The sequence below is a fragment of the Podarcis filfolensis genome (assembly GCF_964270895.1).
Source record: "Podarcis filfolensis genome assembly, chromosome: 3".
Lineage (NCBI taxonomy): Eukaryota > Metazoa > Chordata > Lepidosauria > Squamata > Lacertidae > Podarcis > Podarcis filfolensis.
Genome location: NC_139606.1, coordinates 14,169,478 through 14,241,566, shown reverse-complemented (window position 1 = coordinate 14,241,566; position 72,089 = coordinate 14,169,478). Strand labels below are relative to the sequence as shown.

General features: G+C 43.3%; 3 long non-coding RNA genes across 4 annotated transcripts; 2 read left to right on the top strand and 1 right to left on the bottom strand.

Annotated features, from left to right (window-relative positions):
* Positions 1-22,453: 22,453 nt before the first annotated feature.
* LOC310759605 lies at positions 22,454-28,332 on the top strand. 2 transcript variants are annotated; one of them, XR_014546457.1, is made up of 3 exons: positions 22,454-22,537; positions 23,348-23,480; positions 28,135-28,332. It is a non-coding gene; the product is annotated as an uncharacterized lncRNA (long non-coding RNA). The 2 variants fall into 2 exon arrangements; XR_014546458.1 differs by having other exon boundaries at positions 28,132-28,332.
* Positions 28,333-33,784: 5,452 nt separating this feature from the next.
* LOC310759604 lies at positions 33,785-40,227 on the bottom strand. Its single transcript, XR_014546456.1, has 3 exons — positions 39,336-40,227; positions 36,323-36,476; positions 33,785-34,003 (listed from the first exon to the last, which is right to left on the bottom strand). It is a non-coding gene; the product is annotated as an uncharacterized lncRNA (long non-coding RNA).
* Positions 40,228-65,589: 25,362 nt separating this feature from the next.
* Positions 65,590-70,271, top strand: LOC310759599. Its single transcript, XR_014546451.1, has 3 exons — positions 65,590-65,703; positions 66,848-66,951; positions 70,233-70,271. It is a non-coding gene; the product is annotated as an uncharacterized lncRNA (long non-coding RNA).
* Positions 70,272-72,089: the final 1,818 nt, after the last annotated feature.

The window sequence follows — 72,089 nt, the reverse complement described above, 5'->3', positions numbered from 1 at the left end:
CACACCCTCCCTCACAGCTTCTGGGTTCTCACCCAGTGTTCAAAGAAATTCACAGCTCACACAGAAAAGCCTTACAAATGAGAAGAACTCCTAGAACAGCAGACATTGCCCTAGTCTCCCACTCTAGACTTGCTTTTTTTTTTTTTTAAATATTTTTATTCGAGAATTTTTTCATATAAACATAACATACATAAACATACAAAGACAAAAACAAAACAAAAAACATGTACCATTTCATATCCTAATTTCTTGTACCTTTCTTCCCCGACTTCCTCATGCCTCCCTTTTCTGTATTCCAAATTCTTATTGATTACTCAGCAAATCTTCCCTTATTTTAATTTAGATTTAAACTAATCTTCCTTATTCTCCTTGTCTTAACCATTGCTAATAGTAACCGTTTACTTTCCAGTCCAACATCATTCTAACTTTCATTAACTTTGTAATATTTCTTTAAATAGTCCTTGAATTTTTTCCATTCTTCTTGCGCTGCTTCTCTTCCCTGGTTTCGGATTCTGCTCGTCATTTCTGCCAAGCCCATGTAGTCTATCACCTTCATCTGCCATTCTTCCAGTGTGGGTAGCTCTTGCGTCTTCCAGTACTTCGCAATGAGTATTCTAGCTGCTGTTGTAGCATACATAAAGAAAGTTATATCCGTCTTTAACACCCCTTGGCCGACAATACCCAAGAGAAAGGCCTCTGGTTTCTTGGAGAAAGTATATTTAAATACCTTTTTAAGTTCATTATAGATCATTTCCCAGAATGCCTTAATCTTCGGGCAAGTCCACCAAAGATGAAAAAATGTACCTTCAGTTTCTTTACATTTCCAACATTTATTGTCAGGCAAATGGTAAATCTTTGCAAGCTTGACTGGGGTTATGTACCACCTATATATCATTTTCATAATGTTTTCTCTTAAGGCATTACATGCCGTAAATTTCATCCCGGTGGTCCACAACTTTTCCCAATCAGCAAGCAAAATATTATGACCAATGTCCTGAGCCCATTTAATCATGGCTGATTTAACCGTTTCATCTTGTGTATTCCATTTCAGCAGCAAATTGTACATTTTTGACAAATTCTTAGTACTGGGTTCTAACAGTTCTGTCTCCAATTTTGATTTTTCCACCTGGAAGCCAATTTTACTGTCCAGTTTAAACGCTTCATTTATTTGATGATAGTGCAACCAGTCTCTCACCTTCCCTTTTAATTTCTCAAAGCTCTGCAATCTCAGTTTGTCCCCTTCCTTTTCCAAAATTTCCCAGTATCTTGGCCACTTGGACTCCATATTTAACTTTTTAACTGCCTTAGCTTCCATTGGCGACAGCCACCTTGGAGTTTTATTTTCCAGCAAGTCTTTGTATCTAACCCAGACATTTAATAGTGCTTTTCTGACAATATGATTTTTAAAACTTTTGTGTGCTTTAACCTTGTCATACCACAAATATGCATGCCACCCAAAAATATTGTTAAAACCTTCCAAATCCAAAATGTCTGTGTTTTCAAGAAGCAGCCATTCTTTCAGCCAGCAGAAAGCTGCCGCTTCATAGTACAATTTAAAGTCTGGCAGGGCAAACCCCCCTCTTTCCTTTGAATCCGTTAATATCTTAAATTTAATTCTGGGCTTTTTGCCCTGCCAGACAAATTTAGATATGTCTTTTTGCCACTTCTTGAAACAATCCATTTTATCCATTATTTGCAATGCTTGGAACAAAAACAACATTCTTGGCAATACATTCATTTTTATAACTGCAATTCGGCCTAACAAGGAAAGCTTTAAATTGGACCAAATCTCCAAATCTTTTTTCACTTCTCTCCAAGTTTTTTCATAATTATCTTTAAACAGATTCACATTTTTAGCTGTCATATTTATACCCAAATATTTCACTTTTTTGACCACAGTCAACCCTGTCTCGTTCTGAAACCTTTCTTTTTCTACCTGTGTCAAATTTTTCTCCAAAACCTTTGTCTTTGACTTATTCAATTTAAATCCTGCCATTTGACCAAACTCTTGAATTATTTCCAAAACTCTTTTCGTGCTAGCTTCTGGCTCTTGCAATGTAAGTACTAAATCATCTGCAAATGCTCTCAATTTATATTGTTTAGCTCCGACCTGAATCCCTTTAACCAACTGGTCCCTCCTAATCATATTAAGCAAAACCTCCAGGACCGATATAAAAAGTAGTGGGGAGATAGGGCACCCCTGACGTGTCCCTTTTTCAATCTTGAACTCTTCTGTAACCACATTATTTACAATTAATTTCGCTTTCTGTTCAGAGTATATTGCACCTATACCATTCTCAAACCCTTGGCCTACCCCCATCCCCCGGAGGTTCTTCAACATAAAACTCCAAGAAATGTTATCAAAGGCTTTCTCGGCGTCCACAAAAATCAAAACCGCCTTAGTGTTTATATTCACTTCCAACTTTTCCAAAATGTCAATTATATTCCTTACATTGTCCGACAAATGCCTTTTCGGGAGAAAGCCCGCTTGGTCCCCATGAATCTCCTCCATCAAAACTCTTTTCAGTCTCTTTGCTAAAATATCAGCAAAGATTTTATAATCCACATTCAATAACGAGATGGGTCGGTAGTTTTTAAGTTGAGTCTTTTCAGTCTCTGTCTTTGGTATAAGTGTGATATAGGCCTCACTCCACGTATCAGGTGCCCTTCTCCCCTCCATAATCTCATTACAGACTTCCTTCAAAGGTTGTATCAGTCCTTCCTTCAAAACTTTATAATATTTAGAAGTCAGTCCATCCGGCCCGGGGGATTTGCCCAGCGTCATGCCTTGAATGGCGTCTTCTATTTCTTGTGCTGATATCTCCTGGTTCAAAATTGTTTTACTTTCCTGCGAAACCTTATTCAGCCCATTTTTCTCGAGGAATTGTTGTATATCCATTTCATTCTGCGGCCCTTGTGTATAGAGTTGTCTAAAGTAGTTCTGAAAACAGTTCCTAATTTCCGCTGGGTTGCTTATATTCTTTCCTTCCACCTCTATATTTGTTACCGTGTTGAGTTTTTGTCTCTTCTTTATTTGCCAAGCCAATAACTTACCACATTTATCAGCAGATTCAAAAGTCTTTTGTCTCATTTGTTTAATTTTCCACTCTAATTCTTGATTCATCAGTTCCATATATTGTGTTTGATGAAATTTAATTTCTCTTAAAATCTCTTGGGATTTTGGCTTCGATCTTAATTGTTTTTCCCCTTCTTTTATCTTTTCCAAAATTCTCTCCTTCCTCTCGTTTTGCTTTCTTTTCTTTAATGTATTTTGCTGAATCAAAAACCCTCTCATCACGGCTTTGCTTGCGTCCCATACTATTCTTTTTTCTACTTTAGACCTTAAGTTGATTTCAAAGTAGTCTTTCAAAGTTTTTTGGGCCTTCTTGCAAATCTCCTCATCTCTGAATAAGGTGTCATTCATTCTCCATCTGAAGGAACCAGTTGTTGTTTGCCTCATCTCCATCTTTACTGCATTGTGGTCGGAGAAAGTTTTTGGGCAGATTTCTACTTTCTTTATGTTCGGCGCCATACTGCTAGTCACCCAAATTTGGTCAATCCTTGTCCATGTCATTTTGGCTTCAGAAAAGAAGGTTCCCTCTCTTTCTAATGGGTGTTTTGTTCTCCAAATGTCAATCAAGTCCATATTGTCAGTCATTTCGAAAAAAGTCTTTGGTAGTCTTCCATCTTTTGTTATTACCTGTCTTTGTGCTTTGTCCATATTTGTTGAAACTACTCCATTCATATCTCCCATCAAAATTAAGTTGTAATCCATATGGTCCATCAAAATTTCATGCAACTTCTTAAAAAATTCAGCTTTCCCTTCATTTGGTGCATAGATTCCCACTATCAGGTACTTCTCTCCTTGGGATTGAATTTCAATTGCCAAATATCTTCCTTGATCATCTTTAAAAATTTGTTTCGGTTGCAACTTTTCTTTTGCATAGATCACCACTCCTCTCTTTTTTACTCTGTCTGAAGATATAAATTCCTGTCCCAATCTTTTGTTTATTAATAATTTTCTATGTGCTCTTGTCACATGAGTCTCTTGTAGACAAATCAAGTCCAATTGGTCTTTCTTTAAAGCGTGAAATATATTTTTTCTCTTTCTGGGAATGTTCAAACCGTTACAATTCCAGGTTAGAAGTTGCAGAGCCATGATGGGATTATTTACTCCTTCCTCCTACAGCTCCCTGTTTTTGTTCCTCGTCTGTCGGTGGTACCGTGTCCGTGTCCAGTGACGGATGCCCTTGTCCTGGAAATGTCTCTTTCTGTAGGTCTTCTTCGTGTTCTCCCAGGAACTTGTCTTTATCACTCACAGTCTTTATTCTTCTCTTCTTCCCCTTGTATTTAAAAGACAAGCCTTGGGGAAACTCCCACCTGAATGGTATGTAGTTCCTTTTCAGCAATATCACCAGGTCCTTATAGTGTCCTCTTGCGTCCAAAATACTCTTAGGAATGTCTTTGAAGATCTCAATATGAAAGTCTTCAATTCGAAGGGTTGTTTGGTAATGCAGGTTCAATATTTTATCTCGCTCCTCCTTTGATCTTAGAGTTATAAGACAATCTCTGGGTCGATTCTTCCTCTGCCTTGTTCCCAATCTAAATGCACTTTCTATCTTAAAATCTTCTTTCTCCAACTCCTGCTTCCAAAAATCAGAAAATTCTTTTGTCAAATAGTCCACCAGGTTGTCTCCTTCCTTTTCCGGCACAAGTCTAATCCTTAGATTCCTCTCCTTACGTTGCATATCCTGCATAGAGAGTGCCAGCTCATACTCATCTAGTTTCTTGTAAACTGGTGGAAATTTTTCCTCCGCAGCAGTTGCAATTTCCTTAGCTTCCTCGGCTATCTTTCGTGTTGTAGATGAATCTTCCAATAATTTCCCAATTGCTTCTGCATTTGAGTTCACTTTGTTCCCAAGGTCAGTTATACTTTTTGTATTTAAGTCAATTTTCCCAGAGATTTCTTCAATTTTCTTATTTGTTTCAGCAACTTGTACTTTAGTTTCAGCAACTTGTACTTTAGTTTCTGCGCCTTGCTTTTTTAGTTCCTCCAAAGAGTCATTTATCTTCTCCAGTACCTTAGCAAATGATTCTTCTGTAGACATTGCTTTCACTTTTGCCTTTGCGACAACTGTAGTTCCAGAGGCTCCTGTTACAGAAGCCCTTCTTTGCATGGAAGGGTCAATTTTGTATTGTCTGCCAGATCTCAAGGTTGTTTCTTGTGAATCCCCTTTCTCTTTACCATCTGCCATAACAAAGTCTTTTAGTCAAGGTCATTCCCACACTCTTGAGCTATCAAACAAAAGTTCTCAGATTTTAAACTCCACTTGTTGCTGAAACAATTTGTAAGTCCTCTAGAGGGCGTAGAGTCAATTCTTTACTTCTCAAAATAGTCCCACACTCTTCAAAAAATAAACAAAAGTTTTCCTAGTCCCTTCCAATTATTCTTTTCTCTTTCTAGGGGATCCCAATCAATAATGTCCTGTAAGTAACTTTACAATGCAACAAAATAAATGTTTCAAGTTGGGAGTAGCCAAAGTCAATTAAAGATACTTTTTAACCTTCTTATAGCAACAGTCCTTAGCCGGTTCCTTTTCTCCGGCAGTCCGATCCCAGGTATAAGAGCAGCGGTACTTAACTCAGTTCTTTTAAATTGGCAGGAAAACACTTTAAAATCTTCTCCCCCCCCCTCCTGCCTTCGGGGAGGTAGTTCTTTGCTTTGGTGGTGGATTTCTTAATTCCCACAAATTTCCTCTCAAGCAGTTACAGCTAGAGTGCCTTTCGCTTTGATCTTGCTACAGAACGGAAAGCAGACTTCCTTTTTAGTGCTTGTCCGTCTCGGTGCCCAATTTCTTTACTTTTAGTGTCCAATTATATTTTAGCGGTCAATCCTACTCACGGGTAGTTGTTCTTTTAATCCAATTTCATCGGAAGAAATCAGCGCTCTCCGCTAATGGCGACGCGGCTTCGCTTCGCAGGCTGGGTGAAGACGACTCTCAGCACCGCTCCAAAACCCCTCCGCTGCTCCGCAGCCTTTAAAAAGGCTATTTCACAGCGTCGGGGGGGCGCAAAGGTGCCCGCCGAGTCTCCGGTTCACAGGCAACGCGCCTGTGATTTTTGAGGGTCCCCGCTCCGTCGTAGCTGACAGGACCCGAACCCACGAAGCAGATCTCTCCCGGAGCTCCGGGTGAGATCCGCCATTAAGCGCTGGCGCTAACCGGAAGTCTCACTCTAGACTTGCTTTACCCTAATGTACACGTTTGTTTGCTGTTTTCCCTAATATGCATATTTATTTGCAAAGCAATTTTGCCCGGGATTGTACATTTGTTCTTTTCACTAATATGCATACTTCACCCTAGTATATGTATTTTTGTACACATTACTTGGTGGGGAAACTGCCTTGCAAAATTCAGGAAAGTGCAACTTTAGATGGATTGCTGTGTTTCAGTTCATACATTGTTTCAGAACGGGTGAATTAAGTAGGTTCACCTACTTAATGCAAATTGAATCAAACTTTCCCCCTCATCCCTAGCTGAGAGAGACACATACAAACTTGGTTTGCCTTGGTTACAGAACGGCCAACATTATCTGAAATTACTTGGTATCTTGTGTCTTGGAATACAGTCAAACCTCGGTTTTCAAATGTCTTGGCTGCTGAACATTTTGGAAGCTGAATGCTGAAAACCCGGAAGTGAATGCTTCCATTTTTGAACATGCCTCGGAAGTTGAACAGCTTATGAGACGTGTTTTTCATCCCCCCCCCTTAAACTTGCTGACAGCCTTTTGATCCTCGGTTTTTGAATGTTTTGGAAGTCAAATGGACTTCCAGAATGGATTACATTCAAAAACCAAGTTTCCACTGTACACCACAAATATTCCATCTGCTATGCATCCATGGTTATACTTGTGGCTATCCTGCTAACATCCCCCTGGCACCACCGCTGCTACAACTGCCCTTCAGTATTCATTAATAGGTGCTGAGAATACAGCACAGCAGAAAAGACCCCCCCCATCTACACATCTGCTCATGTAATACTTTTCTTATAGGATAAAGTGAGTATTGTCTTTTTATGTGGAAGAAACGAAAGTGGGATGGTTGGTTTAGCAAAATGTAATGATCATTCAGAATCAATCCCCCACTCCCCACCCACCTCAGCTCCATTCTGCAAGAGCACCTCCTCGGTCTAAAGTTTCATGCTGGCCTATTTCTTATTAGCAATGCTAAGCTGGCATCAAGGGGCTATCATCTGTCGAAACATCAGCAGGAGGAACAATTGACAAAGCAACCACTTGAGAATGTTGAGTAAACTGGGTAAAATGAAGTGAAAGAGGTTAATGTGCAACCTGGCACACAGTGCCAACCCAAGCCGTGAGAACCACTTATGTGATAATTGGTCCCTCACAATATCTTCTGCTCTGTAAAACATTGTCTTGGGCTTGTCTTTCAGCACAGGAACTGATCTCTTTGAGACACGCTGAAATGAAAACCAGCTACCCCGAGCTCCCGCCCTCTCCCAGGTAGGAATTCAGGTGGGAAAACCTGCGCCTTTTGAGCATCTACAAGCTGTTTCGGGTAATTTCAGGTTAGTGCAGCATCAATGTGTGTGTGATAAAGAAGCATATACATGAATGAGAAACCATTCCGGATTTAGGTCAGAAACAAACGTTGCACTTTTGGTGCCTATTAGATCTTCTCATTCAAAGTCCAAAAATAAATTTTATGATAGATGCAACCCAACTTTTTCTTCTGTGCATAAACACCCACCCACCCCCAGAGAGAGAGGGGGGTATTACAGTTAGAAAAGCATATTACAAAACTGACTAATGAATTGAGGATTTACAAACTGCTTCCCAAGAAATGTTTCTGAAGCAACGCCCAACAAAAATAGCAAAAGAACAACATATATAGTAAAACACACACACACACACACACACACACTACATTGCAGTATAAAAACCATATCTTAAACCATCAAATTTAAGATTCCAGATCATAGAATATAAAAATGGTGAGCGGAATTCAGGTATATGTTTATTTATGGATCACCCATATTATAATTCTGCTTTCGAAAATGAATAAAGGACGTTGTTCTACAATACCTGTTTTTGTTATGCTACGTTCCTTGAACCTTTGTCTTAATATGGACAATTGTTGAACTCTGCCAATCCATTAATTTACATGTAGGTATTTATGAATTTCTCCTTTTTTGCTATTTTAAGTTTGGCAGCAGTTAGACAGTTTGATATGCAGGATCCATGCACTTTTGGTCAAAAAAGTACTGTTGCATTGGTATGTACTGGTATACCTTGATTATTCTAAGGACCAGCTTCTTAACCTGGCTCATGTCTGCATGGCAAGACATGCCCACCACATAGGTAAGCAATTTGCTGTGGGCAATTTTCCCTGCCAACAAGCTTGTTTTATTTTCGCTTTGTAGATCTTGTTCACCGTGTTTGGTTTGAGATGCCAACAGTATAATATCTTGCAATAGTTTCCCCTTAAATTTAAACCATACACTTCATTGCTTCACCTGAGAAATCTGCATCACATTCTTCTTTTGTAATTATTGATCCTTGCATCACTTCCACCTTATTTGAATTCAAAGTCTGGCTACCCTTAATGTGTTAAAAGCAGCTATGCATAAGCCAAGAATTTACCACCGTCAGAATACCAACCAGATAAATTGGAGGAGAGGAGGAACATTCTTCTCCAGTCTGGATAAAACTTTCAGCTGGAGAAGAATGTGCGGGTCATAATGCCCACCTCGCATTCGAGGTGTGCATTGCAAGTGCTTAATTCCTAAGGGTCTTATTTCCAAAACCAGAAGCACAAACCTCAGCACATCACTATTCAAAAAGCACATTTTCCATGCCATTCATAGATCATTCTTTTAGTGACTCAATTCCCCCCTGAAACTAACTTGTAAGTATGTGTAGCTGAACGTCAACACATATACTTTCTGTGTTACCCTTGCCTCTGTATTCCACCCACCACTCTATTGCTGTCTCTTAGTTTAATTTTAGCGTCCCATTCAATACACGCAGATAGAAGCTCTTACTTGGAAATAGGAAAGAGATACTTATTTAGGCAAGTAACTGTTCCGTAGCAGATGCAGTACATGTTCCGTAGCAGACACAGTGCTCAGGACTCATGATTCATGAGTTAAGGAGCAAGGCAAGAAGTTCAAAACTGGAAGGAAGCAACGAAGATATCCCAACAAGTTTCCCCAACCCTCCCGCTCTCTTGCCTTGCAGGAATATCAAGATTGCAAGCACGCACTCGGTCAAGGAAAGTGGGTTTGCTCCCACTGACAGATCTAGGTAACAAGACTGCACCCTCCCATTGATTTGCTGCCACCTCCTCTTCAGAATCCCCACTTGGCTGATCAAAGATCTCCCAAGAGGCTCTCCACTCTGCAGGAGTGTTGTGGGAGGAGAGAGCCAGCATCCCTGCTCACCCTTCTAAACTGACTAGGGATGGAATGAGGAGATACCTCCCAACCAAGGTTCCCACAATTCAGTCCACTATCTGCTTCCTCCTCCTCCCCCCATCCAAGCCTGCCAGCTCAAGCCCAGACACAACAGTGCTACTGGGCTCATGACATTTAGATTGTAAATTCCTCAGGGCAGGGAACTACCTTGGTTGTTTATGAACAATAGCACAATATCTCTCTGTGACAGAGAGAGGCCATGTGCTTGGACTACACCACCCATCAGGCCCTGTCAGCATAGCCCATAGTCAGGGATGATGGTAGATGTAGGCTCACAACATCTGGGAGGCACCACATGAGCTGCCCCTGATTGGTTAGATGTAAATGCCTTGTGACAGCCTTCTATTCGACCCTAATTGTGAAATTGGGTTGCACAGCCGCCCCCTACAACTGCAGATCACTTGGAGTCTGGGAATTGACCTCAGACGCTGTTAGAATAGGGGATATTTTTCTCAAGTGAGAGGCTCTGGTTTGCCGATACTGGAAAGTATGAAGAACATGTATGCTTTGGCACACCTGCAGACCCTCAAGAACCAAGAAACAGACTTCAAATTTATTTTTGATGATTCACATTGCTGCTACTTGTCCTTAAAAGTGTGAGAACTAACCGTTGCTCGAGTCATTACCATTTCCTTTGCAATTGGAAATTTCCTACTGTATATGTCGTCGTATTTCCAGAGGCTTAAGACTCACTCCTCAAAGCTGCTGCCAAAACTGTGTGATTGCACGATGGGAGTTTGCTTTAGCTATAGCTAATGACTACACTCCCTGACCCTTGTAAATGGAACTTGATCTTGTCACATCAGATTTAGGAAAGCATCATAAATGAGCTGTGGCAGATTCTTCCTTGATTGTGGGAAGAGTAGGAAGGATGGTTTCTGAACCAGGAAATGGTAGGAAGGGTTCCGAGCCAGGAAGAGATTCAGTGAGGTTTCCCAAAGTCCGCCAAGAGCATTAAAAATATTATATTCAAATGAAACTCTAGCCTCTGGCCTATTTTGTTCTCACTGAGAACGGCTGAGTTGGGGATTTCCAAAATGGCACAACTCCAGTTCGGTGTCTCTGAGATAGGGAAAATAAAGACAGTCGTAAGAACTGTACTGTGGCAGCAACGGGGTCAGGAAAAGAGCAGCGGGGGGCAGGGAAGGGGCAGGGATGACAGAGCAAGGGCAGTTTGCTGAATGGCACACAAATGGTGGGTTGGCATCAGCACCATGGGAGCTGGACAGTGCAATCCTACACATCAGCTCAGAAGTAAGGCCCACTGAGTTCATGTTGCTTACTCCCAGGTGAGTGGTTTATTTACACCAGGACTGAGGAACCCATTTCAGTCCAGGGACCACATGTCAATGGTGGGTGGGGCCAGAGGCAAAAATGGTTTTAATAAGGCATTTGAAGCTCAGCAGGAACAGTGCCTGTCTGACTTATTGTAGGAGATCTTTCACAGACCTGGGTCCACAACACCGAAGCATGACTTCTCATTGACCTGAGGTGTGCTTCCAGTCCATGGGAGAACACTAATAGTGCTCCTCTGGGTGATCTCAGTGATCAGTTTTGGATGTACAAGTGGTACTTAAGATATCTACCCCCATCGTTCTACCCGGACACTGAGGTCCAGTGCCGAGGGCCTTCTGGCGGTTCCCTCACTGTGAGAAGCCAAGTTACAGGGAACCAGGCAGAGGGCGTTCTCGGTAGTGGTGCCCACCCTGTGGAACGCCCTCCCACCAGATGTCAAAGAGAACAACAACTACCAAACTTTTAGAAGACTTCTGAAGGCAGCCCTGTTTAAGAAAGCTTTTAATGTTTGATGTATTGCTGTATTTTAATATTTGGAAGCCGCCAAGAGTGGCTGGGGAAGCCCAGCCAGATGGGCAGGGTATAAATAATTAATAATAATAATAATAATAATAATAATATCCTGGGCTAAATAATGAAGAACCCAAGGAAACGGGCATCTGCAGGGATTTTTCCGAGGCTGAGAGTGAATATTCCAAATCAACAACCATAACTAGCATCAGATAACAGATCTGGCAACTGGAAAGCAGCAAGGCTTGGATAGACCTGGCCTCTGAGAAAGTTGTTTTTCAGGTCTACCCTTTTGTTTTTTCTCAATTGATAGGTCTGCTAGCCAACTAAAGGTAGCCTTGACGTTCAGATTATGTTTTCCTACCCATACCTGAAACCTTCAATTGCTTCCCTAGCTTCCTTCACCTCCTGCAGATCTTGTGCCAGGAATATACTTCAGGGTTGTCACACTTTTCTCTAACTCCCCCAGCAAAAGGGATGTTACAATATTGGGCTACTTTGCAATGCAGGTGTGTAACCCATGTTGCCTCAACTACCTCTCTTATAATATGGCTAAATGGTGGACATGGTCTCCATTGGCAATGTTTACAAATGAGGCTGCCTCAGCTCCTGGCAACCACCACTCCTGACCAGCCCCCAGAGGCACTATTCACCTGGGGAGCTTGTAGCCAGGGTTGCTGCAACAAAAAGCCACACAAGCCTTTGGGAGGCAGAGACGCAAGAGGGCATCAGAGGAGCGAGGGAAGGAAAGAGGGACAGAGGCTACTGTGCTGATCCTGTGGGTTACCCGAGAGGCGAGGTCGAAATCCAGTCCGTGGTCAAAGGTGCAACGTGGAGGCAGTCCGTAGTAGCTGTAGCTGGGTGCAGGGCAGGGAGTCGGGTGAAGTCAGGAACAGGCTTGCAGTCAGGGAGCCAGGGCAGGTCAGGAGCTCAGGCAGGAAAGCTGGACAGGGTTCAGGCAGGAACTAGCAACCAACAATGTTGCTCCCACAACTTGGGGCTGGGGCTGGCCGGCTTTTATCTGCCCCAAGGCATAGGGCGGCCCCAATCTTCTGGAGACTCGCCTCTCCTGGCCTGGAGGCAAGCACTCCTCCTGCGGGAACTTAGTTCCCTCCGCCTCTCTGCCCTGAGCCTCTGCAGCTCAGGAGAGGCTGGAGGGTTACCAGACCCAGAGGCAACTTCAGCTTCCTCTGACGGGGCTGAGAGTGGAGAACCTGCAGGCTTTGGGTCCTCCATCACCTCAGGAGCCAGAGCAGACTCAGCTGAGGATCCAGCACAGGTGAGGACCCTTCAGGCTCATGCCCCAGCCCCGGCTCAGCTGGTTCTGGAGGCGGGGAATCCTGTGCAGGCTGGGATCCCTCAGGTTCAGCCTCTGAGTCCGAATCCCAGGCCATCACAGCTGCTGTTGCTTGCGGCATGCCACGACACACTGGTTGGTAACCACTGATGTAAAAAATAAAATCATACCAAACAGAAATAATTTTTTCCTTACTTATTTGACTTCTAGAGGCTCTCAGGTTATATTTCATTTTTTTTCTAGTAGCGCTGATTCCTATACAATTGTGAACCAGTATGAAATATCTGCTCTAGCTAGATCCTTCCAAAATGGGGCTATTGTGGCTCTGGCTGCAGTAAGCATATGGATAATTGAGACCTTACAACATAATCCTTTATCACTCTCTTCAAAGATGTTTAGATGAGCCAGTTGTGGAGTGCATGCTACACTGCAATTTGGACTTGCACTAATCTCTTTAAACACAGAGAGCCAGAACCTTTGTACTTTCCCACAATCCCACCAGAGATGTCTACAAGTACCCACCAGCTGGTATCTCGTGCAACAGCATGGTGATAGTGTAGAATTTATATAGGGTAACATTGTGGTGCTAATAGCACTTACGTAGCATTTTAACTGTTGCCTCTTTGTCTCTAGCTGAGATGGACCTAAATGGGAGTTTCTTCCACCTTGTCTGGCATTCCCGTTCCTCCAGTTTCAAACCCAAATTCTTGCTGCCACATTATTTTAGGGCCTTCTGTACCATTCATTTATTTTCTGTTTTTGCATGAAACCTGGGAATTGGTGGGTTATGGCCCTTTTTGGGGGGTTGGGGAAATGCCCTCTCCCAGCAGATTTGGGAACCTTTACTGGCAGCTTCGCTTGCCCCATGGAGTCCACACGCTTCCGTGGCGTGACTCTGCTGAACCCTCCGGGCAACAGCTCCAGTTAGCAGAGATTAACACTGTGTTAATCTCTGCTAACTGGAGCTGTTGCCCGGAGGGTTCAGCAGAGTCACGCCACGGAAGCGTGTGGACTCCATGGGGCAAGCGAAGCTGCCAGAAAAAGTTCCCCAAAGCAGATGCCCATGTCCAACAAACATGTTTGTTTTGTTGGAATCAAATGTTGCTTCTGAGCCATTGTAAGTGGTTGCAGGGGACGCGGGTGGCGCTGTGGGTTAAACCACAGAGCCTAGGACTTGCCGATCAGAAGGTCGGCAGTTCAAATCCCCGCAACAGGGTGAGCTCCCGTTGTTCGGTCCCAGCTCCTGCCAACCTAGCTGTTCAAAAGCACAAAGTGCAAGTAGATAAATAGGTACCGTTCCGGCGGGAAGGTAAACGGCGTTTTCATGTGCTGCTCTGGTTTGCCAGAAGCGGCTTAGTCATGCTGGCCACATGACCCAGAAGCTGTCTGCGGACAAACACCGGCTCCCTCAGCCAATAAAGCGAGATGAGCGCCGCAACCCCAGAGTCGGTCACGACTGGACCTAATGGTCAGGGGTCCCTTTACCTTTACCTTAAGTGGTTGCAGTCACCCCGTGAAGCCACCCATTCAAGCTTCCCTCATCTGACTTTGCCCAAATAGTGCCAGCTGAAAAAGTGGGTAAGGGCAAGCATTTCTGCTACTGAGCACTTGCCTTTTCTACACTTGATTTCACAGAGTGTGAAAGAGATAGGCAAAGCACAGCTACTATTTAGGATTCCCCAAAACCTCAAAACTGCAGTGCTGTCCACAGAGAGCAGGTGCACACCCATAAGACTTGGGGGAAAGTACATTTTATGTCTTATCTTGAGCCATACGGTTTAGAAGCAATTGATATCAATGTTGTTAAGAATACTGGCCTGTGAAAAAGGCCAGGCAGGAAGCCTGTGGAAAACCATGAACTGACCTTCTAATTGGCAGTCCTGAAATCTGTTCCTCACTGGGCAATTAATATCATTAAGTATCAACATTGTAAAAACTTGAAATAGTTCCATTACAATCACTGATGGGAATGAAGATTCATTTTGCTCAGATAACCTGCCTTTCTTTCTGGGTTTGAAAAGACTGAACTGGTCCTTTATAAACCCCCTCTCCAAAATGGAAGGGGCTAATTGTTTTAAATGATCTTTATTGTAGGCATCATCTGGAAAAGATCTTGTGAATTTTGAACACATGCTGTAAGTGAACCTTAGATATATGTGCTTTGGCAGTTCCACAGAACTCCTCCACAGAAAATTAAATTTATTCTTTGCATATGGAAGATCCACATCCCCCTCCCTCTCTCTCTCTCGTCACACTGCACCCTATGCCTTTACAGGGAGGTAGTTTTATTGGACATAGACTACATCCACTTGTTATCAGTGGTTATACTGCTTTGGGTTGCTCTGCTTGTTGGGTAATTTAGGAATCAGCTGCTCTCATGCAACTTATGCATGTCAAACCATTCAACTGCACTCATGTACAGTGGTACCTTGGGTTACAGACACTTCAGGTTACAGACGCTTCAGATTACAGACTCCACTAACCCAGAAATAGTACCTCGGGTTAAGGACTTTGCTTCAGGATGAGAACAGAAATTATGCTCCGGCTGCACAGCGGCAGCAGGAGGCCCCATTAGCTAAAGTGGAACCTCAGGTCAAGAACAGTTTCAGGTTAAGAATGGACCTCCAGAACGAATTAAGTTCTTAACCCGAGGTACCACTGTATTCACATGCGTGACTTAATGAAGCAATTGCAGACCCAATGTGGGGTATACAGTCTGCAATGTAGGACTTAGCATTAACATGGATTGCCCTAGGAAGATGGTATCTGTCTTTTCTCTCTATGAGCTTATAAGGTGCTGAAGTGGCTCAAAGAGAATATGGGAAGTAGCTTTATAAAAGGGATAAATAAATGAACTTCCTCTGTTCCATCCTGCCCCCATTTTTGGGTTCCATCCACCCTGCATTCCGCTTCTCTTCTTCTATGAGTAAGAGAATGTCCAAAATCAAAGCACATGCACTTGATTGCACCTTTCCATTCATTTGTATCTCTCCCCACTCCAGATTGCCAAGGCACATGCTCTGCACATTGATAATATGCAGGAAAAGAAAAGAAGGAAAGAAATAGAGCAGTCTTGATGTGATTGGGGGAAAGGCAGCCTTGATTTGATTCCACCAAAACTCCAAAACCTTGTATGCATTGATGAAACACCTCAAAAAGCAACTTTGATGAGATGGTGCACAAGGTTGTGTTAAGATTATTTAGTGTCTGGGATTTCATCAATGCATACATGTACATATGTGTACTCATAAAACACAGAGTAAAAAATAATCTTGATTCAATCATATTAACATCTATTCCAGTCTTGGAGCACTGAAAGATCTCAGGGGTCCTTACATTTAGTTTCCTTGGAATGAAGGAATAAAAAGATGGATAACATTTTCTGTGATATAAGGTTTATTTATACATTAGCAAGGAGTGTCCAGCACTGCCTGGATATTTTTAGAAACCAAAAATCATTGAGATTTTAGAATGGGTTGTGAGTTTGGACCCACAGTATGAAGGAGCACTAGACTCTCTTTTCCTGCCCCTGACATTAAAGCATCCTGACTTGCCTCTAATCAGAAGAAGAGATTCACCTTGTGTCTTCCCAATGAACTTGATTACTCAACCTTGGGAACTGTACTTGTCAGCAGAATCCTCAGATATATATATATATAAAGCATTTTATTGAAACCCCAGAGCCTTGTTTAGTGCCCGGAGTTGCCTCTTAGACATATATGTGGAAGTTCAGTGGCTTGTATCTTATTATCTGCCTCAGGCAGACTCATTGCCCAGTTCCCAGTCTGGACAGTGGTTTTGTACATCTTCCAGAGTACAACTTTTGTTTCCTTTTGGAATTGCAAGTTTTGCAGAGGTTTGAATCACTTCTTTCCTGGTTCGTTTGGCTGCTGAATCTGTTTTGGGAAATAAGTCCTGAAATGCTGCTGAACATATAAGTCTCTTTTCCTCTTTGTCAAATAACCTTTGAAATTCTTTAATGTTAAGAAAGGAAACCTGTGGTTTTACGGATGCTGTTGTTATTACGATATACATTTAGGACTCACCTTACTTTTGTGATTGTAAATTTGTGATTTCTTTCATAATGTGCCTTAATGTAACTCGCCCGGGGACCTTAGGGTGAAGGGTGAGTAATTTATTTATTATTACTGTTGTTGTTGCCAGTGGTTAGAGATGATGGAAGCTGTGCTGCAGCCATCTGGAGAATGGCAGGTTCTCACTTCTGCTGTAATGGACATATGCAGGACAACCTTTACTCAGAGAAGTTAGTTCCACTAAGTTGAATGGGACTTACTCCCTAGTACAGGCATAGGCAAACTCGGCCCTCCAGATATTTTTGGGACTACAACTCCCATCATCCCTAGCTAACAGGACCAGTGGTCAGGGATGATGGGAATTGTAGCCCCAAAACATCTGGAGGACCGAGTTTGCCTATGCCTGCCCTAGTATTTTGGTATAGGTTTGCATTCAATCCCTCACAAGTTCTCTTCAATTTCATTTTTTTAAAAGCATGACGTGAAGGCACATGATGCAGCAGGATTGCTGAAACTAAACACGTCTAGAGACTTTCAGTGTCTGCCTCAATGGAAAACTACCTGGAAACACTTCAGCTCTGTGGGGAAAAATGTGGGATATGAATGAAATAATTAAGCACATTTCTATCCAAAACTGAGCATGAAACTACATGACCTGATTCCTTAATAATATACCACTACATCAGATTCAGTCTCTTCCTCTGAATGATTCAGCCCATGGTAGAAGATTGCATAGGCATTCACCCGGCCAATATCTGCTGTAATCGTTAGAGTGACTAATTATTACGGCATCTCCCTTCCAAGGTCAAAATCAGGATCCTGTCCTGAGAGGTTCTGGATCAATATCTAAGAAGACTGTAGCTTAATCTGTTATATTTGGACTAGATGATTAAAGAAAAACACTTCAGCAGCACCCAATTTTGTTGTTAGAAAATATTCCACAAAAACGTCGCTAGCCATTCTGCAAGCGCATACTACTGATTGTGGTGCAGTCCTTTCCGCTTGTAATAAAAGTCAGTGCAGCTGTTTCAGGGGCAGCTGTATAAATGCAACTAAATCACAAGAAAAACTATTTATTCATTAAAATATGGCTGGGGGCAAAAGAAGGCTGAAGTTATTAAAGCAGGACTAAAAGCTAGTTCCAATAAAACTCCGAGAAGTTAAAGATTAAGAGCGGATACCTCGAGTATATTAGTGGTATGAACTTCTAATATCGGAACAGAAAGCCCAACCCCACAGACCCCCTTGTTTTGGGTAAGGAAGAGAGAGAAAGGCATTTACAACTTAAAATTCATTAAAAGTATGTTGCTGTGCATGCATGTGACCTTGGCGATTTTAGATTGTCAAGTGGTATACCTTCTGGTTTCAGAAAAGGAAAGTGAAATCAAACCACAGTGGCGCAGAGGAGAAGAAATGCTCACTAGACCCCTGGAGACAATGGCTAAACTCTCGCTCCCTTCAAGGGAACTAGATTGTGCTCATTGCACATTCTTTAGTTGTCGTTGGGGGGCGGGAGGGAGGACGGCCGACAGTGACAACCTTGTGAAAAGCTTCAACCGGCACCCTTTATCAAGTCCCACTCTTCCCACTAGCGGGATTATAGAATTATAGAACTCTTTAGAAAATACATCAGGAATTGGCCGGGGCAAACTTTTATCAGCGTTCGGCCATTGTTACTTGTATTTGTGTAGCCTTATGGTAGCAAGAGGTCACATTTCCATAAAGATAAATTCCTTATTAGACTCAACTGTGATCTGAGGTCATTGCATATCTGTGCCAGGACAGACTTAAAAGTGATGGCGAATAGGAAGTTTTTGTGCTGCATTGTCCTGGTTTACTGAGTCTGGAGCCAGACAGCATTTGGACCAATATCAGCATGGACTAAAGCCGGCATATCTTTCTATTTGCTCATCACGCAACAATGAGTAAATAAACACTGTCCGCCATTGCAGACTGAGCTGTCAGTCCAATTAGGCGTGAGAGTGTCCCAGCGCACCCTGTTCCCTATATCTTTACCTACTGCTTCCCCTGCTCAGATGCCTGGGGGGTGATTTCAGGCAGACACAGCTGTATTCAGGCACAGTTACATGGCTGGAAGGGGTCAGGTCTGCTGTGTCAACACTAATCCTTCCTGTCTATTATCAGCCAGTTGGGCATTTGATTCGTGTCAAGTTTCTGTGTCCACTGGAAGCCGAATATCACAGTCGTAAGATAACTTTTTGCCCTGCTTTCCTCCAATCACAGAAAGGCTTCTGTGTTTTCCTTTACTCAGTTGCCCAATCCAGTAAACGGAGGTTGAGGTCAGTGGCTGCTGATATGTGTGTGTTCTTTGACTGTTGCTATTTTTTTCATGCATGCAAATCTTGCAAGACTTAAAACAGCTCTTTTAAGGACAGTCAGCCACAAACTATGGATTGGATGTCCATATTACAACAGCATTTTGCTTGATGTTTGGCTGTCCAGCTCGGAAGCATACTCACCGTAGAATGTTTAATGCTGTGTGGCACCAGAGACAGAGGTTTCTGTCTCTTGCTAAATAAAAGCGATCCTTCCTAAATGAAGATTTTTCACATCCCTATCTGTGCTGCAAAGTATGACTGCCTGCTCAAGATTTCTCTCTATTACTTGATCATCTGAAACCACCACAGTCTTGGGCCTTCAAAACATACTGAATGCCAGTGTAAAAGCATCTTTCTGTCCATGGAAGATGCCAGGAGCTGCAAGGAGGCAAGGTTGTCCTTTGTGCTGTTGTGAGATGAGATTTTTCCATGCCAGGTAGCACTGAGTTTCTTGGGATTTATTAGTGTGGTACACAGTCTAGACAGGCAAGGAGAGCTGGCTACTCAGTTGTAAGTTATTGACCCGACAGTAATTATGAGTACAGTCATACCTTGGTTTTCAAAAGCTTAGTTCTCGAACGTTTTGGCTCCCGAACGCCGCAAACCCAGAAGTGACTGTTCCAGTTTACAAATTATTTTTGGAAGCCGAACGTCTGACAGTGCTTCCGTGGCTTCCGATTGGGCCTAAGCACACATTCATATTGTATAAAGGTGCAAAGCCCTTCCCTCGCACCCTGTGAAACATAAATGCTCTGAGTTTTTAAAAAACTGGGCAACGGCGCACTGCCTGCCCATGACTCCCGAGCCTCCCCCAATCTCCTGCCCCCTTTCCCCTTTGTTTTGACTGATTGGGGGAGGCTTGGGAGTCACGGACGGGTGGCTGTTGCCCAGTTTTTTAAAAACTCTGCGCATTTATGTTTCACAGGGTGTGAAAGAAGGGCTTTGCCTCTTGCCTGGCAGAGAAACCACACACCTAGCGCCCCTCCTGGGCAATGGCTGCCCGCCCGCGACTCCAGAGCCTCCCCTGATCTGTCAAAAGAACTACCAGGCTGCTGAAGCTGCCACCACCACGTTTCCCAGGGACAGATTTGCAAATCTGGGGACATTCCTGGGACGGAATTTGTCTGGGGACAGATTTGCAAATCCGGGGACGGTCCCCAGGAACGAGGGAAGACTGGTAATCCTAGGCTACATGGGTTGGGGCGGTGGTGAGGATTGATGAAAGCAGGAATTGGTATCTGAATGGTATAGCAAGACTTTTCTAAATGGCCCTAGCAAGGGAGTTGAACCATTTGGTCATTGCTTCAGGCCTCAAAATAGCTTGGGCTGTCGCTTGATTTCTTACGGCCATCGTTTAACCATGGCAGCAAAGCTTGGACCTTGAGTTTTGGAAGCACCTAATGGCCACATTTACTTTGGCTTCAGTGTAGTTCCATGAAAACAAATTATTGCTTTAAAATCCCTTGAGTATCTAATAAACCAGGTTGTGCTTTATAACTGATGGTGTATTGTTATCATGGTGCAACAATCTCTTTGCTATCAGATTTGGGCCACAAACTTACGCATACATATTTTAGACTAGCTCCTCTTGCCATCAGTGAAACACGCATGTTGAGATGAGCCAATCTATAATTAGCCAGTATGCTCCAGAAAATAAATATCTGGACTAGATTGGCTGAGCTGAAGTCTCCACCATGCCACTGGCCTATTGTGTGGTCCGGAAACCCCATTTTCCCAATTGTAAAATGGAAACATTAGCAATTTAGCTAAAAGAATTATTCTGTGGGGGTGAAACATTGTGCATGTACATAAAACTATGCATGAATGATAAACTATAGGAATAATTATAGTTTATTTAACATATCTGCCCACTTACTTGCTAGAGCTATAGATTTTTCTCATGATAATCCAAAAACCACGTTCTTAATAACCCTGATTTGTTTTGGCCACAACACTCCCAGGCTCTTCCAAGAACAAACACCTGGGGAATAAAGAAGGAATAAAATCTATTATGTTAAGAAAATCATTCTGGCCTGAGTCATGCTATCAGTCAAAGTCCCAACGCTGGAATGATGTAACCCAAATCAACAGAAATGAATATCAAAATTCATTATATATAGTTTTTTCACAGCGTATATATTCATATTCTCAACAGAGTGGTAGTCCAATTCCTGTGTGGATTGGAGCAGATTTTGGCATCCAAAAGGTTAGCATTGAAAATATCCATATCTAAACATGTATAATATAAAGAAAATAGAGAATAACTTCTAAAATATACATGGGAATTTGTTTTCACTGATGAAAAAGATAGTTATAGCAATGATAAACTTTGTTAAAACCATACTAAAAATGTTTCTTTCTTACAGCCTCATCAACTTGTATATGATATACTAGCAGGGCTTTTTGTCAGCGGGAACTCACCAGAACTCAGTTCTAGCACCTCTCAGGTGGGCACCATTGCCATTGTGAATTCCGGCACTTTCCCCCCTAGAAAAATAGCACTGTCTACTAGTATATGACATTGGGATTGATTATTTCCTCTGGGGTGAAGACAGTTGAATCAGGGCTTTATTCAGTATAAGCTTACTGAAAAATTGGTTTGGAAGCGAAAGTGACCATTGGACAAAATACGTTGGGGAGAGGGTAAGAAGAAAGCAAAAAAATCCAGTTTCCCATCAATATGATATTGGAATGTGAAGGGGGTAACATTTTAGTTTACCTTTAGTTTTGATTTTGGTTTTAGGAATGTTCCATTTTTGTTTTAGTTTTTCATGGCTCTTTGTGAGAATATTGACAGCACTTCTCAAGTTGGCACTTTGATGCTTTCTCTCATTCTCAGCAGCAGCAGTCTTCAATGGCTCCCATTCATCACAGGAATGACTGACAGGCGACAGGCAGACACAACAGAGAGACACGCTCCCAATGACAGCCAAGAGAAGAAGTTAGAGGGCAGTCTGACAATGCCCACACATCGTTGGGGGCTGGTTGGCTGGGTGAGGAGAAATAAGATTCGCATCTGAGAGGATGGGAGAGTAAGGAAGAGTAACGCCTACCTGGTCCAGGGTACAAGAGGGCACCATTCCCACGAAAGGACTTGGAACTGGCACCCATGCCCTCTCTTTCAGTTGGACATCCTTCTTCAGGTGGTCCACATCAGCAGGAGGTCATAATGGCCAGTCTCACTCTTTCAAGTGGTCGGTAGCAGCCTGTGGTTGCGATAGCCAATCTCTTCAGACAGGCACTGTCACCATGAGGTCACAATGGCTACTTTCTCTTTGCTTGAGACAACCAGCCTGAGCTCACAATGCCAGTCTCTATCTCAGTGACACAGAGCAACATCACACGTGGACCAAATCTGTCTCCCCCATCTCTCTGTCTCTGTCCCTCCCTCCCTCCCTCCCTCCAAGTAGCCCAAACCAGGAACTTGTGAGCTTGCATGAGGAGCTGGTTCAGAACTTGTGAACCAGGAACCAGGAACTTTCTTATTGAGGTGGGCACCAGCAGTGGACAGCAACCAGTCTCTCTCTGCCTCAAATGTGCAAGGTTGTGTAGGCAGAGAAGCAGCAGGTGAAGAGAAGAGGAGAGCTGGCAGACAAACCCCCCGTCTGTTGAAGGGTTTCTATTTTCAATGGATTCCCTAAAGTGTCTAGGCACCAGAAGTGGGTAGAGGCAGCCAAAGACACATGAGCCAAAGCTTAATAATAATAATAATAATAATAATAATAATAATAATAATTTATGCCGCACCCATCTGGCTAGGTTTCCCCAGCCACTCTGGGCAGCTCCCAACAGAATATTAAAAGCACAGCAAAACATCAAACATTAAGAACTTCCCTAAACAGGGTTGCCTTCAGATGTCTTCTAAAATTCAGATAGTTTATTTCCTTGACATCTGATGGGAGGATGTTCCATAGGGCGGGCGCCACTACCGAGAAGGCCCTCTGCCTGATTCCCTGTAACCTCACTTCTTGTAGTGAGGGAACTGCCAGAAGGCCCTTGGAGCTGGACCTCAGTGTCTGGGCTGAACGATGGGGGTGGAGATGCTCCTGCAGGTATACTGGGCTGAGGCTTTCAAGGTCAGCACCAACACTTTGAATTGTGCTCTGAAACGTACTGGGAGGCAATGTAGGTCTTTCAGGACCGGTGTTATAACCGGGGCTTTTTTTGTTTCAACTGGAAATTGCCATTATAAGAGAACAAGGGAAACATTCATGGTGAGTTCTGGCACCTCTTTTTCTAGAAAGCTAGCACCAGTTTGCAGAGACTATCAGGATTGGGCATTGTGATGAAGGCAAACCTGTTGGTTTCAACGTGGCAGAAAGAAAGCATACACTGTCAGATGCAGCAGGGCTTCAACTTTCCGTGTCTTCCTAACAGGCGGCTTAGGAGAGAGGTAGGAGATGGGGACGGATGGGGACAGAAACGGTAGACTATTGAGGCAGGAAAATGAAGGGAGAAGTGATGGAGACTGACAGGATAGGAGGAGATGAGAACAGAAAGGTACGGGCATGTAAGCAGGCACAGAAATGCTCACTCTTGAGTAGGCAGTTTGTCACTTAAAAGGGAAAGGAAAAGGGACCCCTGACCATTAGGTCCAGTCATGGCTGACTCTGGGGTTGCGGTGCTCATATCGCTTTATTGGCCAAGGGAGCCGGCGTACAGCTTCCGGGTCATGTGGCCATCATGACTAAGCCGCTTCTGGCGAACCAAAGCAGCACACGGAAACGCTGTTTACCTTCCCGCCAGAGCAGTACCTATTTATTTACTTGCACTTTGATGTGCTTTCAAACTGCTAGGTTGGCAGGAGCAGGGACTGAGCAATGGGAGCTCACCCTGTCGCGGGGATTCGAACCGCCGACCTTCTGATCGGCAAGTCCTAGGCTCTGTGGTTTAACCCACAGTGCCACCCCTGTCCCTTAGTTTGTTACTTACCTGAAACAAAAGCCAAGAAAGAAAAATGGCATACAGAAGGAAAAAAAAGTTTATTGATCTTATGTGTCTTGGACCCCAATGGTCCTCCTTCAAGGAGATTCAGAGGCCAGTAATTCAAAATTCAGGTGTGCAACCTCTTTTATTTCCGATACTATACACAGCCAATTAACCAGAAACAGAAGAGGTAGGACCTTCTGAAATTTGAATTGCTGTTCAATGAATTTCCCTGAAGAAAGGCTTGAAAAGCAATGATTAGAGGAGAGTGCAGGGTCACATCCACACTGAAGCACACATGTGACCATTCTCTATATAAAGTACACATTTAGGAAATAAAATGTATTATCAAAAAAAGGGGGGGGAGTCATATAAGGGGCATTATGCTGGCATCAGAGTACCTGTAAATTGTTTAAGATGCATACGGGAATTCTTACAATTCAGGAAATGAAAAGCAAAATGTAAAAAAAGGGCCTGAACTGTCTCTCCCTGTTTGAATGGAAATGAGAATGTTACTTTTATAAGGAACTGTAAAATCAAGATATCAAGGCTGCATCCCTAACCTAGCTTACCTTAGTGTAAGCCTATTTACCTTAGTGCAAGCCTATAAACTTAGCTTTATATTCAAAGATCTAAAAGCAGTCTACATCTCAATAAAAACTCCAAATACAATATATATTATTAAATATAAATTCTGCATTCAATATGGCGGCTATTACTACTAAAATTCCACATTTTAAGCAATAACCATCCATACGTCTGTACTCCACCAACCAACCACACACTCTGAATTTAAACATGATGGGAGAAAACCTGAATTTGAATACCAGATTTTGCTAACACTACCAACTTTTGTTTCGACTTGTGACTTGATTTGAACCAGGACCTCCTGGCTCACAGCTCCCACCATTAACTGCTTTCTGTGCCAGCTCTCTCAACTGTACTTAGTTCTATTTATATTTTCTCCATCCTCAGAGACTAAAAAAAAGAGAGGGCTCCCATTTCAGCGTCCTCTGGCTTGTTGTCATCTCCAAGCACTTGCCTTCACTTTCGTAGCTGCCGTTTTCTGGCTTACCATTCACCCTCTCTTTGGAACTAATTTCATTCTTGATTAGCAGGAGTCAAGCGCCAATGATTGAGAAGGAAGGCTCAAGTATCCTCTGTCAACCATGTTTATTTGCCCTTGTTTCAGTCTTTCTGTTTGATGTGAAGTGGACTTTCAGCAAGTCCCTTGGAACAGAGAGAGGGGGAAGGGTCAATGGCCTGGTAGAATAATGGCAAGAAAGGAGAACTTCTGTGTGTTCCTTTAGCATTCTCTAATGAGAGGATGGAAGGAGTGAAGCTGAAACAGCTGGCAAAGTATGTTCCCAAAGGCCATTTACTTGAAACATTTTCCGTGACCCCCAAATATTGGCCTAGTCTGGGAGCAACATGCCTTGGATGTTCCTTCTACCTCTTTGTCTAAGGATTTTGCAAACTGATTGCCTACCTATGTTTCTTTGCTGCTGTGTCATGTGCATCATAGAAACCCACTGTGCAAATTTGGCCCTGGAAAGGCCCTAGGGATGGAATTAGCTGCATGGGTAGGCAACCTAAGGCCCGGGGGCTGGATCCGGCCCAATCGCCTTCTAAATCTGGCCCACAGATGGTCCAGGAATCAGTGTGTTTTTACATGAGTAGAATGTGTCCTTTTATTTAAAATGCATCTCTGGGTTATTTGTGGGGCATAGAAATTCGTTCATTCCCCCCGCCAAAAAAAATAGTCCGGCCCCCCACAAGGTCTGAGGGACTGTGGACCGCCCCCCTGATGAAAAAGTTTGTTGACCTAGGACTCTGACTGTGAGAAAGTACCTGAGACAACAATCTTGTCTCACAGACAGAAAGAGAGAGAGAGAGAGAGAGACGAGGGCAATCATATCCAGCCAAGGACACTTACTGAGAAGTTCTGTTAGTGGGAGATACATTTGCTGCTGAGTCATTATTTGGCCCTCCAGTCATGGAGCTGGACTGTTTCAGGGGTAAAATTCATTTTGTGTCTCAAAGCTTTTCTGTGTTAGCATCTTTGCTGCCAGCAATAAAGAGAGATTAGCACCATGTCGTCTGAGTCATCAACCACTGTTTCTCAGGCTTTTAACATCACAGGGCCATTGACGCAGGCCTTTCCGTCTGCATTCAGCTCCTTGTTCTGAGATACCTTGTTGAACTTTATCCTGATAGTTCCTCAGGCATCTTCTTCTTCTTCTTCTTCTTCTTCTTCTTCTTCTTCATCATCATCATCATCATCATCATCATCATCATCATCTTCTATATTTGGCCACCCAGAGCGACTCAGAATAAGAGCAGTCTTCATGGAATTCCCAAGGTTCCATCTCTCTCCCTTTTTACAATACAAAAGCTAGCAAATTTTTAAATGGAGCCCCTTTTCTAAGTGGCATATCCTTCACTTGCTCATTGATCATTCATTGGCACATCTCACTCTGCCCTTCAGTGAAAATGAAGCTCTCAAGAATTGCTATTCGAAATGCAGGAGCTGAGCTGACCAGAAAATGAAAATGATTCCACAAAACACAAAAGTTTTGGATCTATATACAACACGAACCTGTATTAGAAGGAGAAGGCTGAATTATTTGCAACAGTATTCTGCCTGTGTTTCTGAAAGGGTTCAGTATTTCACTAAGAGGAAGAATTGAGGACTCAGTCTAAAATCTCTACTCCAGATCTCATTCTTGTGGCTTCTGGAAAATATATGTTATTTCCATCCTTATTTGCTTCCAACCAGCTTTACTAGCATGGGAGCAGTTTAAGGCTCAAATGGAGACACTGGCAACAATGGCAATTGTGGCAACCATTATGAACCAGTTTGAGAAATCCCAGTGGTTCAAGAATTTGGGGTCCCCCTCAGGCACAGCACTTTCAGTGGGGAGGCCTAGCCTAGAAGAGGTATGCCATGCAACCTAAGAATTCTTGTAAGCAGTATCTAATTGTCTTAGATTTCCTGGGCACAGTGGAAAGGATAGCAGTGGCAGGGAAGTTGACATTTCTTTGGAGCCCTGGCAAATCGCCAGTCTTTGCTTCCCTCTGGAGCCAGCCCTGAATCCAGCCCAAATCCTACAATACATTCATGCCAACCTTAGTACGGCACCGTGGGCTTCAGTTCCACCACTGTGCTAACTAACATGCCCCATGGGTAAGACTTCTCTTCTTTTTCACTTTGTCAGAAAGGTATTCATATATCCTCTAACACGTCAAGGAGAAAAACTGGGATGCCGCCTTCTGGGGCCGTGCTCCTGTACGAGTCACATGACCTTCAAAAGTTCACGCCCACAGGAAAAGCATTCCCCCCCCCAGCGTGTGATTGCAGTGTCCAAAATGGCCGTCGTGCTCTCACGTGAAAAATTGGGATGTCCCAGTTTTCCCAGGACAGTTGAGGGGTTTGTATTTGTAAACAAAGCAAAATAAATGAAAGCAAATTGCACCAGTTGAAGGCTTTACCACCTACATGGCGAGAAGAAAGATGCTTAAGCTTTCCTTGTGCTAACAGTCATTATTATAAAAGATATGCATGTTAAGCGAAAAGCAAACCTGAACCTTTGTTTTCCTGGTCAGCTTAAACAATATATCTGCCAACATCTTTTCTGTTCTGCTGACAGTTCTTATCTTATCGCATTAATGCTGGCATAAATTGTCCATCAATATTCAAAATGATGGGCTCACTAGCGCATGACTGGAATTTTCATTGCAGCTGTGACCCCCCCCCCAAGCTCAGATGTGTATTGTATGAAGCGAGCCTTTCCCAGTCTCTTGAGAGCTACAAAAACAGTAAAGGAAAAGGCCGGTTGGGGAAGAACTGTTCACCATTGTAGATAAATGCTAAGTATTATCAGAAGCACAGAGCAAAAGAACTTATATATGTTTATCCCAAAGTCTTGGCATGGGTATCTGTGCACAATAAGTGCATATTTGTTCCTTGTTCACAAGGCACCTATGGACTTTACTTAAGGTTTAGCTTCTCTTGTCAGAAACTGCTAATGTTGAACTGAGAATTATCCATAGAGAACTTTCAACTTGAAATTAAGGTGGGATGAAATTAAGGTGGCGGGGGATCCCAAAATAGATTTCAGGGGGCGGGGTGGGCATTTTTGAAAGTTTATGGGACTGAACCAAGGGATTATGGCAGCATTCCCCCCTTTTTTTAAAAAAGCCCCCAAAACTAACAAGCAAAAAACTTAATTTAGCAGCATTAACACTGGAGCTGCGGACAATGGATTAGAGGGGAGATGAAATGGACCAGCCCGGAAGAGCAAGGAATGTGCCCATTTGGCAGCATCGGGAACAGGAGACTATTGAGGATGGCAGAAAGGATGCAAAGTGAATTTCTGAGGAGGGGTGAGATTTGTCCCACATATGACCCCCCCTTCTGGGGGGTGGGGTTTCAGTTCCTGGCTGTCACACAAGTCATCCCTCCCCCTTTCAGCACTGAACATGGTGCGCATATCAGTGACACATGCTGATCGTGGGCATGTGGGCAGGTCCCTGTATTCAATTTTAGAAAGAGAAATAACAATATATTTCATATTAATGCTCCTTTGCTAAATACGTGGGACTCTAGTTTCCCAGCAGGTGAGTCGCTGTTGCTTACCAGGAGGGCTGGGCAAGTTGGTGTGCTGCAAACACACCAGCAGGAATGCCAAATTGAAGGGCATTTGCACCGTGCCTGCTTCCCGCTGTTTATTGAACATTCATCTTGATTTGTTAATGTGGACATTATATGACATTGCCAACAAGTGGTTGTTATTTTGCATGTTTGAGTGCAAGTTTACTGAACTTTTTCAGTGAAGAAAGTGACAGGATTTTTAATGCTTTCAGATTTTTGCCTGGGCCTTCATGAAAAACCTTAAAACAGTGCTCCACGAATGCATTGTTGATAATGGGATTTCTCTTCTTTCTTTCTTTCTTTCTTTCTTTCTTTCTTTCTTTCTTTCTTTCTTTGTACAGTGGTACCTCAGATTACATACACTTCTGGTTACATACGCTTCAGGTTACAGACTCCGCTACCACAGAAATAGTGCTTCAGGTTAAGAACTTTGCTTCAGGATGAGAACAGAAATTGTGCTCCGGCGGTGTGGCAGCAGCAGGAGGCCCCATTAGCTAAAGTGGTGCTTCAGGTTAAGAACAGTTTCAGGTTAAGTATGGACCTCCAGAACGAATTAAGTACTTAACCCGAGGTACCACTCTATATAATTTTTATTAAATTTTCTGTTTTACAATTTAAAGTGCTGGAGATGCAAAGAGGTAGACAGAACGTTCTTTCATATGGGGTGGACTTGTAAAAGGGTAAAAGAGTGTATTGGGAAATGATCCATAATGAATTGAAAAAAATGTTTAAAAGTACTTTCCCAAAACAAACCAGAGTCCTTTCTGTTGGGGATAATTCAGACTGAAATTCCCAGCTGTCAAAAAAGGTTATTTACGTATGCCACTACTGCGGCCTGTGTTTTGTTAGCCCAGAAATGGAAAACGAGCAAGGTCCTAACCAAAGAAGAGTGGCAACTTAAGTTGACAGAATATGTGCAGCTTGCAGAGTTAACATATAGAATAAGAGAACAAGAAGAACATGTTTAGAGAAGATTGGATAACGTTTATTGAATATATAGGAAATAATTGTGTACAGTTGAAAACACTGGCAGCATTAAGATAAATTCAACAGTGTTTTGTTGGATGCAATAATGGAATACTGAATGGTATAGTTTTTTTGTAAAATATGCAGGGATTTATGATATGTAAAATGAACCATGGAAAGAGAAGAAGGGAAGTCATTGATATCTTTCATTTAAAGCGTCAACATAAAGCAAATCCCTGTTTACTGTCAGGCTGTTCCCAATTCCTTTCCTGCTTGTCCACTTGAATTTTAGTTAAAAACAGCAATAAAGGAGCAGCCAACATTTATGACACTTGGCTCTTCCAACTGGGCACCGATCCGAAAGTTTACAGGTGCATACAGAGAAGCAGGATGTTTTGTGCAAGGGTTGGGTGGGATTGCGGGAGGCATCAACAAGACGAATTTAGGTAGTTGGAAACTGTACAGCACAGTCTTGAAACATACCTTAAAAAAATAATAATATTTATACTGTCTTGGTTTGGCTGCCCCTTCGCTTTTGTCGATGGCTAATCAGCCTGTTCTGCTAATGAATGTTCATCACTTACACCAAGTAATAGGCAAAGACATCACTATGTTGCTTCACATATTTATAGCCAGGCCCAAATGCTGGCCTTGCTCTGCTCACTTTGATTCATTCAGGGAAGCTCTGTAAAGTGTGGGCATCCCAATTCGGCAGCAAAAGTGGTGGCAGAAGAATTTCACGGATCCAAGTGACAAAGCTGCCATTTTGCACTTCCTTTCCCCTCTTGTTACTTTTAAAGCATCACCTGAAACTCATTAACCAAATCATTTTATAGTGCCAAAACCTCAGTATCACATAAAAATGCATTATAAAGTATGTTAGGGTTGAGTCAGGGTGTGTGTGTGTGTGTGTGTGTGTGTGTGTGTGTTGGGAGAGAGAAGTCTTGCATGATTAATGCAAGATTTTTAATGACTCTCTCCAAACTCTTGATTATTCTCTGTGGCCAGAACCACAGAGCTTGGTACGTACAGAGCAGTTTCGCTGCTATAGGACTAAATTAATGAAGGCCAAGTGAGATACAAAGAATGAATGGTATTTAAAAGGCAGATCCGGATCTGCATCTGGCATCAATTGGACAACTCTACTGAACATATTTGCAGCTGATCCAAATAAGCACTACACAGCACCTTCAGCTGATATCAGATGGGATTACACAAGAGTAAGAGCCATTCTGCACTAATGTTCTGCAAAGAAAATTATGTGAACATTGAGTCTGATTCAGAGGTACTCTTCCATTTGTGTTTCTGTCAACACAAGGGCCTCCAGTCTAGTGGAGGACTCCACTAATGTATATAGGGTGATGAGGACACAAGGCAATTTTTATTAATTCCCACCCCCTTCACTGCATCCTCTGGTCCACTTCCCAAGCTATTCTAGAGGGTCCGCCAAGCATCCAAAGCAGATTTTCAGGGACACAGTGAAAGGAGGAATCAGCGAGGGGGAAAATTCACCTCCCCACATCTCTTAGTGGAGTGCTCTTGCTGTGAGAGGCTTGGCTCCAGCCCAGGATAAATAATGAAAGGAGCGAGTCAAGAAGGCGCAGGCTTGTGGTTTCACAACTGGCCTTGTCGTGTGCTCAGTCTGTGTCCAATGTGAATCTTACCTAGACCTTTCCTGGTTAGAAGCCTACACCAGAGACTTGCCAAACAGCACACAGGTTCTGGGTCCATCTTGGCCACAAACACAATGGACTGAGCTGTTGTAAACTATTCTGCTTATTCACAGAATTATAGTGTCAATTCTAAGCTCTCTCTCTCTCAATCTCTCTCTCTCTGTGTCTATGTCTGTGTATAACCATATCCCAGAATCGTAGCGATGGAAGGGAGCACGAAGTCATCTAGTGCAAACCCCCTGCAATGCAGGGATCTTTTGCCTAATGTGGGCTTAAACCCACACATCAAGTTTTTAGCTCTTTAGGTTGTAGGGGGGAAATGTCCTGAGCTCATAAATTAGAAGATGGCAGATTCTGCTTAGGGACAGGTGAATCTGTCACTTTGGGTTTTCCTTCATTTCTCAGGTTTCCCCCATCTCAGTCTTAAGCTCATTTCTGCACATCTCCACATCAGTATGATACCCTTGTGAAAATTCACAAGGAGTTGTATATATGAATTCTTGTACACATTTACTTGGCTGCATTGCAAAATTTGGAAAGAGTGTGAATTTCAAAGGACGGTTGTGTTTCAGAGTGCAGATTATATTTAGAAAGCTGCAAATTAGGTAGCAGTTTTAAATGTGAACAGAATCTCATTTCTCCCTCCCTAAGTCCTCTAATTTCACCACTTAGGGGTTTTGTTACAATCAAGCAGTATGCAAAAGTTGTTAGTTCTCGTCAGTGCAAGCAAGATTTCTTCTCCTTCTTATTTTTTATGAATAAGGAATTAAAATTAGCATTTTTGCTGGCTTTTCTGTTCAAAAGAATATGCAGAAGGGCCAGAATTGGAATCCTGGCAATAAAAGAAGCAATGGACATGAAAGCATGGGCTGCTAATTAAAAACCTTAAAATCATATCACAATGACTTTAAAATGAGAATGATCTCAGTCTAATCACATAATACTTTCCTTTGTCCTCTGGGTCATGCAGTCACTCAGATGCAATATTCAGGAAGCACATTTCATTAGACTAAATAAAGCTTCAATCATGTGTAAAATTTCCAAGTTGAATAGGCAGCCATCATATCATTCATCATTCCCCACGTATTTAATGGGTGTAATTTCTTCCTCATATTTCTGTGTTTATTGTTTCATTTTTCTCTATAGGAATCCAGCCACCTTATCGAGATTGCTTGTTGTCAAGGCCAGGCTTGAGTAAATAATGCAGCTGAGGGTGGACTCGCTAATATGTTTCCTCTAGATTGTCAAGGAATGGGGGGAAATTTGATTGAACTTAGCCTGACATTCAAAGTGTTTGGATGCAGGGAGACTGCGCAGAGGGAGCACCGAGGAGAGGGAGGGCTTCCTAGCAAAACCTGCTGCTCGCTGTGAAATCTCAGCACTTAGAAGCTAAACATGTAGCCTTGTCGGATCATTATCTGTCACTAAATTCTAGCTGCTGGGAATCGCAAGTGGGCACTCGGATCATGCTCTCAGGCTTCTCATATGTGTCTGGTTGGCATGATAACCACACAGCCCCCGCTGCACATGAGAATCCCTTGGATCTATCATAAATTATTATTATTGAGTTTATATACTGCCCTATACCTGGAGGCCTCAGGGCGGTTCACAGAAAATATCACAACATATATAATCAGAATAAAAACAACAACCCAATGACACCCCCCCCCCCGAAAAGAGCCACATTTTAAAAGGGTATAGGATGTCAAACAGATCAACCAAAGGCCTGGTTAAAAAGGAATGTTTTTGCCTGGCGCCTAAAGATGTATAATGAAGGCACCAGACAAACTTCCCTGAGGAGAGCATTCTTCAGATGGGGAGCCACTGCAGAGAAGGCCCGTTCTTGTGTTGCCACCCTCCGGATCTCTCAAGGAGGAGGCACATGAAGAAAGGCCTCAGAAAATGATCTCAGGGTCCAGGTAGGTTCATATGGAAAGAGGTGGTCCTTAAGGTATAGTGGTCCTGAGCTGTTTAAGGCTTTATAGGTCAAAACCAGCATTTTGAATTGGCCCCCTGGAAACTAATTGGCAGCCAGCGCAGTCGGACCAGGATCGGTGTAATATGCTCAAACCGTCTTTGTTTGAGCAACCTGGCCACTGAATTCTGCACTAGCTGAAGCTTCCTTGACACAGTAATAAAAATGTGACCTCCATGCTCAGAGACAATATAGTACTTTTCACATGTGCAGAGATATGTATAAGCCATGGTCCCCAACCACATGCCCAAGCCTATGTGTAAAGAGTTTGGATGCATGATGCAGACATAGAAATGAGCACCGATGCATTGGGGATGGGTGAGATTTGCTGCTGTATTCCTGAACCCTCCAGAACCCCTTTCCTGGATTAAGCAGGTGAAGGGAGCAGTGCCAAGTAAAATTCAACCTTTCAAAAATTCCTGTTCACAGTGGTTAAAGTATGATTCAAGTTTATGCAACATTCTTAAACGGGTGAGGGGACCTCACAGTACTGCTGATTCTCTCTCTCTCTCTCTCTTTCTTTTTGTTGTTTATATGGCTTGGGCAGGAGGAAACATATTTTTGTGAAATATATGTAGGGTGGGCCCTTCCCTGGAAAGAAAAATTCCCAGTGGTCTGACTTCAAGGCTAATAAAAAATGCTTTATTGTTTCTTTTGTTGATCCTACTAACCAGACAGCAAGCCTCTTGGGCATAGTTAGGCCAACAAATTCAAGCTTGTGTATCCAGTGTCTCATACTGCTTTGGTTAAAAATCAGGTTCCCGGTGAAGAAAAAACAGCTCTTGGGTTCCTTGTGATTCCTCATTTGCCTTCTATCCAAGTTTGTGATGCAGACAGTTCTGCAATGGAAGTGATTCTTTAGCAGAGTCTAGATTTAGACTTTAATCCTATACACTTTTACCGGGGAATAAATAAGTCCTGTTGAAAGTTTTGGAAAAAGATGAGTAGAGAAAGAGAAGTTTGGAGGAGAAATCTAAATATATATAAAATTACATCCATAATAACAAATAAAACAATCCCCTCCACCAAAAAAGCAGGAGAGGAATCTGAATGAAGCAGTGCTTTGGACACATCCATATTTCTGCAGCAGACACTGTAAAATCTGCCCTGGGTGGAGCAGACAGAGAGGTCATAAGTGTCAGAATAATTACATCTGAAAGGAAGCAGGAACAATGAGCATAGAGCAGGCATAACAACCACAGGCTTGATACTCTTTAGCATTACAGAATGCTTGGCATTTGTCAAGAAGCTGTCTCTGCGCTGCTGAAATATCACTGTGACAGCACTGATACAAGTGAAATGTGTTCATGAAACAATTGGGAAGCTTGCTTGCCTTAGATTTGACATCTTTGCAACTAAAGTTCATATAATACATGAGCGGGATTAATAATAATAATAATAATAATAATAATAATAATAATAATAATAATAATTTATTTATACCCCGCCCATCTGGCTGGGTTTCCCCAGCCACTCTGGGGGGCTTCCAACTGAATATTAAAAACAATACAGTATCAGACATTAAAAACTTCTCTAAACAGGGCCGCCTTCAGTTGTCTTTTAAAAGTAAAATAGTTCTTTATTGCCTTGACATCTGCTGGGAGGGCGTTCCACAGGGCAGGTGCCACTACCGAGAAGGCCCTCTGCCTGGTTCCCTGTAACCTCACTTCTTGCAGCGAGGGAACTGCCAGAAGGCCCTCGGCGCTGGACCTCAGTGTCCGGGCTGAACGATGGGGGTGGAGACACTCCTTCAGGTATACAGGACCAATCACAGTGAGTGCTGTGATGACAGAGACCTGTAACTCATAATGGCTGCCTCCCACATTGTTTTTGCTGCATACGCAGCACCAAAGGGACCTCACCGGGGTGCAAGGCTGGGCAGTGTGTATAGAGGTCCTGGGCAGCCCAGATGACAAGACCCAACTCTTGGCCTTGATGATGTGGTCCAAAGGAAAGCAGAGGAAGACATTTGGCACCAGCTTGGCTGCAAGAGTTGCCAGAAGGAGGCATACAAGGTGCTGTCTGACTGTCTTAGGGACCCTACTCTGGATTTGTTTGCAGAGTTTAGTCCTTAGCTCTTTCTTCTCCCAAAGACGTCCTGCAAGGCATCAGTGAAGTATTCTCCCTCTATAGCACATGCAGAAACCACCTTACTGAGTGTTGGACACACCATTAGTCTCGTCCGCTCAATCTGCCAGAGCCTGTCTTCACCTGCAGCGGAAGTCCCTAACTCAGCAAAGGTTTGAGACCCTTCAGCTACCCATATCTGGTTTAGCCGGTGAGTTGAAGTCGTTTCCCATGGTTGTGACTGCTGTCACATGCTGACAGCTTCTAGTAGCCACAGGTGAGAGCTGAGTGCAGGATGGGGACCAAAGGTGGACAAACTAATCCAGAATAAGCACAACATGTCCCCCACAAGAGGTACTACCCCACCCCATACACCCCATAAATCCCCACCATTGATATATGATATAATATGTGGAACCTTGTAAGAAACTAATGTCCCCTCCTAAGCCAAAGAAAAATATTTTGGGCATCCTCAAGTAGAAAAAGATCCCTCAACTTTTTCTTTTTCCCAACCAGTTTTTGACTGATATTGTTGCAATTTTGTATGTTGTATGCAACCTTTATGTGTTTTTATGAAAAGTGTGGCCTATAACTATTTAAATAAATAAGGAATGCAGGCACCCTTAAATGCCTGGAAGGATTGAGGGTAGCCTGTTTGAAGTGGTGTCAAGGGATACCTACCATATGGGGACCGTTATTGCTCATGCTTACTCTATGGCTATGGGACGCGGGTGGCACTGTGGTCTAAACCACTGAGCCTCTTGGGCTTGCTGACTGGAAGGTCAGCGGTTCGAATCCTCGCAACGGCGTCAGCTCCCATTGCTCTGTCCCAGCTCCTGCCAACCTAGCAGTTTGAAAGCATGAAGTGCAAGTAGATAAATAGGTACCTCTGCGGCGGGAAGGTAAACAGTGTTTCTGTGTGCTCTGGCTTCTATCACAGTGTTCCGTTACGCCAGAAGCGTTTTAGTCATGCTGGTCACATGACCTGGAAAGCTGTCTGTGGACAAACGCTGGCTCCCTCAGTCTAAAGTGAGATGAGCACCACACCCCATAGTTGCCTTTGACTGGACTTAACTGTCCTTCGCCTTTACCTTTTACCTTAGCCCGTCATCTACCTGTAAAAGATCCCTTCTTATGGGCCATTTGCCATGAATGAAGCCGACTGCGTGCCACTGTAAACCTCCTCAGTGAGAAGAGAGTAACCGCACACAAAAGGGTAGGTTCAGGTGAGATGATCCATTTGCACTAGGAAAAAGGAAAGAAAACTCCCATTATAAAGAGGGAGGTCACATGTGCCAGTTCTTAGGTTGAACAGGTGCTATGCTCACTCTGACTTTGTCTAAATAAAACAGCAACCAGTTGGGTAGTATATTTTAGACAAACAGCTTTGTTGTATCCTATTAATCAGCCCATTTTGCCCGATGCACAAAGTGGTCACCCTGTGACGAGCAGCTAAAGGTGACTCACACGTCTCTTTTCATAGATAACTCTTGAGGGCAGGATTGACATGGTCCGTGAAAATTAGTTCAGAAACTTTCATAACAAAAGGAAGATCTAATCTTTGCAACCAAGGGGACTATATTTGGCGCATGGGAAGCAAACGGGAGTTTTGGAATTGCCCTTTCCATTTCAGCAGGACATTCACCAGGTGTGGCATTACTGAACAGGGAAATAGAGAATTTTCCTAACCTAGTATCTCCAGACTGCAGCGATAGCAGTTGAATAGGCATAGACCCATATGCTTAACAGGACAAATAACCAGGACTTTATATGAGCCAGCTTGCTCTGTGCAACCTATATGGGGAGCAGATGGCCTTTGTTGTGGGCCCCAACTCTGGCTCAGAGGTTTCTCCAATTAGGTGGTCTGTGGTGTGTGTTAGCTCTTTCTACATATTACTTGTTTGGGATACTTGTTTAGGATGTTGAAGTTGCAAGTACACTTCCTGAGTGCAAACCTCAGGTTATTAACATGCCCTCAGACTCCCACAGTTTCCTTGTTTGAAAATGTCTCTCCTTGTAGAAATATAATGTTTACCAGTTCTTCTTTCAGGCTCACTTTTCCTCTCCCAAGAGGATGTTGCTTATGCATCCTCTAAGAGGAAGTTAAAAGGAAAAATTAACCTGTCAGAGAGGAATGATAAAGCTTCTATCTTTTTTTAATCAGTTTCTTTTTTTGAAAGGCAGAGACTGGTGTGCTTTCCCGCCTCTTCATCAGCTCAGCAATCACTTCCATCATGCCCATAGCAGCAGCAGCATTCAAGGTGCCTCTTTGCCACTGAAAAGGGGAAACAGAGACTCAAGCTGTGCCTCTGTGTGTTTAATATTCTTGCCTTGTGTTGATGTTGTTTAGTCATTTAGTCGTGTCCGACTCTTTGTGACCCCATGGACCAGAGCACACAAGGCACTCCTGTCTTCCATGGCCTCCCACAGTTTGGTCAAACTCATGTTAGTAGCTTCAAGAACACTGTCCAACCATCTCATCCTCTGTCGCCCCCGTCTTCTTGTACCCTCAATCTTTCCCAACATCAGGGTCTTTTCCAGGGAGCCTTCTCTTCTCACGAGGTGGCAAAAGTATTGGAGCCTAAGCTTCGGGATCTTTTAATTTCATGACTGCTGTCACCATCTGCAGTGATCATGGAGTCTTGCCTTGTAGCACATGGGTAAAAAGGTAAAGGTAAAGGACCCCTGGATGGTTAAGTCCAGTCAGAGGTGACTATGAGGTTGCGGCGCTCATCTCACTTCTCAGACTGAGGGAATCGGTGTTTATCCACAGACAGCTTTCTGGGTCATGTGGCCAGCATAACTCAACCGCTTCTGGCCATGACGGAAACCAGGGGATTCAAACTGCCAACCTTCTGATCGGCAAACCCAAGAAGCTTTGTGGTTTAGATCACAGTGCCACCTGTATCCCTGGCTAGGGGACTGGCTAGGGAAAAGGAGCAAAGCAGTTAGCTTATTACATTTTTTAAAATTAAAAAATTCCTTTGCCAAGGACATCACAGGGGCACACATGGTCTCCTCCCCCCCCCCCCGTGTTGATTTTTGACACATGGTTGCCAATTTCATTTCCATCAAAGTGTCTCCGTGGCACTCAGTTAGATCTGAGCCAAAATGAGGGCCCTCTTACAATGGAGATGCTCACCCCTGTGTGAACGGGTCCCTCTTCTTGCAATGAGGACAGGGGAGAAACTGTGCACATACGCCCTCCCCATCTGTAGCCAATGAGCACTTTGCCAAGAGTGGGAAGAAGGCCTTACACTATTATGGGCCTGTGGAAGCAGTTTGGTGCAGGGATACCAAAGGGGGGGGATGCCCAAAAACTCCAGTTTGGCCAGTTCTGGTGCTTTATTAAAGAAAGGTGTAAACTTACAACACAGCCTGCAAAGACCCACTGCTGTTACAGATGCAGGGTGAACACCGCAGCAGTGAGAGGTTGTCATGACTTGTTTGCAAAGTGCTAATACGTTAAGTTGGACCATAAAGAAAGCTGATCGCCGAAGAATTGATGCTTTTGAATTATGGTGCTGGAGGAGACTCTTGAGAGTCCCATGGACTGTAAGAAGATCAAACCTATCCATTCTTAAGGAAATCCGCCCTGAGTTCTCACTGGGAGGACAGATCCTGAAGCTGAGGCTCCAACACTTTGGCCACCTCATGAGAAGAGAAGACTCCCTGGAAAAGACCCTGATGTTGGGAAAGATTGAGGGCACAAGGAGAAGGGGACGACAGAGGATGAGATGGTTGGACAGTGTTCTCGAAGCTACCAGCATGAGTTTGACCAAACTGCGGGAGGCAGTGGAAGACAGAAGTGCCTGGCGTGCTCTGGTCTATGGGGTCATGAAGAGTCGGACACGACTAAATGACTAAACAACAACAACAATACGTTAAGTGTGACATACAAAGGACAGCATATGCCAGTTTGGACAGAACCTCCCATCAATCCCTCTGACGAGTGTGGGCATAGGTGGCAACTACCCAAGGTTTACAGAGAGTTCCCCTCTCTGGGCCATGAGCCCAGCACCCTAGGGCCCACAGATAAGCACAGCACCAAAGCAAGCCAATTAGCATATACCAAAGCAAATGAATATAAAAACAGTGACAGACCTTGGGCATCCCCTGTGGTGCCCCTGATGCTCCACACCCAGTGTGACCAAGCCAGTTGCAACTCTCCTAAATCTGCCTTGGGTATAAACACATGTGAGCTCATCCTTGCAGCAACTCCCATTGAGTCTTGGGGTTATCCTGACTACCAAGACGACATTTGCATGCCTTCTGGAACAGCCTCACCTTTGCTTCATATCCTTGAAAGCAGCATTTAGCCTGTAAAAGGGTGGGCAGAGAGGGAGAAGGCAATAAGCAATATACAGGCCCTGCCTCCATCATAAGGCAGGTATGTCACAAAACCTACACTACTGATGCTTGTTTTTATCCTCTGAATTCTGTGCAAATCTAAGGCCATAGAGCCCCAGCAGTGGGTTGACCTCAGGCTGCTCCTACAGGCTAGTTTGCAATTCAGCACAAGCCAGCATCACAGGCTAATCGAGGATGTTACCAGAGGCCAGCCAAAAACCAAACCAAGGACTAGGTGGTCAGTGCCAACATCTACATTCCAATGTCAAGAATCGTCATCGTGTTGCTGTCTTGTTTGCTCCGAGTGTGCCCACATCCGCTGGCTCTCGAGCCAAAGCAACTGGAGGCCATTAAGTTTTATCCTGATTACCAGTCAGAAAGGGATTCCTGTAACTCTTTCTCCCCCAAACCACGGTCGCTTTTGCTGTTTTGAAAAACAAAAAGTTATTACATTAAGCCATGAAGTCCTGTAACTCGCTCAAAAACGGGGGAAATGACACATAGTTTCACCACCTAGTAGCTTAGCGGTTCAGCCTCCAGAATCAGGTAACACTAAGCAAATAATAATAATAATTACAAAACATCATAGAAATATGAGCCTAATGTATAAGGTTCTCTACTCCCCACTATCATATACCCAGCCCATACTAACAGAAATATGTTTTTTAACCAAAAGGTAAGCTGCTTTTTATTCAACCAGCTTCTGTTAGCAAGAGATTTCAATCATAGGCACTTACAAACTCAGGTAACATAGACTCTAAAGGAGTCACTTACTTTTGAAAGTATAACAATTTTCCAACATTCAACTTTTTTGCCCTGCTGCAAATATTCTCCATCATTTTTCTGTTGCAGTCATTCCTGACTTCCACCCCCCAATGCCCTGGAATGACATGAGATCTTGGGCAAAATTTCAAAATGGGCCAAATTGTGAAATGGTGGCTAGGAGACCAACACAGCTAGCTGCTGGTGTCACTTGTAGCAGCAAAAACTACATAAAAATTAGGAGAAGACAACAAAGCTGACCCCACAGGGTGTTTTTTCCCCAGCTGGAACTCACTTCTTAGGGGCGTTTTGGCACTTATTTGGTGTGGTATGTTCTGACAGCTCTTTAGGAATGTGAAGGTTGGGCAGCCGTGTCGCCTAAAAAAAGCTCAACAACCTGGATGGGTGCTCAGCAAGTTCCACCACCTCTTTTCTAGAAAAAAAAAGCCCTGGTTGATCCCTCTGGGGAATTTCAGTGAGATAATCTCCTTCCTACATGCATACACACACTTCTCTGCTCACAAGATGTTGAAGAATTTTGAGGAATCATTTGGGCATAGCTCTAGCCCTATCTTGGTCCTGAAAAAAACATATTTCACGTAAGAAGTTGGTCCATATACTTGGGCCTACATCAACAGTAAATGAGTTTATCTCGTGCAATGGTGGATTATGAAGATCAGAAATGAGGCCATAGATCAGATATAAGGTTACTGTGACTTTTCAGATATTGTTGGAGTACAAATTCCATCTTCCTTGACTACTGGCCCTTTTGGTTGGGGCTGATAGGAGTCCAACAATTTCCTGAGGGCCACAAGTTCTCCATCTCTGCCCAAGATTATGTTCTAGCTTATCCCTTCCAACAATATCTTTATCAATAAGGGAGTCCCTAGCATGCAGCCCCCTCCCCCATTACTCAGCAACATTGGAAGTCTGTGGTGTGTTGGGAAGGTTCCGCACCAAGTTCTCGCTCCCATGCTAGGACCACCATTTCTGAGAAATGGAACAAATCTGATGTTGAAAGGGCCCCTTTGCTCTCAGATTTCCTACTGGTCATTGCTCCTGCCCACAAGGGGAGGTGCAAAGGATTTCAGTAGTTCCATCATTTACAGAGTGGACTCTGTCATTGTACAACTCTAAAGGAAGACATCTTTCTTTCAGTTGGCTTTTAAATCGGGGATAGCTTATACTCCCTTCAGTTTGAGAACACTTTGTGTGGGGCATCCAGAATGAAGGAAAACAGTGACAAAAAAAAAAAAAATCACATGCAGAACATCTGGTCCAATACATCTCTTGCTAATAGTATAGAGTCACAAACGCTATACACATCTGAGAGGGCTCACAGCTGTCCAAGAATCCCATTACTTTCCCAGAACTGGCATAAAAGGAGGAACAAACTATGACTGGTATAACTTAAGAGTTATAGAATGTGATTAGGCAAACCTTCAGAAATATGAAACTGCTTTCTGGACTCTGGAGCAAGCCTTTTGATGAGGCCCTCCAAGGCGAGGACCACCTTTGGCCTACTAGAATTTGGAGAAATAAAATACTGCTCTTATTAATGTCCAAGGAAGAAGCCAAACACAGGAACTGAAGGCAGGAAACCCAGTATTTGTTTTACATGACAAGTATATCAGAGCTATAAAGCACTTAAAAAAAATATCAGGGTGTCAAGCAGTATTTATGTACAAGACTCTATTCCATAGGAAGATGGGTTATTGGCATAAAGCCCAACATGTTGTGTGTACAGGGCCAGATTTGCTGTGGTATAAAAAGGAGGGAGAGGGAAATTGAAGGTCTTGCTCACAGCATCTTTTGATGCTTGCTTTTTTGCCCTGGTTTTCTTTCTTTAGTTCAAATGGTGTAACTCAAAAACTAGCAACACCAACAGGAATTGATCCAATTAATCAAGGATGTCACCTCACCTACTTGGTGTTTGGAATGTGCTTTGTCACGTAACACTCACAGGTTAAGAAAGCCCAAATCTCTCTATTTAAACTCTCACTTCCTTCAATGTTCCTTTTAGCTTTAAACTTTTGTCCTCCAGAAAAAAGCTATTCCTGGAAAGTGTGCTCCTTGTGCATAAACTTTTCCATATGGTCCCATTTGAAGCATGATGAGTTGCACTACTTGAAAAGTTAATGGAAAGTTTCCGATGTGAAAGAGCATGTCACCTACCATGTTTTTACAGGACTTTCCATGCCAGTCATTGACTTTATGAAGCAAAATCAGATGTTCACTAAACCGATCTTAGCACCATTCCATTTATCCTCTTTAGTGTTGCAAAACTGTTTTGCTATTTAATCCTTAAATAATGTTGTCTTAATACCTCTGCATCTAGCACTTTTTTTATAATGACAGTAAGAAATCTGGCTTCTAGTTCCTGCACTTGGCACCTTTGAGGAAACTTTGGCTGTATATTTACAATGTATATTTATTAGTAGTGAAGTTTACTGGCAAGTTTTATTGTACCTGGCTTGTCTTCTGTATTCTAGCAATTGATTGACATTATTATCAACTTATAGTGTGTCATGTTTTAGTGACTGATTCTGCCAATCTTGCAGTGGATCTGTACCAAGATTGTTTAATCTGTATTTAACCGATTTAGACTACAATTGTAACCCTCTTTACCTATGAGTTAGGATGGGCAAATTGGTGGAGACTGTCATAGCTTTAAGAAATGTGGTTTATTCACCTGTTTACACCTTCAATCTGCATGGATGGAGCCCAGATCTTACAGCATGGTCATTTCAAGAAGGGTTTGTGCAGCCCTGGAGTCAAAGGCATCTCTCCCAGCCAGCCTGCCCAAGATGGATCTCTGTCTTCTCCCTCTTCTTCTTCTTCAAAGCATACCTTGCTCTAAAGTCTCTCTTTTCCTGGCTACTTAAACACCCCCCATCACCATGGCATCCTTTGTCTGTCCAGGCCCAAAAATTCCTCACCAACGCCTTATGTGAGACTGTCCTTAGACATCTGTTTTGAACACACGGCTTGATGGTCCTCTCTACCGCTCTGTTATATTGCATATATGAACTTTGATTGGCTTACGCCTATAATTTGAATGATATCATTATTCTATTATATATTTTCTACTAACTATTAGCCTACGTGATGTGTTTGTTCCTGTGTTGTGAGCATTTGGGGCAGATGTATGTGGGAAAGGAGCATACAAATTGAAATAGCATATGGTAAAATAAAAGAATAAATTGTAGCTGATAACTTTCAAAATTTTGCTATATTTGGATGCCCACTTTTCTTTAAAAAAGCAAAACAAACAAACCTGGCTGTCTTTCGATGGAAGAGCCCCTTCATTTACAAAGTTGTCACTTGCAATCTTTTTTTCTTTAAAGCCAAACACTTGGAAGGAATTCCTAGATAAGGTAGGTATGGACCAAAATAGTCATTGACAGCCCCACAATTCACTCGTTTCCTAACATAGCTGGCTGTGCACTGTATTTTAGCCTAAACAATAAGGTCATTGTTTGGACAAGAAAACATGCCCAGTTTATTTAAAGGTTAGCAGGACTCGAAAGCTATAGGCACTAGCCAGGCTTTGGCATGTTCGGTTTTTTGTCATCGCAGGTAAAATGTTCTCAAAATGTCCACAGCTATGTGCAATTGATAGAAATATCATCAGAATCCTACCGCACGTATTCTCAACCATGAACAAGGCATGGGTTGCTAGCATTTGCACGCACACATGCAAATTGTTGCCAGTGGTCTAGTTCTGACTGTAAGCAGGATGTTGACTTGGTTTGTACATTTTCCCCACTAAGGTCAAGTCTAAAAATACTCCAGAATAACTTCTTTTTGCACTTCATGAACTGTTTGGCATCCAAGGAGTCTGAGTCTCGCTATAGAAGACATTTCCACGTATTATGGAAAACTTAACAAGGGCCTTTAAATCTGGAGGGCACCTGTATTCTTCTCTCCTCCATAAATATTTCCAAAGATATATGCACCTGAATCAAAACAGGATTGAATTAGAACACATTTGGGGAGGGGAGGGAATGTCTTATAACAAATCATGTTCCTGAAGGTAAGAACAAAATTATTTTCTCTATCACGAGATGAAGGCTCTAGTACAACTGTAAAAAAGAAAAAGGTAAAGGCCCCTGGATGGTTAAGGCCAGTCAAAGACGACTATGGGGTTGTGGTGCTCATCTCACTTTCAGGCCAAGGAAGTCAGCGTTTGTCCACGGACAGCTTTCTGGGTCATGTGGCCAGCATGACTAAACCGCTTCTGGCGCAATGGGACACTGTGACGGAAGTCAGAGCGCATGGAAATGCTGTTTACCTTCCCGCTGCAGCAGTACCTATTTATTTACTTGCACTGGTGTGCTTTCAAATGGCTAGGTTGGCAGGAGCTGGGACAGAGCAATGGGAGCTCACCCCGTTGCGGGGATTTGAACCGCCAATCTTCTGATTTGGAAGCCCAAGAGGCTCAGTGGTTTAGACCACAGCGCCACCCACATCCCTACTCATTATCTGGAATGGAGCATGACCTCGTAGTCCTCTGCATGCGCTGTTCACATGCAGAGCACTTGCATCAGGAGTTGAACCATGAAACTAGCCCTGTCCCATTCCTGATATTCTCACTCAGTGCCTTTCTATTTGGCACCTGATGATTCCGTGTCTCCATGCTGAAACCACAAAGAACATATCAAAAGCATCCTAGCTCTCAGGAGAGGCTGTGCAAGCCCTTGATCAGTGCCTGGACTAACTGGTGGGCTGGATGAGGGCCAAGAAGTTTGGCTTGAATCTTGGCGAGACAAGAAGCACTGTGGGCGAGTGGTTTCTGGGTCTGGGTGAGGTTACATTCCCTATAAAGGAGCAAGTTAGTGGTCTGGGGTACTCCAGCACTGTCACTGGAAGCTCAGATAGCTTCAGTGGCTCAGGTGTCCTTTTAATAGCCTTGGCTGGTGAGACAGCTATGGTCATTGTGTGGTGAGGCCCCACTACCACCCTGTTCCCTAAGGTACAAATAACCAGACAACACACAGCTTTTTGGGATTTTGGGATCAAAGAACTTTATTGGTTACAGGTGTGAAAGGTTTGGCCATAGGCATTAAGGTAAGCAACGGCACATGTTACTCCCGCCTGTCTGCCAGATGTGTTTCTAAGCCAGCGGTGGGGGGACGCCCTATGACCTACGTCAAATCGGGGCATCCCCCAAGCTGTCCCCGTTGGAGGAGTGGTATGGTCATAGCCCCCGTCACACAGGAGTCACTCCTCCTGGATCCTTTTAACAGGATACCCTTACCCATGGAGGGGCAGGCGGGGGCTACAACCACCCCTGTAACCAAGACTAGGCTAACCCAATGCCTCAGAAAGTTGTGACTATTGCTATGAGGTAGGAGAAAACCCAAATGGCGGTGCCATTTTGCCAGATGGGAAAAATTCCTGACCGGCTCTTGAATCCGGCAACCAGCATTGTCCATAACAAGGTCGTACCACTGGTAAAGAACCCTAATCTGAGGGATGGTGGGCGGGAGAACTGGTGCAGCGAGAGAGAGGCTGAAAGGCCCAGCTGGCCAGGTATTTATCCTTCCCCTGGGTGCGGTGCCAAGCACCGCTATTGTGGACTGGTACCGCCCCCAGGTGATGCCCCCTGAATGCCTGCTACCATTGGCCAATTTGGCAGTTAGGAGTACTATCCGGCTGACAATAGGTTGGTTCATAGGGGAGACGCAGTGCCCGCCCCCAAAGCCACACCCCCCGGAGGGTAAACAGACTTCCTTGGCCAGAAGAGGTTACACATAGCTGTCCATCCAGTGGTTGTATGGCTTGATTACTGTCATAGGCTTTATGTGGTGCTACCCTTTTCTGACCTGGAAGCTTCAGCTGGTATAGAATGTAAGCAGCCCAGCTACTTGTGGGACAACTTTCTGACAGCAAATAACACCTACACTGGCCAGCCTAGGATCCAGGTTTGGGACGGGGGTGGCACTGTGGTCTAAACCACTGAGCCTCTTGGGCTTGCCAGTCGGAATGTTGGCAGTTCGAATCCCTGCAATGGAGTGAGCTCCCGTTGCTCTGTTCCAGCTCCTGCCAACCTAGCAGTTGGAAAGCACACCAGTGCAAGTAAATAAATAGGTATCACTGTGGCAGGAAGGTAAATGGCATTTTTGTGTGCTCTGGCTTCCATCAGGGTGTTCCATTTACCAGAAGCAGTTTAGTCATGCTGGCCACATGACCCAGAAAGTTGTCTGTGGACAAACGCCGGCTCCATCAGCCTGAAAGCGAGATGAGCACCTCAACTCCATAGTCGCCTTTGACTGGACTTAATCGTCCAGGGGTCCTTTACCTTTTTTTTTTTTAACCAAGATTTGGTACCAGTTTACAAAGCCCTAAACAACCTGGGTCCAGGGTTCCTTAAAGACTGCCTCACTCCCTATAGGCCTGCTAGATAGCAGATATCACCAGGGGCAGAACTTCTGGAGCTGCCTCATGACCCAGAAATCAAATTCCTGTATACTCAGAAGAGAACATTCAACACAGTAGCCGCTTGCACTATGGATTTTGGCATGTCATGAACACATTTTTATTTTAGCAAGCATTTGTTGAATATTAATCTTATCTGATCGCCTTTAAGACCCTACTGTTTTACTTGGGATATATGCTGTTCTGAAATTGTTTCTGTTCTAAATCATTTAGCGATCTGTGCACGTAATCGATTCATAAATATTTAAAATAGATAAATAAAACAGAATCAGTTTAATGGCTGCTGCCAAGAGAGCAGAGATGGCTCAAGAGATATTGACTAATTCTCCCGAATTAAAGGATATAAATAAAAGACACTTTTGTACTCACACCATCTTTTGAAGATGCCACACAAAAATGAACACTTCCAGATTTTTAAAATCACGTAACTAGCAAAGAAGACATCTGGAAGACTCATCGGCTACATGTAACTAATTCTTTTTAATGGTCTCAACTGGATAGCTTCTTCTATTTTAAATTAGATTTACTCTTAAGAAATAAAATGCTGTGTTCATTTTTAACAGCACTGCTGCATCTTGCCTAATGACAGTGATCTTTCCCTCATTTTTAAAGAATGTTAATGTTGCATTTGCTGAGTGCATGGTTAGGAGCCTGGAGCACGGTGCGCTCTTTTCTCTCCCTTCTTGTCCTCTCAAAGAAGATTTCACTTTGCCTTTGATTCCTATGTTATGAAACCCCACTTCCCTCCCAGAGCTACAATTCCCAGAGTTCCATGAGAAGAGGGATTGGCTGTTAAGCCGCTCTGGGAATTGTAGCTCTGGGAGGGGAAGAAGGGTCTCCTAACGACTCTCAGCACCCCTAACAAACTACACCTCCCAGGGAAGCCATGACTATTTAAAATGGTATGAAGGTGCTTAAAATATATGGTGTGAATGAGGCCTATAATAGCACTCAGGGCCGTCTTTACCCGGGGCGCTGAATTCTGGGGGGCGCCAGGTGCCCGCTGCTGAAAACGCCTAAGCTCTTAACTATCTACCTGTTATGAAATAATAAATCATTTTGATCAAGCTGACATTCAAAGCCGGCCGCCGCTGCCGCCTCCACCCTGGCCGCTTTCTCCTCCCTGGAGTCCCACCCTGAATGGAGAGGCATTGCTCTCTCGCCTGCTATTGGTGCAGCTGCTGCATCCCTCTTCTTCTCCTTCTTCCTCCTGGGGAGCTTTTAAAAGCACCCTGATGTGAAGCTGCATGCCTTTGCAGAGCTCGGGCACCTGGTTTTTGAGGGGCGAAGGCAGCGAGACTCGGAAGAGCAGGACACTGCCGCCGCCGCTATGGCCTCACCTGCAACCGCAGAGAAGTATATCTTGGGTGTAGACGTGGGTAGCACTAAATTTGGGGGCACTGGGTGGATCTTTGCACCCCGGCGGCGCATATGGTAAAGACGGCCCTGATTGCACTACATGAATTGGCTGGTGTGCGATAATAGTAGTAATAATAATTGTATTATTTATACCTCACCCACCTGGCTGGGTTGCCCCAACTACTCTGGACGGCTTCCAACACATATAAAAACATATATAGTGAAAATAGTGGCAGTCTAGAAGCACCCTTTGTCATTTTTAGCTGCTTGCCACAAAAGCAGCGAAAGATTTCTCCCAGAGAATCACAAGTACTGCAAATAAGCATTGCAAAGGTTCAAAGTTTCAAATCAGCAGAAGAAATCGGATCTCCCTGTTGCACGTAGAAATGTCTTAAGAAGTTGCAAGAAAATTCATAAAAATTGTAATAAAGCAACACTGCTAGGGGACACTATTAAGGGGCATAAGATGTCCATGCAAAGTTGGTTTCATATAGGTTTGTTCATTTTAGATCTTAATACCTATTACTACTTCAATAATAAACTAATTGCAAGAAAATGTTAATGATTGGCTTTTTAAAGGAGGGAATAAGAGTGCTGATTACTAACTGTAATATCAGTGGAAAAGAAGAATTAAACATGAATAAAGTTTGAAGACGTTGCTTTTATTAAGCTGAGTATTGTTCACTGTTGGCCATCGCTGCACAATCAATAAATCCCTGCGACAGTTGCATTGCCTACCTAGAATCATAGAATTGTAGAGTTGGAAGGGACCTTGAGAATTATGTAGTTCAACCTGCTACAACGAAGGAATCTCAACTAGGTCATACATGGCAGATAGCCATTCAACCTCTGCTAAATAAAACCTTCAAGGAAAGAGAGTCCACCACCTCTCGAGGTAGTCTATTCCACTGTCACACAGCATTTACTGTCAGAAGGTTCTTCCTGAAGTTTTGTTGGAATCACCTTTCTTGTAACTTGGATCCATTGGTTTGGGTCCTATCCTCAGCAGCGGTTGGAATCCCACAACATCATCGGGAGAGTCACAAAATCCTTTATAGGAGCTTTACACTGTATGGAGACCTTGATCGGAGTTAGGTAGGTATATGGGTGCAGAGACATCACCTTGCCAACAAAGGTCCGTATAGTTAGAGCTATGGTTTTCCAAGTAGTGATGTATGGAAGTGAGAGCTGGACCATAAAGAAGGCTGATTGCCAAAGAATTGATGCTTTTGAATTATGGTGCTGGAGGAGACTCTTGAGAGTCCCATGGACTGCAAGAAGATCAAACCGATCCATTCTGAAGGAAATCAGCCCTGAGTGCCCACTGGAAGGACAGATCATGAAGCTGAGGCTCCAATACTTTGGCCACCTCATGAGAAGAGAAGACTCCCTGGAAAAGACCCTGAAGTTGGGAAAGATGAAGGGCACAAGGAGAAGGGGATGACAGAGGACAAGATGGTTGGATAGTGTTCTCGAAGCTAAGAACATGAGTTTGACCAAACTGCGGGAGGCAGTGGAAGACAGGAGTGCCTGGCATGCACTGGTCCATGGGGTCACAAAGAGTCAGACACGACTAAACGACTAAACAACAACAACAAATGGGTGCTTAAAAACACAACAGTTCACTTCCGTTCCAGTGAATAGGGCTGAAGTCATTTATTGGGTTAGGAATGAAGAAGGGAGCCTGGACTTTTGTTTGCCCAGTAAGGCACAGAGATCCCTCTGCCCGATCAACTTGCCCATTTAGAAGAATAAAAAAAGGGCTGCTAACAAAGCCACATCAGATGTTTGAGCAGGATTACACACACTTGCATTTAACCAATAGACCATAATTATAAAGGCAAGTTCACCTGATTAGTATCAACTTTATATCTTGTTTTCAAACCAAAGCCAAATATAATTAATAGGTATAAAAAAGTGGGAAGGAAACCACCATCACTTTGCCTACAGTGGTTTTCTTTTAATGGGAGCAGATGGAAAATCTTAAGGCATGAGCTTCATTTATATATAAATAAAACAAATCAGGACTAGTGAGCCAGTTGTAATTAAACTATGAAGTTAGCAATCATGTAGGGATACTGCTCCCTCCCAACACCCAGCCCTACAGGGCTCCTGTGTCTGTCAGGGCAGAATTCAGCAAGGGAAAACTTATTCATCAATTGTGGGGAAACCTTCTGATGTGTGATTGTTAGGGGCCTATTGGTCTCCCCAAAGAAGGTGCTGCTGGAGAAATCTTGGAATTGCTCTTTACATTTAAGACAGATGCAAGTATCTGAGCATAGTAGTGACTACAGTTGACTGAAAGAACCTCTGATTGCTGATCATAGCATAGTTGCAGATCATCTGTTCTGCATAAACAAGCTCACAGGTTCAATTCCTAGCATCTCCAAGTATGGCTAGGAGACACCTTAGCCTGAAATCCTGCAGAGTCACTGCCAATTAGTGTAGACAATACAGTGGTACCTCAGGTTACATACGCTTCAGGTTACAGACTCCGCTAACTCAGAAATAGTACCTCGGGTTAAGAACTTTGCTTCAGGATGAGAACAGAAATCGTGCTCTGGTGGCACGGCGGCTGCGGGAGGCCCCATTAGCTAAAGTGGTGCTTCAGGTTAAGAACAGTTTCAGGTTAAGAATGGACCTCCAGAATGAATTAAGTACTTAACCCGAGGTACCACTGTACTGGGCAAGATAGGCTAATGGTCTGATTGGTATATGGCAGCTTCTTATATCCTATACTTGTGGCTACTCTTATTGCAGACACAAGAATGTTGCTGAAGCTCAGGACGTCTTATGCATCAAAGACTGGAAGATTATGAAGAAGGGGATTACTGATCCATAGAGACCCTGGGAACCCTTTGTCGTTATGGCTCCTCTGGTTCCTGTTTTCTTTTCAAGTTAGCACATTCATTGCCTTCCATTGTTTCATGGTCCCCAGTAAATGCAAAAAGTTTTCCATTTACCCCTCAGTTACAGATTAGTAACAATGGCCTGGTAAAATTCTACAGAGCAACCTTCCCCAACCTGGTGTCCTCCAGATGCTATTGGATTCCAACTCCCATCAACCTCAACTATGCCCCTACCTGGATAGGGATAGCCTAACTACTGTTGTCTATGCTCTGGAAACCTCAGGGTTAGATTACTGCAATGCTGTCTCTGAAGATGGTTCGAAAACTTCAGCTAGTGCAAAATTCAGCAGCCAGGTTGCTCACTGGAGCAATACGGTTTGAGCACATTATAGGGATAGGCTCTGGACATTCATTGCACCCAGGGATGGATCAGAGCAGAGCATAAATCACATAGTTTCTGCTATCCCAACTCTAAGTGTGCTTGAACAGATGTGTAGCCTCCCTAACGGCTCATTTTGGACATAACACTAAACCATGGTTTAGTGCAGCCTTCATTCACTACTGTAGTGTCCTCCAGATATTTTAGTCTACATCTGGGAGTTGTCATTCAAAACATCTGGAGGGCATCAGGCTGACAAAGGCTGCTTTAGTGTTTTGTGGCCCAATCTTACCTGACCTTTAAGCAAGGAAAGAAGAGCACTTCGTGATCTTAAATAGCTGCAACCCATTTGTTTCGCCTTGCTGGGTCCTATCAACACGTGTGCTTATATCTCACAAAGTATATTTCAATAGATCACATGGCCTAATTAGAAGTGGAAGCAACATGTGCCATTTGCATATCTTCAACAAAGTGACTATTAACATGCAAGGTTTCGTACAAGGTTTATTTTTGCAACTTAGATAACACACACACACACACACACACACACCAGCTCATTTTTGTGTGTATGACCCCTTTGTCTAGGTTATGTGTAAACAAAAGCTAGGAAAAAACAAAAACTAAATAACCATGTGATTTTAAAAGGCAATAAGAAAATATTGTGATCTAAAATAAAAGTAACTTTTAAAAAAGAGGGTGCCAAAGCAGGGCCATGTAAGGAACGGTCTTTTTCCCATTTGGGAAAAAGGTTCCCACTGGAAACTGTTTAGAGTGCAATAATGAGTCACTGCCTAAGGAATCTTATCCCTGCATTATATAAATCATTGTTCATTCTGGAAAATAACACCACCGGCACATGGCATACAAATGTATTTATCGAAAACATGCCAAAACAATTTGTATAATTAGATTCAATTCAGTGAGAAATTTTGCCATTGAATTTGATAGACTTTAATACTTGTGGCTTCCTCTCCCTCCGATCATTAATTGGCTGAGAAATTCCTGCAATGGCAACAAATTAAACTCCAGACAGCTAATTCTCATTGATTATTAGCAGCTGTTGAGCTGTTTTTTCTTTCTTTTAAAAACTTAACATTTGTGTGACACATAGTGGTCAGCTTTAGTGTCAAGAATGAAAGAAACACTGGATCTTCATTACAAGTTTCGAAGAAGTGTTCAACATCCTATGCACATCACCCTTTTAGTCCTTCTTTTGAGCAAATGAACTTTTAAATCCCTCCAATATGCTGACTCCAACCCTCCCTCCCCTTACTCGCATTCACGTGAATTCCATTCTGTACAAGATCAGCTGTAATGTTCATTCCTCAGTTCTTATGCTGTGTGCCTTAGACATGGCCACTAGGAGAGAGTTCCTGCACAATGGTCATCAAGAGGCAGATGTGCCTGTTTCATGCATCTGGACCAATGGGAGAGTGGCTCTGGTGCATGAATTTAAGATGGAACTCTACCTCTCCAGCTCAATTTGACTGAGTGCAACACAACCCTCTTTCCCTGATTTCAGTATAGGGCCACATAAGTTCTTTTGAATTATGGTGCTGGAGGAGACTCTTGAGAGTCCCGTGGAATGCAAAAAGATCAAACCTATCCATTCTTAAGGAAATCAGCCCTGAGTGCTCACTGGAAGGACAGGTCCCGAAGCTGAGACTCCAACACTTTGGCCACCTCATGAGAAGAGAAGACTCCCTGGAAAAGACCCTGATGTTGTGAAAGATGGAGGGCACAAGGAGAAGGGGACAACAAAGGACGAAATGGTTGGATAGTGTTCTCGAAGCTGACCAAACTGCGGGAGGCAGTGGAAGACAGGAGTGCCTGGCGTGCTCTGGTCCATGGGGTCACGAAGAGTCAGACTAAACAACAACAAGGTTCTCCCACACACACCAAACTGCATAAACCATATGGATGAAGGCTCTTTCACCTCTACCATTGGTCTTCAATAGGTGAATATGGATGCACTATGAGGTTGCAACTTAATCTAATATGGGTGGCGCCAATAGCACCATGCCAACATATGATTTAAAAATTAAGAAATGCATGCTTTGGTTAAGAGTTCTGGGTGTGAAAATACTGACTGATCTATGCCGTACGGTGTACTTGTAGTAGTGACCCTTCACTGGTATTTGTTGCCTCAGTACACAGTCAACCAGATTACAACTGGCAGCAATGGTAAGGGTTAAGACAAGAAAAGGTTGTAGGGTTACTAACTGTTTGTGAGTAACATGAGCTGACATTTGGAGGGTGAAGAGGACCATCTGTACAGCAGGACCCCTTATGGCAGGGATGAGTAACCTGTAGTTCTCCATATATTACTGGCCTACAACTCCCAACATTCATGACTGTTGGCCATGGTGACTGGGGCTGGTGGAGGTTGGAGCCCACCATAACCTGGAGGACCACAGGTCTCCATCCTTTCTTCAGAGAAATCCCTAGATCATAAACCAAAGCTAATAGGGTTGGGATTGGGGTGTGACTGGGCAGGCCTCCTGTAACACTTCCTTGGATGTGTGATGGTGAAGCAACTGGGATCATTTGCAGGAACTCCTATGCCTGGGCTTAGAGCCAAGGTGGGGCTCAAACTATTTGGAGCCAAGACAGTGTTTCCAATACAATTCAGATGGCCGATCCTAGAGAACCAGAGGCCATAAAACAAACACTCTTTGTGACCCTTTCCAGCAATCCCTCGAAAAACACCAAAAGAGAAGACTCCTTCAAATGTGTGTAGTTTTTGTGAAACGGGGGCTCACCAAGTTACTCACTCCTATACAATAATGCCATGGGTTCCATCTTTGGGGTTTGGGGCTAATTATGTCAAGCCATACAACTTTTGCCACTCTGTATGCTTTCTTTCTCTGTTTGGCACTTATGCTCTCAAGCACAGTAAACTTAACTAAGTCAACATGATTATAATTTTGATTTAAATATGGTAAATCTCTAGGAAATGTTGTGCAGACACTTGTGCTGTGCAGTGATACAAGCAAATCCTGTCATTGTTCCAAGCTCGGTGGGAAAACTGCATTTCATACTTAATTTAAAATCAGGTTGAGAACAATAATCAAAAGCATCAAGATTAGTTTCCACGGAATAAAGCAATATATCTTCTTGTATCATAATCATAATTGTGTTCTCATGAAGCATTTATTATTCTGAAAACCACTATGACATTTATTTACTACCCCCAAATCTAGTAAAATGGAACTTGACACAAAAACTGCAAGAAAGAATACAATAGTTTCCTAATTTAAACCACGGGAATTCAAAGCAGAAAGAGTTTTAATTGTGTTCCAATCCTGGTGGGCAATTTTTAAAATAGTTGTTAATCTTTGAAATCTTCTCACATTTTTTTCACAGGCAAGCCATGTTTGAAATATTATACTCTGAATGGTGGTTCCCCCAAGGGAATGGGGCAGAGGAGACGTTCCCATCCTTGTTTTTGTTCCCTCTTGCCCTCCTCCCCCAAATGGATCTTTGCTGCAGCTGCTCCATTGCAGCCACCCAGCTCCAGTACTTGTTCCTTGTGCAAATGACTGGATGGTTTCCCACCCATTACAGCAGCCATCACTGAATGAGAACTTTTAGAACTCAGACCTAGCACTGAAGCCCTGGTTCCTCATCTGAGATCCATGGGGACTATATATCATGGCCTAGGACCCTCGTACCTACAGGACCGCCTCTCCCGGTATGCCCCATGGAGGACCTTAAGGTCCATAAATAGCAACACCCTAGAGATCCCGGGCCCTAAAGAAGTTAGATTAGCCTCAACCAGAGCCAGGGCTTTTTCAACACTGGCTCCGGCCTGGTGGAACAGTCTGTCTCATGAGACCAGGGCCCTGCAGGATCTGATTTCTTTCTGAGGGCCTGTAAGACAGAGTTGTTCCGCCTGGCTTGGAATCAATTTGATTCCCTCCCCCTCTTTCTTTTTTCCTTTCTCCTTCTGTGATGGAACTCCTATTTGGGGACTTCCCTGGCTTTTTTCTGGCCCATGTAGGACCAGTCTGGATAGTTAGCCTTGGTGAAGACTTGACGTTTTCATCCCCCAAAAAGTTTTTGATTTGAGTTTCCACTGAAATGAGGCTGCATTTTAATGTTTTAATGTTGTATTTTAATCTTGTTTTTTAAGTTGTATTTCAATCAATTGTTTTTATATCGGGTGTTAGCCACCCTGATCCCGGTCTTGGCTGGGGAGGCTGGGGTATAAATAAAATTTATTATTATTACTATTATTATTATTATTATTATTATTATTATTATTATTATTATATGATTAGTCCAGTAGGCAGGACCCATAGCTCACATGCTTTGTGTGCTGAAGTTCCCAACCTCAGTCTCTGGCATCTCCAGTTCATGCACAGGAACAGGAACCAGTGAAGCCAACAGAAATCAAAACAGCCAGCAGCAAAAACACAAGCAACAATATGCAAGGGTTTTGACTACACTGACTGGTAGCGGCATGCCAGTGTTTCAGGCAGAAGTATTTCCCTGCCCTATCTGAAGATGCCAGGAATTGAATCTGGGACATTTTGCACACAAAACTGATGTTCCACTGCTGCCATGTTTAAATTGTTTGTGTGTGTTTGTGTGTGTGTGTGTGTGTGTGTGTGTGCAGTGGCCATTGAATGTATGACTGCAAACAGCAGCAACAGTAGTTACTAAATATAAAGTGGATATACCTGAAGGTCATAAAATATCAGTTTGTATTCTGAGGTAAATAAAAGCTTGCCTTAATCAACACACCCCTAAACAAGGAAATAAGTGTCGCTCCTCCTATTTGAATATGCAAATTTATACTAGCGCCTACTGATTTATTTATTTTTTTACAAGCAAGTTAAGAATCACATGACACATTTATATACTCTCCGTAATTGAGTTCACCTGCTTGGGGTGAAGCTGCCTTATCAGTTTACTGATTTTGCAAGCAAACAGTTTAGTTTTGCTGTTCTGATAGGGAAATGGGTCCACGCCTGTTTTTAATTCACACACCTTTCCTGGGAAGTTGCTGATGGAGTTCTCTGTGAAAGAGCTTCCCCAGTCCTTAGTACAATTCCACTCAGAACAGTGAAACCCATCAAAGGGAACTGAACCCATAAAATAAGAATAATGATATAGTAAGGATCCCCCTGGGACATGGGTGGTGCTGTGGGTTAAACCACAGAGCCTAGGACTTGCCGATCAGAAGGTCGGCGGTTCGACTCCCCACGATGGGGTGAGCTCCCGTTGCTCGGTCCCTGCTCCTGCCAACCTAGCAGTTCAAAAGCACGTCAAAGTGCAAGGAGATAAATAGGTAGTGCTCCGGCGGGAAGGTAAACGGCATTTCCATGCACTGCTCTGGTTTGCCAGAAGCGGCTTAGTCATGCTGGCCACATGACCCGCAAGCTGTACACCAGCTCCCTCGGCCAATTAATTGAGATGAGTGCCGCAACCTCAGAGACTGGACCTAATGGTCAGGGGTCCTTTTACCTTTACCTTTAAGGATCCCTTTGGCATGAAGCTTAATTAATAGTGTTACTATAAATAACATGCTGGTGAATTTACCTAAACAAATCTCCTACCTTACATAGAATAAAGTAAAGGTAAAGGACCCCTGGAGGGTTAAGTTCAGTCAAAGGAGACTATGGGGTGCGGCGCTCATCTCGCTTTCAGACCAAGGGAGCTGGCGTTTGTTCACAGACAGCTTTCTGGGTCATGTGGCCAGCATGACTGAACTGATTCTGGCATGACAGGACTCTGTGACGAGTGCTAGAGTGCATGGAAACGCCGTTCATAGAATAACTATGTAAGAGTGTCGTCATGCTGCAATTTCTATGGCTGCCAACAGATGGACCACAGTGTAACAGCAATCTGGGCTTTCAGAGTTGCTGGATCATTGCAGCAACATCAAAGGTGAGGAAAAAGGTACCAGGGTGGGTGAGATCTATGGAGGTTTGGTAAGGTGTAAGAGGAGGGGGAGGGTGGCTTTGATTAGGAGTAAGGGAATGTATAGTTTTGGCAAATTATAGGAGGGTTAAGGTAAAGGTAAAAGGGCCCCTGACCATTAGGTCCAGTCGTGACTGACTTTGGGCGCTCATCATTATTGGCCGAGGGAGCCAGCGTACAGCTTCTGGGTCATGTGGCAAGCATGACTAAGCTGCTTCTGGTGAACCAGAGCAGTGCACGGAAACGCTGTTTACCTTCCCGCCGGAGCGCTACCTATTTATCTACTTGCACTTTGACGTCCTTTCGAACTGCTAGGTTGGCAGGAGCTGGGACCGAGCAATGGGAGCTCACCCCATCGCAGGGATTCGAACCGCCAAGCTTCTGATCAGCAAGCCCTAGGCTCTGTCGTTTATCCCACAGAGCCACCTGCGTCCCTATAGAAGGGTTAGCAATTTGTAAAGGGAGGAGGTGGGTGGCTTTTTGCAAGGAGTGAGCAGAGGGGCGGGTGTTTAATTCTCCCCAAGGAGTTCAACATGTTGTCCATGGTTCTCCCCCTCCCCATTTTATTCTCACAACAAACCATTGAAGTAGGTTAGGATTTGACTGGCCCAAGGTCAGCCAGCGAGCTTCATGGCTGAGTAAAGATGTCAACCGCGGTCTCTCAGGCCCTAGTCCAACTCTCTGGCTGCTAATCTTTTGCAAGTCAACAGGATTTAGGTTCTCTAAATCAAACCTTCATCTGAACACAAGAGCAAAGTTAGTCTCCAGAAAGGCATGTATAGTGGATAAAAACATCTCAAAATACAGACGCCCTTTCACTTTCACGAGATTAAATATACTGTCTTCGGCTGTTCTTGAGGGTCGATTTCAAAAAATTCCACTGGAAAAACTTTTCCACTGAAAAGTTACGTCCATGTGGAGATGGCAGTATTGAGTCAGTGGCTTATGTGCTTCTGGCTTGCACTCTTTATAACGATTTGAGGAGTGAGGTCATTTTGTTGTTTTTTAGTCATTTAGTCCTGTCCAACTCTTCGTGACCCCATGGACCAGAGCATGCCAGGCTCTCCTGTCTTCCACTGCATCCCGCAGTTTGGTCAAACTCATGTTAGTAGCTTCAAGAACACTGTCCAACCATCTCATCCTCTGTCGTCCTGTTCTCCTTGTGCCCTCCATCTTTCCCAACATCAGGGTCTTTTCCAGGGAGTCTTCTCTTCTCATGAGGTGGCCAAAGTATTGGAGCCTCAGCTTCAGGATCTGTCCTTCCAGTGAGCACTCAGGGCTGATTTCCTTCAGAATGGATCGGTTTGATCTTCTTGCAGTCCATGGGACTCTCAAGAGTCTTCTCCAGCACCAGAATTCAAAAGCATCAATTCTTTGGCGATCAGCCTTCCTTATGGTCCAGCTCTCACTTCCATACATCACTACTGGGAAAACCATAGCTTTAACTATACAGACCTTTGTTGGCAAGGTGATGTCATTACCCCTCTGTTATTGTCCATGCCGGGTCGCTCAACCATTGCTACTGTGTACTTTCTTCTAGCACAGTGGTTCTCAAGCTGTGGGTCCCCAGATGTTGTTGGACTACAACTCCCATCATCCCTAAGATCTGGCCTTGCTAGCTAGGGGTGATGGGAGTTGTAGTTCAACAACATCTGGGGATCTACAGCTTGAGAAAGGCTGTGAGCAGATCAAGATGACCAGGTGACAGGAAAAATTGCAAGGTTTTTAGCAGGGGCAATTAGAATAAGATCTATTATTTGATTATTGTTGTAAACCTCCCAATGTATTTTGTATAATTAAGTTTTCATCTCTATCTTCAGCCAGTGTGGTGTAGTGGTTAAGAGCGGTAGTCTCGTAATCTGGGGAACCGGGTTCGCGTCTCCACTCCTCCACATGCAGCTGCTCGGTGACCTTGGGCCAGTCATACTTCTTTGAAGTCTCTCAGCCCCACTCACCTCACAGAGTGTTTGTTGTGGGGGAGGAAGGGAAAGGAGAATGTTAGCCGCTTTGAGACTCCTTAAAGGGAGTGAAAGGCGGGATATCAAATCCAAACTCTTCTTCTTCTTCTTCAGTACATTTCATTTCATTTCATTATGATGGCTAGAGGCTAATGAAAATAAATATTTTTCTGAGCTGGATAAAAACATGAAAGCCCGGATAATTGTATCTTAACATCCTAACAAAAACATACATAGCAGCCTTCTGTTGAGTCGTACTATTGGCCCCTCACAAGACCAGTTATTCTAATTCCAACTGGCAGCAGAACTACAAGATCTCAGGGACAGCTTTTTCCTTGTCATATTACCCAAGAACCACTTAACTGGAGATGAGGGATGGGGAAATCTTCAGTTTTGGCATCTCAGTTTCCCCTTACCCCAGTCTTCAGTGAAGTATTCCATTTCACCCATCAGTTTGCGAAAAGGCATTTTCGAAAGTCCTCATGAAATGTATTCTCCTACTATGTCCATTGATTGCAAATATTTTCTCAGATACAAAGCATTTTGTATGTTGTTTTCATGCGCACATGCATTTTTATGCACACTCTACCCTAATATATGCATTTTTGCTCACATTACCTGGCCAGAGAACTGCATTGCAAAATTCAAAGAAATGCGAATTTCGAACACTGGCTGCGTTTTGTTTTGCATATCGGTTCAGGAAGTTTGTTCTGGTAGGTTTGCCTTTAAATGTGAACTGAACTGAATTTCTCCCCCATCAGTATTTGGGCAGAAATCCGAATCCCATTTACTTGGGAGTAGGTCCCTTTTTCCAGTGGCGTAGCGTGGGTTGTCAGCACCCGGGGCAAGGCAAGTAATTTGCGCCCCCTAACCCGGGGCAAGGCAAGTAATTTGCGCCTCCTAACCCGGGGCAAGGCAAGTAATTTGCGCCCCCTAACCCCTTACCTGCCGCCGCTGCCAGCTTCTTCTTGCTGCTGCCTGGGCTGGTCTGGTGTGGTTCTCTCCCGTGCTCAGTGCTGCGCTGGGCGGCCGCTGCACTGTCCCTCCCCCAGATAGTCCCTCGCTCTCTCTCCGCACCGCACGCCTGGCACCCACCCCCTCCACAGTGGGCGGCGACCCGGCGGCTCGGATCGGATTCGCACAGCCAGCACTGCAGTGAGAGAGAGTGAGTGAGCCAGGTAGGGACAGAGAGCTGCGAGTGCAGCGCCCCCCCCAGATGTTGCGCCCGGTGCGGCCGGCCCCCCTGCACCCCCCATGCTACGCCACTGCCTTTTTCAATAATATTTTTTTATTAATTCTCATTTTTTTGACAATATTATAACATTGTATCATCTTTCACAAATTTTTAGCTCTGCCGAGCTTTTGACTTCTTTCTGTTCTGTCATCTGGTTTTTATAAAACACATCTTAGAACCGCACATTTATACCGTCTAACTTCTACATTTAACTGACATGATTTAAAACTTAAAGCACAAGCAGAAAGTTTCTTCTTTTAAACCTTGCGAACTTTACCGCAATCCAGCTAGTGTCTTTATATGTTTACAATGATTATCTATATATTCAATAAATTTACTCCATTCTCCCTGGAACACTTGGTCGCTCTGGTTTTGGATTTCCCTCGTCATCTTTGCCAATTCTGCATAGTCCATCATCTTCGTCTGCCATTCCTCTACTGTCAGTAATTCTTGCTGTTTCCATTTTTGGGCTAATAAAGTTCTAGCTGCCGTAGTAGCATACATAAACAGTTTCTGGTCAGCTTTTGATATTTCCACTCGGGAGTAAGTCCTGTTGAATTCAATAGAGGGTCAATACTAGAGGAAAACCTCAGCCTCCACGATGACCTTGCATGAAAAGGCAAATGCAATTGATTGCAAAGATCCAAATTGCTACATTTGATATGCTTGCTAAGTATTGGCAAAGCTAAGACAGGGTGGCCCGTCCTCAAATACAACAATCCCATTCATGAAGCTGTATGTGTAAATAAATGTGACTCAATCATTCTACACCATGAGAAGGATCATAACCTGAATTTGTCTCAAAATGGGAGGTTTTCAAAGGATATTTGGCATATAAATATAGTAGTTTAAACTCTGTTGCAGCATTCGAGGAACTTCAGTAATAGTTGCAAGTTAGCCATAAGAGTTAAGATATATTAAGAAAAAGTTAAATGATGATAAAAGTGTGTATTGGCAATAAGTAATAAGAAACTGAAATAAGGAATAGACGGGAGGTCAGGTCTATAGTGTTAAGACCAACTTATGTTTTATTGTTTGTTAAGAAAATTTTGCTTTTATTGTTAGTCCTGTCTGTAATTCTGTGTTTTCTCTTTTCCCCCCTTTTTCTTGCTGTATCATTAAAAGAGAGAGAGAAAGAGAGAGAAAGAGAAAGAGAAAGAGAGAGAAGGATGATAACCTGCTCCACTCCAGCCCAAGGTGTTTATTAAGGCATGCCAAGATGTTAGTGGGCTGTTGTTGTAGGGTAAAGGGCATTGCGATCCTATGACGTGGCGATTTACTCTAATTCCCCGCAGCAAATATACAAACCACAGCCTTATATAAAACAGCTCAATAGAGGTAAGGCGGAAACAAGTCCTTCATTTACAGCAGTCTTACGAATGAAGCTCAACTTTGATTTCTTTTTACTGTGGGAAAATTCCCTGCTGTATTAATAGCTTTCCCTTTTATAGATCCCTCATGCTTAACAAATTGAAAGGCACACTATTAATAGCGATTGCCATGGAAATGGAGGCACCTCTGGGACACAGCGTGAGTTGCACTTGGCGGCAGACAGAAGAAGTACCACACAAATGTTTGTGCTACGGCGTTTGGGCACAAACTTTGTAAATGTTTCTCATGTGATGACTACAATTATCATGCGATAGCCTGCTTTGATCATTAAGAAAACCCTCTAAGAAATGATGGCTCTTGATATACAATAGCTACTTTAGATTTTTCATTATAGTATTTTGATCTGATGTATCCAGTGAGACAAAGGTTTTGTGAATGCATCATTAATGCTTAGCTTAAATGAAACTATTCTAATGGTTGCTATTATCTCTATCTATCTATATCTATCTATCTATCTATCTATCTATCTAATCTATTTTTTATTAAATTTTCTATTTTACAATTTAAAGTACTCATTTTTACATCCTTAAAATAACAATGACACCCTTCTTCTCTTTCCATGGTTCATTTTACATACTATAGATCCCTGCATAGTTTACTGCTGCAATTTGAATGTGGGTTTGATTGGCTATACTTTATTGAAGGAGCATCTCCACCTCCATCGTTCAGCCCAGGCACTGAGGTCCAGCTCTGAGGGCTTTCTGCTGGTTCCCTCACTGTGAGAAATGAGGTTATAGAGAACTAGACAGAGGGCCTTCTAGGTAGTGGCACCTTCCCTGTGGAACACCCTCCCTTCAGATGTCAAAGAAATAAACAGCTATCTGACTTTTAGAAGACATCAGAAGGCAGCCCTGGTTAGGGAAGCTTGTAATATTTGATGAATTACTGTATTTTAATATTTTGCTGGAAGCCACCCAGATGGGCGGGGAATAAATTATTATTATTATTATTGTTGTTGTTGTTGTTGTTGTTGTTGTTGTTATTGTTATTATTTTATTTTACATTGTTAGTCCCGCTGAACTATCTTGTGGGAGGAAGCTTGGGCTCTAAATGTAACAAAACACATCACTAACTAACTAATCAAGACAAGGGCCCGTGGGAGAAGATAGCACTGTTCCTCTAAAACCAGATTTAATGAGAAGTGCTTGTTGTTTGGATCATAACATAAGTTTTTATGTTATTTCAATATCTAACTTAATTAGTTGACATTTAGAAGAAGAAGAAACCTTCTATAATTGTTATAATTCTGCCTTTAAATCTGTAGAACAACCAGATCAGTTCAAGCAAAAAGCAGATTTATTATGCATTATGTATCCTGGATGCCTTCCTTCTGTTTCATAGTTGATTGAAAATGCAATGTTAATGCCTGTGGCAAACGAATGGATTTTTTTTTTAACAAGCATTACTGCCGTGTAACAAATATACATCTGAAGGGCTAGAGTTGATGCAGGAATAAAAGGCCCATGCAAACTTCACTGGCAAAGCATGCATTTTAAATAAAGCCTCAGTGAAGAGTAACAGAGACAGTCTCCATTCTCATTCTGAGTAATGTCTGCCTTTATTCAGCAGAACAGCCCACGAGGAAAGTAACAGACAAAGACATACCAGATGAAAAACATCACACTAACAAAATCCTTGTATGCAGGGCAAAAAAATCTTATAATTGCCGACTGATGATATTTGCCTCTGAAAGTATGTGGGGAAGACAGTGGGAATGGGTATGGGGTTTTTTGTTTTGTTTTTAAAAAGGAAAAAAAAGTGTGAAAGAGAAAATATACAAAATAATGAGTGGGTGATGATGCTGTGCTTTGAAAGTTTTATTCAAATCAAAATATCAGTGCTGTGGTTTGGGTTGTGGAGCCTCGTTCGGTTTCCCCGACTCAGCTCTGAAATGCTTAATCCAGTATCAAACAGCAAACACCGCTTGGCACTGATCCTCCTAAACCCAGACTGAGCCCTTTGCCAACATTTCTTGATGAGGAGTGAAATTTGCCCGCACGTTCAAGATGGAATATGGCCCACGCTTATGATGTCAGAATGAGTCTTCCACTTTGGGTTCAGGCAGACTGAAGAAGTTAGTCAACCTATGCATCTTTTCATGTTTATTTTTTAACCAATATGATAAAAATGGGCGCCTTACTACCAAAACATCATGCTGGTATTAATTAAAAGCTTATTGAACTCAATTGAAAGACATCAATGGGCCTCAATTAACTAATGTGTTTGTTTATGTAGAGATTACAATCCTACTCAACACATGTCTTTGCACTAGTTACAGTGCATAAATAGCTGCAGTTTAAAATCACAATGCCCATGGACTTCAGTCCAAGCCCATTGATTTTATATATATATATATATATATATATATATATATATATATATATATATATATATACACACACACACATATACATATATATATACTTTATTTTCACTTGTACAACTTGTATACAGTGAGATTACATGAGCACCCCCCACTCAGCTCTCTTAGTCTTAATTCCCCTCGTTTACTGACGCACACCCACACCTGAAAGTCCGTTGCCCTGTTGCTACCTTTTCATTCAGCAGCCTAACAGCCCACAGATAGAAGCTGTTCTTTGCCCTGTTGGTGCGACTAATCATGCTTCTATATCTTCTGCCTGAGGGCAGGAGATCAAGAAAGTGCCGGCCAGGGTGTGAATCATCCCTGAGAATTTTCCTCACTCTCCTGAGGCAACGTTCTTCTGCTATTTCATCCAGCAGATTCATGGGACAGCGCATAATATCTTGTGCTGTATTCACCACTCTCTGTAGGCACTTCCTATCAGTTGATGTCAAACCAGCGTACCACACCGTGATGCAGTATGAAAGGACACTTTCTATTGTTGACCGGTAGAAGGAGATCATCAAATGTTGATTGACATTGTTCTTCCACAATACTCCTAGGAGATGGTGTCTCTGTTAGGCTTTCTTAACCACCTGGGTTGTATTTATTTTCCAAGTAAGGTCTTCAGTGAGATAAACTCCTGGGAATTTAAAGGAAGAGACTCTCTCCACACACCCCTCCCCGATGTACAGTGGGGCTAGTTCTCTCTTCCTCCGAAAGTCCAACACCATTTCCTTTGTCTTGCTGATATTAAGGTGCAAGTTGTTCCCTAGGCACCATGTAGATATTTTTTGGACCTCCCCTCTAAACGCTGATTCATCTCCATCTGTTATTAAACCCATTGTGGTGGTGTCATCTGCAAACTTAATAATTGCAGTAGACGGGTCAGTTGATACACAATCACATGTATACAATTTATACTATGTGTGTGTGTGTGCGCGCGTGCAACTTCTCCAACCTAACCTTGAAAAGAGGCCCACAAGGCAGCACCATGGAGAGCTCCAACAAAGCAACTTGTTCTGACAGTGTCCACTACCCTCTAACTCTCGGGGTGTTCAACTGCCAAGTCTCCTCCTTTCCTTTGCCCATATTGCCCCTTTCAGTGAGAGAGGAGCTGGTGGCCTCTTCTCACACACTGCTGCTGCTGCCCTCCGCAGTGAGACAAAGAGAGATTATGCCCACCTACCTCTGGGTGACTCTGTGTACACTACATACGCTGCAGCTGTGGAGAGGGAGGAGGTTGAATTTGCCAGCCAGCAAATGAAGTGAACTATGTGTCTACCCTACTGATGCTGCTTGCCTGAAAAGGAGACAGTGGCCATTGTGACCTCATGATGATGACACCTGCCTGAAGGAGTGTCATGGCAACCTGTTTCATGTAATATCTTGCCTGATGAAGCATCACAAAGAACTTGAAAGCTTGCCACATTTTTGTGACGTTTTGATTGGTCCTAGGTATTGCCCAACTAGCCGATGGACAACAAACATGGATTCTGTGATGTGTTATGGTGGCTAAGAGACTTATAGAATAGATAAGTCCTGCTAGAATAGAAGGACAAACTTTCTCCATGTTTCAGCCAGCGGTTTGAAGAGCTCACTTCCCGCTTTACATTTGAATGCATGGCATATAACCATCCATTTCATTTAGAAACCTATTTTGACTGCTTAATTTAATGTATATGTTTCAAACAGAGTTAATGGGGTATTTTTAGTTTCAATGTCAGCTGGCAATAGATTGTTTCAATCACTGTTGTTTGTTTGTTTAGTTATTTTCTGTTACAAATGCAAATAAAAAACTGAAAGGGAGGAGGTATTGCCCAACTAAGAGTTGCAGTTATTCTTATAACAGGGAACAAGCTAAATTCAAAATTAAGATGAAATTTAAACATTTAGAACAAAAATCTAAACTAATGGTAAATAAGAGGTGAAATACCAAATGTAAATTTTGCAAAAACTAACAGCTGTAAATATTATTAATGTGAAATGCATAAATTATCCAGGATCAGTTCAAGCTGATCTGGATCAGAGAGATGATTTCTGTACTGAAAAGAAATAGTTTATTTCTTAAAGTGAGTTGCTTCTTGAGCCAAAAGAGGGTTAAGTTTTCATTTGCTGTATACAGCAAGAATAGAGATTTTCAATAAAAACCATTCTATTAAACATCAGATCTGTAAGATACAGAATATTCTGCTTTTGCTCAAATTTAATATATTTTATGAGATATATGGAAGGAAAACTCAGTTTCCTTTTATATGGAAGAAATGATGGATCGCTGTGATAAAATGCATCAGGCAAGGAAAAATGTAGATAAAGGGCTATAGCTCAGTGGTAGAACTTTTGATTTGTATGCAGAAAAACCCAGGTTCCATCCTCAGGTAAGACTTCGAATGTTCCTTGCCTGAAAGTGGGTCTGTATTGTTCTCCTCACCTTCCCAAGGCTGCAGGTTGCTACCACATAGCTCATCATAGTGTGGCTGAGTGTAGACAATATTGAGCTAGCTAGACTAATGTCCTAACAGTAGAAGGCAACTTCCTAAGTTCTTATGAAAATCTGCCACAGCATTTTGTCATACTATTTTCTCATGGTTTGATCCTCCAGGCCCCATTGAAATCACTCAATATCTTCCAACTTTGACTTGGAAGCGCTTCAGTAAGGATAGTGATATGTGACATGGCATCAAAACGCAGAAGCCAGCTTCTGAGGTGAGTGAATTTGTTCCCTAAATATCATTCTGTGCCTCATGTTGCTGAATACATTGAAAATGTAAACAGATGTTGGAGAACTCGTCTAGCTTCTTTGGCTTTGGAAAGAGCAAATGGAATTATTTCTATTTTTTTTCATGCAGTTCATGTTTTTTGTTTTTTGGATGAAGTTAAAGTGAACCAAATTAATTTTGCCACAATGCTTTAGGCTCTCTTATATGATGCCACCAACTGAGAGCAGATTGAAACATTAAGGGTGAAGGTGAAGGATTTTAAAGAACTAGTACGATGGTGGAAAGGAGTTTCCCTTTCAAATGTTCTCTTCTTGGGAGTTGAGTTTTCTAAACTCAGGCCACCCATAAAACAAGCCATATGATTTTGTTATCATTGGAAGCTGACTGTCAGAAGCACAGCTAATATGTTCTGTGGTATCTGGATGCCTCTACATTGCACGATAAGAGTATTATGCAGCAACAAAAAACTTTGACACACTATCCATAAGAACTAGTTCAGATTTAGGATCCCACAGAACACTCCCTTCCTTACCCACCCTCTGCAGCACTCAGATAAGGGCTACTCGAGGCTTTCAAAATAGGTTTGAGATTCTGTATAAGTTTAACCTAAACTTCAAAAAATGTGATCCAACAAGTGCTGTAAATCCATTTTTTGCTGTAAATCCCATTCTACCACCAAAATCATTGGGATTAAAAATGCTTCAATTGGACTGAATTTCACCACTACGTAAAAATATCAGAGACACGAGTGGCACTGTGGTCTAAACCACTGAGCCTCTTTGGGCTATACCTGATATACCTGGTATAAAATGTAAGCAGCCCAATTACTCGTGGGACAACTTTCTGACAGCAAATAACACCTGCACTGGCCAGCCTAGGATCAAGTTATGGGACGCGGGTGGCACTGTGGTCTAAACCACTGAGCCTCTTGGGCTTGCCAGTCAGAAGGTTGGCAGTTCGAATCCCCGTGATGGAGTGAGCTCCTGCCAACCTAGCAGTTCAAAAGCACACCAGTGCAAGTAGATAAATAGATAAATAGGTATCACTGTGGCAGGAAGGTAAATGGTGTTTCTGTGAGCTCTGGCTTCCATCACGGTGTTCCATTGTGCCAGAAGCGGTTTAGCCATGCTGGCCACATGACCCGGAAAGCTGTCTGTGGACGAATGCCAGCTCCCTGGGCCTGAAAGCGAGATGAGCATCTCGATCCCATAGTCACCTCTGACTGGGCTTAACTGTCCAGGGGTTCTTTACCTTTATCGGGGGATGATAACTAGGAAGTTTCTCCCTTTCCTTCTGTTACATCCCGATAATCTTGGACATAGTTCCCGCTCTGGCAGAAAAACGTTTATCTGGCCTGTCCCACGTCAGAATGGTAGTAATGCATTCTTGAGTGCACCCCAAAGTTCTTCCTTTCAAGTGAATGGGTGCCTTCATTCCTTTGGGGAAAAGTAAAACCCTGTAGTTGGGAACAACAGTGTGGCAGATGAAGTCCAATCTTGTCCTCTGCTCCTAACTCTGGGTGGGACAGTCTTTGCTTATAGAGGAGGAGTTGCACCCATACAAAATCCTTGCGGTTCACAAATCCTCTTTCTACACACATTACTGCCACCACAATAAACCTTTGCCTTACACAGTGGTACCTCGGGTTAAGAACTTAATTCGTTCTGGAGGTCCGTTCTTAACCTGAAACTGTTCTTAACCTGAGGTACCACTTTAGCTAATGGGGCCTCCTGCTGCTGCCGCATTGCCGCCACGTGATTTCTGTTCTCATCCTGAGGTAAAGTTCTTAACCCGAGGTACTATTTCTGGGTTAGCAGAGTCTGTAACCTGAAGCATCTGTAACCTGAAGCGTCTGTAACCCAAGGTACCACTGTAATTTAAGAATAATCCAAGAGACTTCTTTTTCACTAAAAATTGGGAAAGAGGAGACATTGAGGTGCCATGATAGCTGCAGTATCTTCAAATATCTAAAGGGCTGTCACGTGGAATATGTTTTCTGCTGCTCTGGAGGGTAGGACCTGCACCAATGAATTCAAGTCACAAGAAAGGAGATTCCAACTAAACATCAGGAAGAAGCTTCTGACAGTAAAAGCTGTTAGACAGTGGAAAGGACTCCCTCGGGAGGTTATGGACTCTCCTTCAAATGGTTGGATGGCCATCTGCCATGGATGCTTTAGCTGATATTCCTGCATTGCAGGGAGTTGAGCTACATGACCCTCATGGTCCCTTCCAACTCTACAGTCATGTGGCTCTATAATTCTGTTATTAGGACAGCCAGTTGGCTGCGTGTACACCTGTCAGTTGGGGCCTGATAGCTGCTCTCTTGACACTGGCGTTGCTGCCACTTTCCCAAATGGGGATACAGCAGGGGGGCAGCGAGGCTGGGGCTGTGCAGACACACCAACGGAGCTAATCTTTACCATCACCCTGCCACTTCCAGGTAAGCTGCTGCAACACTTTTACTTAGGCAGACATCAGTAGTGGATCACGTGATGGGGTGGACTCATAGAGCCATCCCATCGCATGAGCCACTACTGATGCCTGTGTCATGAATTAGCAACTGTTGTTCATATCTTGGGGGGGGGGGATTTTATCCATGTGTCTTCCCTTCACGGCCTAGGACCCTCGTACCTATGGGACCGCTTCTCCCGGTATGCCCCACGGAGAGCCTCAAGGTCCATATATAGTAACACCCTAGAGGTCCCGAGCCCTAAGGAAGTTAGATTAGCTTCAACCAGAGCCAGGGCCTTCTCAACACTGGCTCCGGCCTGGTGGGATGCTCTGCCTCATGAGACCAGGGCCCTGCAGGATCTGATTTCTTTCCGCAGGGCCTGTAAGACAGAGTTGTTCCGCCTGGCCTTTGGCTTGGAGCCAATTTGATTCCCTCCCACTCTTTCTTTTTTCTTTTCCTTTCTCCTCCTACAATGAGGCTGCATTTTAATATTTTGATGTTTCAATATTTTAATGTTGTATTTAAGTTGTATTCATTCAACTTGTTTTTATTATTGCTTGTTAGCCACCCTGAGCCCGGCCTTGGCTGGGGAGGGTGGAGTATAAATAAAAATTATTATTATTATTATTATTATTCCCTTGTTCTGGAAATGTGTGCAAAGAAGCAGCAGGGAAATAACTGCAGAAGAGCTTTTTTCTCCCGCACAAAAGTGAACTTGGACATAAGAATGAGATGTCTCTAGTAAAGTCTGGGAAGATTCTTCGCCATCCGTGATTAATCTATCTTACACCAGTCTGCATGATGACCCCTTTTAGATGTTCCCATTGGCCGATTCCCAGAGTTCCAGACATGCCACAAAGTTTTGGCTGGCCAGGAGATTCCAAGCATCGCCAGACTTCTTGATTTTAGCTACGTTCAAGATGAAAGTTGGATTTCCCCTCTCCCCTTTAAAAGTTGGTGGCATAACCCAATGAATATATTGCATTTTCAGCTGCATGTTTTGAAAACTAAAAGGACAAGAAAACAGTGTGGGAAAAAATCAGGCTACAGGACGACAAGAGGGGAGAAAAACAAACACCCTCTATAGTTCCCATAGCTCAACAGAGCATGTTGTTAGGGTAACTCATAGGCCAGTGCCTCTGAGGGATCCAATCACTGTTTGGCAGAATTAGATTCTGATTCATGCTTTCTTAACTCATACACGTGCCAACGAGGGATGAGAACATTCCATGGGAACTTTATGACCAGTCTCCTCCTTATCAGCTTTGAACCAGCTGCCAGACTTGAAGGTTGTTCGATAGATAATTGAATTCTCCACATCACACATTAATTTCTAGATCCCGTCTTATCCATCCATGGGCTAAGGTTCAAGGCCCAACGCAGAATAGCATTTTCCTATCCACACCCACCCTTCCTGTCTCTGAACTTCCTTCCTTAAGATTTACCCAGAGATCATTGTGCTAAGTGAATTCCCTGTCCTCAGCTTGTAAACCTCATCCCCTTGGAACTTGTTCACAAGCTTTGCTCCGGCACTAGGGATTTTTTCAATCAATGCTTCCCTACAAGCAAGGTCTGCAACAAAAAGTTGTGTTGTATTTCCAGTCTCTCTTACAGGAGTGCTCTCTAGAGGAGCACTCAGGTAGCCTCAGGAGGAAGGAAGGGGGAAACAACATATCACCAGGTGATTGACAGGAGGGTTGTCCCATCCACCTGTCAAAGTTGGCCCATGGAGGTGGGAGGAGATGGCAACCAAGCAGGATCAAACTCCTTGCCCATCAGATCATGGGCTGGGAGTCCAGTTCTGCTGTTGGCAGGGAACAGCTGCATAATCAGTCGTGTCCTTACCTAGCCCCACACCTGATGCCATATAAGACATGCAAGGTGGGTGCAGCCCCAGATTAGACATCTTTGTAAAACACTCTCCCCTAATATATTTTGCATGCTATTTTCATAAATATATGCATAATATTTAGTACGTATTTTTTCACTAATATTGGGATTTTTAATGAATACTATACCCCAGTGTGGGTAGAACTCATCTTACACACATAAAGCTACAATCACATAAGTGAATAAGTGTAACATGCAAGTTACTTTTATATGTGTTTACTTTTACAGTGGTACCTCGGGTTACATATGCTTCAGGTTACAGACGCTTCAGGTTACAGACTCCGCTAACCTAGAAATAGTGCTTCAGGTTAAGAACTTTGCTTCAGGATGAGAACAGAAGTCGTGCTCTGGCGGCGCGGCAGCACCGGGAGGCCCCATTAGCTAAAGTGGTGCTTCAGGTTAAGAACAGTTTCAGGTTAAGTACGGACCTCCGGAATGAATTAAGTACTTAACCTGAGGTACCACTGTACATAGTACTTGGTGTCGATATTATTATCTTTAGAGAGGAGCAAAAATCAGTGGAAATCCACCCATGTGGTTCCACTAAAAGTGGGTTGTGGATTAGGCTGGAAATGTGTTAGCGCTGAAGCTGCCTTTTACTGAGTCATCATTGCTTACCCAGTCCATTGGTGGTTCTTCAAGGTCACAAACATGAGATCTTCTGCAGCTCATTGAAATTCTTGTAACTGGACATGCCAAGGATAGAACCTGAAACCTTATTCATACAAAGGCCCATACGAACTTATCCAGATCATACGATCATCATCTGAGGCCCTTCATCG